Here is a 72089-nt window from a genome sequence, read left to right as displayed (position 1 = left end):
GAATGAACTTTGTCTGTGCCATTTAATCACAGAGATAGATGGGAAAACAGCTGGCCCTCGTTGATTCAGGTTCTCTTGCATGAACAAATTATAAGGAATTGAGTAAGATCCAAAATATTTATATCAAATTCATCATGCAATAATGGAAGGGCATGTTTCGGATGATATTGTGTAAATAGATATCAATAATGAAGAGCTGTTCATTCCAGAAAAATATATATTGCATACTCAAGCTGTCGAATGAACAGTTAAAAATGTGACTGTAATATCATCAAAATATTGTAAGGAATTGACAAGAGATCATTATATATATGTAAAACTTGCATCAAGGGAGTGTATATCTTCCTTTGAGTCTAAAAAATACTATGCTTTTCAGTAAATGATGTTAATCGTAATTAAATTTGTTTGTTGTATATAATCGTTTATGTACTATATATGAATCGGATACATATATTTGTTATTGGAATTAAAGGAAATTCAAAAATATTTGAGTTACTTACACGTTAATGACATTCTTCATATTGGGAAAAATGTACAAATAATAAGTTTATTTTGATTGATTTTCATGAAAAGAACTGTCGTCAGGCCTGGCTTTATATTGAGTGGGTACTTAAATAAAGATAAAATGTAGGCTCCTACATATATTTTATATAAAAGTGCGAGGCCTAGGGGAAATGTCCCTTAAAATCAGCACTCGCTTTAGTAAAAAAGAACTAAAATTCTGCTCGTCAAAACAAATACAGGTATTACTATATAAAGTCAGAAAAATTTTCCTTATCAGATTTATTCGGGCTTAAAACCTTTGTCGTTCTCAATTCTATTTGTTACTCAAATAAAAAATATTTTATCTGAAACCACACATCAATATGATTAGAAATAATCCATAAAAAAATAAGAATCTTTTGTAATAGAATATTTTTTGATATAATAAAAGTCAACATTTTAGTAAAATTAAAACCTAGAAAATTTCAATCGAGTGTCGGCAGCTAAAAAAATTATTTTTCGAGCTGAAATTGTGCATATTATTTTCAACAGTCAGTATCAACTTTTTATCGCTAGTCATTTATCAATTTCCTAAAACGTGGTTTTACTCCCTTAAAACGGCCTGTTCTACTGTGCATTGCTCTTGTGAGATGGTAATTCGACATACGTCCTGAATTTTTTAACAAAACGACATTCCAATCCGTTCCACCTCACTTTGACTTCAGATGATAACATAATCAGAGCTGAATTGGGACTATTTGGACTCGTTTCTCTTACGTTATTACCAATGCAATATTGATATTATGAATGTACTTATTCACTGTTTCTATCAAAGATTGGGAAGTATCTTAAATGAAAATGTGATGTTTCAAATATTAAGTAGACTGTATTTTATATCAATATCAAACTAGTAGGTACATACAATCAATAGTTAAAAATAAATACTTCAATAATATCACAATACACATGTTTGTTCCTTACAAACTAAAATTGATGGTTGAAAATGGACCAAAATTCCCTCCTGGCCTTGCTCTTTGTGGAACAGTCGCTTGTGCTTTAAGTTCTGAGATTCCCTGAGTTTGTGCATTTGGATCAAATATTTGAAATGGTCCAAAGAACTCTTCATTTAGAGAAGATTGAGCTCTTGGTAATCGATTGTCTTGAAAGACAGGGGGGTGAAACTGGGGATTCTGAGGAAGTTGAAACTGGTTCGAGTTCTCCATTTTCATTCACTGCTACTATTCTTCCCTTTTTGAAGATGAATCGTGTTGATCTTAATTCAGAGGATGCAACCGGAGTTTTTGTGGTAGTCGATATTTTTTCGAATTCCCCAATTTCATGCACGGGTACTATCTTTCCGTTTTTGAAGATGAATCGTGTTGGTCTTAATTCAGATGCGGAAGGGATGAGTGGAGAAGACGGAGGTGGGGCTTGTGAATCTCTTAAAAAACTATTTTCAAGGTTCTCAAAAATAGGTCTAATTGGTGGACCATTTCGTCTGGGCTCACTGAAGTGTGGGCCTTGAGGCACATTCACTTTTACATCAGTTACGATTTGTTGAGGAGGGAAAATAGGATTGTCTCGTTGCATAGGAACAGTTGAACTTTCCCTTTGCTCTGAAAACGAAGACGAAAATAATGGAAAACTTGAATCCATAAATTTAGTTGGAGGAACTTGTCTTGGTGATGAAAAAATGGGAAAATCCTCATTGTTTGATGGAGGAGGAGGAGGTCGTGGCTGGACACTTGTTGAATGAGGTCTTATTTCAATATTACGAGACTCAACTTGAGTTGATCGAAATAGAGTCCCATGTTCTTCTCTAGCGAGTGGGCCGATTCTTTGAGTTCCAGAAAATGTAGGAACTGGACGCCTATTGTCCTTTTCTTCTAAACTTCGTTGAGATTTACCTTCATCGTTTATTCTATAAATAGCTTCAAGAGTACGGTTACGAGATCGCCCAACAGGACCTGGACATGGATCGCAACCATCTTGTGATTCACGGATGTCTCCAAGACACTTTGGATAAGGGTCCCACGTACCATCAGGAGAACAGATAGAATCAATGTCTCCGCCATAAGAGCATTTAAATTGACATCTCTGACCTAGAAAAGCCTCACTACAGTAACCAGATATTCCCGGACAGATCCCAGGGATTTGCTCATCAACACCAGGCTCATGCTTTAAGAGTAAATACACAATTAATTGTTCAATCTTAAAATAAAGAAAACAAATGGTCTTACTTCTATACAGCGAGGAATATCCGTCCAGGTTCCATCTTCCTGGAAAAATAAGACGATTGTGAAATGTGGATGGAATGAAGAATAAAGACTTACTTGACAAAGCGGAACATTATTCCTTCCTCTTGAGCAAACGACGACACACGTTTGACCAGGAAATGATTCTGAACAATATCCGGGAAATCCTGGGCAGGTTCTACCAAATACTTGTTGTGTTAGTACTGTAACATGATACAATAACAATTAAATTAAATCACTTTTTGAGCATTCAGAAACATATTTGAAAACATTGGGGATATACTTATGTAGTTACTTAGTTTAAATAATCAAAATGTGGGAGACTCACTTGATACTAAAAATATAATTCTATTCAACGCCATCGGTAATCACTGAACAATGTAAAATTCCGACGCTCGTTTACTTTCTATCTATGAAACAGTTAGAGGTCCTCTCTCATGAAGAATGAGCAAGATACTAACTCTTTGTTTCATGTCGGTTGCTTTAAATAAATGTAAAGCCTTTAAACATCAAATTGTTTGAATATATAATTGCACAAGCGTGAGATGTGTAGATATTACGTGAGCCCCCTTTAAGTTTTATGTAAATACGTAAGGTCTGCGTTTTTCTTATGTCTACGTCTTCAATTAATGCTTTCGACAACGATCCCACAAAAATGTTTCGTCCTCATTTTCCCCCAAGGAATATTTATTCATTTACTTTGACTTGTTACCCATTTCGTTCTCATATTAAGGGTTTGTTCTTATGACCCATGCGATACGAAGAATGTTATTTTGACACGGCATCATCAAACCTAAGGAGTTATAAATAAACATGGGCTAATTAAAATTGAAACTCTCTTCAAAAAATCCAATTAGTTACAAAAATAAGCAGCATTGTTTATATAGGATAGACTGTCCCGTTTTTGGGGTAATATATTTTTTTTTTTTTTCACAACACAAATACTTTTTCTACATGGTACTGTCAAAAAACTGACTTTGATCAAGTTTGACCTCTCTCAGAGCATTTTAAGAGAGGTCATTTTAATTTCAAAAGTGAGAGTTTTGGTTCGAAATTGACCATCATTAAGCCTCTGAATTTTTCCGAAATGTAAATGATACTATGATTCAAAAATTGTACTTTTATATTTTTAGAAATAGGGTGTTTGTAAAAAAATACATTTTTTACCTTGTCTTTAATAACTTTAGGGGTTTAAAATGTGCTCAATGATTTACTTTTTCTCTATTTTATCAATGACTAGCAGTAGTACACTGCATTGCCCGGAGTAATTAGTCTTCGGCTAAAAAAAAATAGTTATAATTATATGGAAGATAACTCTCCAACAAGTATATACGCTTCGTTTTTTATAAGCACACTCACACTTAGCTACTCAATCAATACTTTGACGTTCTCTCCTTAAAAATAATAATAACAGCTTGAGAAAAAAAATAATAGTATGATTTGATGAGCTAGAAAGTACTTTAGCTCGTTGGTAAATTTCATATAAAGTCATATTCACTTTTCTTTTAAGTTCTATATGAAGTACTTCCTTTTTTTTTAAATTCTATATAAAGTACTTCTTTTTTTTTTCTTTAATATGAGTTGAACAAAATACCTACAATATTTAATTCATTTTATATAGTGCTTCCTGTATATTATATTCCCTTTTTTTTTTCATTATTCTGTATTGGTATATGATGTATATCAGGGACTACAATATACAGGCACCCTGCGACTCTTTTCCATATATTCATACAGATAAACTTTGATCTATTAAGATGGATAATACATCAAAATGTAACCCTAGTGATAATTGTTGAACACAAAAGAGGAACATATCCCTGATAAAACAGGAAAACTGCCAAATCATTGAGCACATCTTAGACCCCTTTAAATTAAGGCAAGGTATACCATATCTTAACTGATATTTAAATACTTAAACAATATATACACTAAAAAATTTAAATTAAAAATGAGCAATTTCTACCTAAAAGTCCCATTTTTCACATTTAAATTATCCGGTCCACGCCAAAAATGATCTAACAAACCTCAAATTTTGCCATTGTCAGTTTTTATAGTGGCTATAGTAGAAAAGGTATTTGGACAGTGAAAAAAATATATTTACCCAAAAACGAGACAGTCTAAATTGTAGACAGACTCTATATTGTACCTTCAGTTCAACACTACTCAATTACCTATACGAACTTACATTGATGGGTGTTCCTATAAATATAATACCTACATAGATAATGCGTATATGACTTCAAAAAGATCCATCTTACTTCACCTAGACGGTCCCTTTATAATTCGTTGAAAAAACTAATCATAATTCGGCGATTGTCTTAGAAAATATGTTCGTATTTATCTATGCACAGGGAATTTAGGAAAAAAAAACACAACAAAAAACACTCGGCGCGTATTGTGTTGAAACAATAGGCACTTTGTCCCTTAATACTGTGAAACTTTCTGTTGGTACTTTTGTTATTGAACTAAAAATATGCACTATTTTAGGATGGGTGTTTTACTTTTTTTCTATTGCTTTTTAGTAATTGTATAAAGTTATATGTAAGCAAGAAGGTATTTGTTTAAGAAAGATTCTTATTTTATTCAGTTGATTTTGTTTATTATTAAAGTGAATTGCTGAATAATAATTTATTTTCCATCTGTTCATGTCACTCAAATAAATTTATCTAATTCAGTTCAGAGTTCAGTTAAAAAACTGAAAAATCGGAAAAAATTAATTGCCAACCGTCCATGAAAAACAGAATTGCCCGTATTTTTTTTTTTTTTAAAGCACCAGTTCCGGCTCGCCCAATAATGTCTCCCTTATTTATTTTCAGAGAGTTGGTAACATTACTAGGAGTCCTCATTTCCTTTACTCAAAACCTCAAGGTCTTAAAAAATCTGGTTCTAATGTCCCGATTTGGACAAATTGAACCAATTCAAAATTCCAGCATGACATCTTTTAGCATGAATTTTAGATCTCCAACATAACTATTTATGGAGTCATTTGCGTCCTCAGTCTAGTGCCCGACACGTAAGCACACAACAATGACCTCACGGCGTTCGTATTCGGAGGACATCTCAAGGATTTTGTATTTTTTCTCATACAATTTTGTATGCTGAATCTTCATAAACATAGATCTCAGAGTTGGCAAGATATTGAGATCTAAACATCTTCCGGATTTAAAATCCTCACCCTGTATATGTATAAGGTTATTGTCTGACTCAAGTCGACTTTACATCAACTCCTTACAAAGCTAAGGGATAATATACCTATTTATATTAGTCATTTAAAGTACAATATAACATGAATACATGCAGAAGTGGTCCACTAATATGTAGTAGGTGTTATTATAATCAATTTGAAAACCCACAAGTCCAAGGACATTCCCCAGGTTGTAAAATGATACCCATTACTCAACATAAAAGTAATCGAAGATTATAATTCGTCTTGCAAATGAGTTTGGATGTTTTATTTATATGTATATCTTGACTAATTAATCAACTCTTTAACAGCATACGTCTCAATTATCATATTTGATAGATAGGATTTGAATATTGGGTTAATTGCAGGGAGTGCAAATTTTCAAAAACGTTTATCTTGGTAAGAACAAGTTATGAACGATCTTATTACTTATTAGCAGAGAGAGCTCGTTTTGCAGGGTTGAATAGAAGGCAATAGAAACAAAGACTGAAGGTGAAGAAATAATTGGGAATTTTCTTGATTTTTGTAAAAGAATTTTTTTATGATGTCCTACTATAAAAGGAGGAGAAACTGATTGATTTTATGTATTTAAACAGCCATATCAGGGCAAATATAAGACTCATCACATAAATTTGAATATAAGGCCTATAACTGACTCAAAATGTTTATGAAATATTGTACACTATGTACGAGGGTGGTCTGAAAAGTATCCAACCTCAACGTGAAAATGGCAGCAGTACTCGTAAATAAAAGCTAGTCACATCCATTTAGTAACTGTTAATTTTCAGCCATTTTGAAAGTACCGTTTTTATATAACAGTTGTTTTAGTGAGTTGATGTGGTTTTTTTTTAGAAAATTGAGTATCGCTCTTTTGGCGCCGTTTTGGTTCAATAAATCCGAGTATTAGCCCCGATTAATTACTATAGATTAAATTTTGATACAATGTTATACGCCCCCAATAGAAAGACCATCCAAACAGTGTACTGGAAAGATTTTCGTGAAATGAAGAGGCTTTGTGAACAATTCCTTTGCAGAGAAAAACGCCGAGTACTATTTGAACGGGTTACAGGGATAGAATCCTCGCTGGGAGAAGTTTGTAGAGTTACAAGATTGAAAAATAAAATGTCTTGTATATTTGTTAGGTAGGAAACTTTTCCGACCACCCTGGTGTATATAAAGTAAAATAATAAATTGGGATTTTATCCTTTTCTTGATTTTTGTTCAAGATAATTTTTATGCTGGGGCTCCAAATACGTGCTACTCACATAATGACAAGAATAAACACTACGTTCCATTTTACTTAAAATATAAAATGTATAGAAAATTAGCAAAGGGTTAGCCGGCGTTGCTCGGACCAAGGAAGGAGCAAGAAATCACATTGACAATAGGCAATGTTAAAGCTTTATTTTAATGTTTTAGTCAATGTTATTTTTTCCTAATGTTTATACGCCTTCAGTGCAGGTGAGCATTATAATTTATAGTATAGAGCCTTTATAATATATAATATTATGAATTAAAAAAAACTTATTGTATTATAAACTTCAATTAATATATTAACATATATACATGAAAAACTTTGTAGAGATGAGAAGTCCATCTTTTATTTTTGTCAAAAACTGCAAAATTAAAATTTGCGGAGAAAATTTCTAGATAACATTTTTGCAAAAAAGTAGCAGCACGCATTTATTGGCATTGTAAAGAGGAGCACAAAAATGAAAAAGTTGTATATAATGTAAAAGTGTAAATATAATGTTTTGGAAATTGAAAATAAAGTTAGAATCATAGATTTTTGTACAAATACATCGCTTTGTTGCATTTCTTCTTGAAAATTGACGTTTGATGAAAAAAATTGAAAATTATTCAGAAAATGGCAGATATTTGAGTTAAACATCCATTATTATATGCAAACTAATTTCCAGACAAATTTCTACAAACTTTATTTTATATACGAATCCAATATTCTATTGGATATCTTTTTCTTTCCTTTTTTTCCCCCTGAAAATTTTAGGAAACTGCAATTTTCACCGATACTTTTTTTGCCACATTACTTTATTGAATACAAATAAATTTAGAAATTGTATTTATTCGTATTGTTGTTTTTGAGACGTCAGTTACTTTTTATTTATAACTCAACCCCCTATCTAGTCTCTTTGAAGTCCAAAAACAATTTTTTTTATTTTGGGTATAGAATAAATCCCGCTTATGTATTTGACCCCCCTCCCTCGAAATTGGACTGGCTAGCTTCAAAAGAAGCACGCATGCAAGATTTCAGCCCTAGGACACACGAACTATATTATATCAGGGGGTCCACAGGATTATATATAGACATATATTTTTTAGGAGGGGGGCTTTGAATTATTTTTTGAAATTTTTTTGCAAAAAATTAAATTTTTAGAAAAAAATATTCAAAAATCCATAGTTATTCACAGAAAATTTTAATTGTTTGAAAAATAAATTCAAAAAATGAAATTTCAAATTTTAATTTTTTTGACGAAAAGTTCAAATATTCAATTTTTGGAATTTTTTTTTTTTTCAAAAAAACCAAGTTATTCAAGGAAAATTACATTTTTTGAAAATGAAATTTTGAGAAATGAAATATGAAATTTTTTTTTAAATATTAAATTTTTGCCTTTGCTACATAATTTGCCCGAATATTTTTTTAAAGAAAACATCGTTTAAGAAAAAATTAACCATATTTTTCCATAAAAATTTTTCATCTTCACCAAAAAAATTCTAGTAAGGAACAAAAAATCCTTAATTTTTTTTTTTTGTGGGGCTTGGGTGGGGAGGGAGATACAGGCCCTCCAGTACCCCCTCTGAGGACACCCATGCATATATATACAGATATGCATTTTCACTTCGGAAGACGTTTTTCTAAAAAGTTTAGACTTTACGTTAGACTAAATGGGGAAAAAAGTGCGCGTTATACGCAGGACTGTAATACTTTATATGTATTTTTGTATTAGAAATAATCTTTTTCATGGAAAACTATATTAAAACTTTTGAAATTTTTTTTACTTATCTCAAATAAATATATTTAAAAATACTTTACATATTTGACCATTTTGTATGTAAGAATTCTATTTTTGCATAAAATTGTGAAATGTACAACTTCAGAAGCTTCGCACAAGTTCTAAACCTTGATCAGTAATCCTCAAACTTTTCATTTCTTCAGTTTGTATTATAAGGAACATTTTCCGACTATTTTTGCGTGAAATTTTGCAAAATTAAATAAATAAGAGCCAGTGTACTGTATATCTATAAATATATGGCCAGAAGTTTTTGAATGGATAAAGAATCAATTTGACTATCTCACAATAAAAGTTGTTGTATTCAAATTGATATGCCTTCAAGGTTGTTGAAGGTGAACAATCATTATATAGATTTTTGTATGATTCATTGAATTTGAATCCACATTTTATCTACAAATAGATCATCATACCATCAATAGCTCATATTGTAATTCCCACTTACACAGCTCGCTATTTTGATTGTAGGTTCTTGAACATTTATTTGATTCATTGCATCTCCTATTAGATGAAAAAGAATCAAAGAATTTTTAATTCTTCTTTTCATGGAAAGATGCGAATCTATTGTTCTTTCTTTGTTGCTGCTCAAATCCCGGATGTCAGGCTTCTTTACTGCCAATAAGAAAACCATTTGTTTGTTTAGAGACCCGCCCTAATTCCTTGAAATCATTATAGTCTTCTATTGAATGTATAACTATGTACTTATGATTGAAGTAGGGGATATATTTTTCTTTTTTGACTCAGTTACTACGACCTGGTTTTGGTTAAACGCCTCAAATTTTAACACAGCATATCTACATATGTTTGGCATTGTTTCTTTCTATTCAAAAATTATACGAGTCAATAGATTTTCAACAAATTACATTTCAATGCTACTCGTCAAATATTACAACGAACACATTTTAACCTGAGGATTTCAAATCAGCTTTAGAAGAAGATCTGACGAATTTAGAACTGAGATTGGGATTTTAGTAGTTTACTAAACAGGTTAGAACGACGCTCTCTCAAGCACTAGGTACTGGACAAGGGAATCATGGTAGGTATGGGATTGACAAAGATTTTTATATTTAATGTATTGATTATTTGTTAATGATATAATATAATATTGTTGTATAAATAAGATAATAACCAGTTGTCATCATTTTTGGATTGTTCTAAACATAATATGGCGCAGTCTAAAGGATTTTGTAGATCGATTTAACAGAAAGATTCAAGAATTTCCACGAATAATTGCTTAGAAGATGAAAATCGAGATTTGATAGAGAAGGTCAAAATGTTAGAAGGAAATCTAACATCGGTAGATAAAAATAAGTAGGATGTTCCGACGATGAGACTGATAGTAATCTTGATGGAAAAGCAAAAGCGAGTTGATGAAGAGTCCATGAGAAGTGATGAACAATATCGTGAAATGGTCGAAAGAATCTTTAAAGCATTAAAATACCCAAAATTCTGACAAAATAGGAGGAATTGGAGGAAGAAAGTATCACAAGAATAAATCGAGAAATGAAAATACTTATAGAACCCTCACCTAGGCTAGAAGAAAACATAAATATAAAGAATTTGTATATTGGAAGACTTTATGGGATAATTATGTGTTAGTTCTTGGACTTGGCGATTAAAATGAAGCAAATAAAAACAAACTGTTGTTTAAATCACCTGAGTTTTCACTTTTAGAGGTTACGTCCAATTGCTGAAGATAAGAAAAGTGTATAATTCAGGAAGCTTTGTCAAGAAATTCAAGTTCGATATCAAGTGTAAAAAAATCATACAAAAGAGGAGATAAGAAAAACTGAAAGACGTTCGTATTGTGGAAGAAATTATCATAGAAATGGAGGAAAATGTTCTACATCTTGGAAGAAATATAATTAGTGTAAAAAAATAAAGGTCATTTTAAATTAATTTGTAAATCAAAGAGGGTATTTTTTCATATCTAATACAGTAAAAGTTAGGGGTGTAAAGAAGAACGTAGATGATAGAATGATATCTCTGGAAGTAATATATAGACAAACAAAAATTAAGAGGATGAGAGCATTACCGGATACAGGGGCTGAAATAACTGATACTGGTATTGATAATCTGAAGAGTATAGGATTATGGACAAAAACGCTGGAGAACAATGTTCAAGGACAATTATCAAGTGTCGAAGTTGAGAATTATGGGGGAAATGCAACTAACGTTTGTTTTATGCGAGTAGAAGAAACTGTTATTATATGTAAGAATGTCACTGAAGAATATTTGTCAAGTAGAGTATCCAGAGAACTTCGGGTTAAATCCGGAGAATTCTCCTAATCAGATTCGAATAGCAGCATTAAGTAATGAAATGAATGAAGATGTGGAGCAACTTAAAAAGTCACTGATGAGGGAATTTGATACTGTTTTTTAAAATGGATGGAGAACCAAGGAAAATATTGTTAAAGGATGGTTATATACCTCATGCAATTCATTCAGCAAGACCCGTACCATTTTCCTATAGAGGGGAAGTAAAGAAAGACATTGATCATATGGCGAAAATGGGAGTGATTAGTTAAGTAGGGGACAAGGCTATTGAATAGTCCCACCCATTAGTAGTAGTTCCAAAATGAAATGAGAAAGTTAGACTTTGCGTTGATTTAAAAAAAATGAATAATCAAGTTTATCTACCAATTTATCCAATGAGGACTCCCAGAGATGTTGTTTTGAGTTTACCTACAAAAGGCATACTTTTTACGACAATGGACGCAAAACAAGGTTATTGGCAAATGGAATTAGATGAAAAATCAAGACATTTGACTTGTTTTATGACACCTTAGAGCTGTAGCCCCCTCACTCAATTAAGGAATTTTTGTTATTTACTAGAAATGTTAATATTTGAAATTTTTCAAAAAAGTTAATGTTTGAATTTGTTAAATATTTGAAATTTAATTTTTTTTCATGTTATCAAAAAAAAAATTTTTTTTTTTTTTGTGAACAGTTGTGAATTTTGAAATTCCCCCCAAAAAAAAAATATATATATATATATGATCTTGCGGAAACAACTGTTTACCTAGATTTAACAATACATTAACTGGTACATTTGTAAATATAACTTATCCTCCCTTGTCTATCCAATACATTCTTAATCGTAGAAAGTTAGTTAGACATTTTACACATATTTTTACTTATAATACTTTGATGTAACTAAAATATAACTTCTTTTTTTTCATCAAATAGTATTCAATTCAAGTGTAAAGTCTTTTTCCCTTTTAAAGTCACTTAAGGAAGTTTCTTCGAGATTTTTAAGTGGAAATTTATTCATTTTGTAAATAAATGATTAAAAAATGGATAAGTATAAAGAAAAAACTAAATATACTCAAGGTTATACAATAACCCGTGTATGACTGATGTTTGACTTTCACCACGCTTTTAATGTTGACGTCATAGTAGATGAGTGGTTGTGTGTTGTGTCAAAATTGGTTTTTCCTGCCCAGTAGTAGGTACGATACATCAAATTGAAAATTCTAGCAATAGTGACGTCATAGACTATGAGTGGTTGCGTGTTTTTTAAAAAATCTGCCTGCCTTGCTAAGCAGTCGGTACAATACATCAAATTGAAAATTTTAGCAAGCCCGATAACATGATAATTTAACATTGTATTTCTATTAACCTTGAAGATACTGATCAAAAAAGGAAAAAAGGCTTTTTAATAAGTTGTGAGTGTGTTAACATCTCCCTCTAAAAGAAGAATTCTCGCCTATCATTGGTGTACATTTATTTCAAAATGCATAAATAAATAAAAATAAGTGAATTTAAATATAATTATAATATATCTCCTGCACTAAAGCTATTTTTTAATGTAAAAGGTTCTCCTCTTTAAAGCAGTAATTCATTTTCTCTCCCCAAAATCATATAACGAGCAGCTGATATAAACAATGGTTTTAATTCAATAATACCATATGTGATGCTCCTCTCTTCTCTTTGTTTCCTTACAAAAAAACCATCTCTAGTAATGATGCAATATGTTAATTAGTGAAATTAGATCTAGATAGAGCGGTTGTCACGTGACGTCAGGATTGTTGATGTCGTCCATTATGGGGCCTAAACAAACAAATTGATTACAATGAAAACCCTATTTCCATCAATATTAAAGGAAATAGTGAAATATTTGATGTCAAAACGGAACCAACAAATCAGAAGTCGTAAACTTTCATATCTATTAAAAATATATCCCGGTACTGCCAAGTTTTATTATATATCTTATTGAAAATAAAATATGACAACGTTATACAATCTTATTTCAATATTGTGTATAAAAGTTTACTATCATAAGGGAAAGAATAAGATATTTCTTGACTTGCTTGACCCTAATTAATCTAGAAAAAAAATTGTATAAATATAGCCATTTTTGTGGATTTTAAGTACATATTATTTTGATTTGATTCAAACATCAGTGATTATCATTTGTATCAAGTAGTGTTCAATGCAGATGTTAAGTCTATTTCTATTCATAAAGCCATTTGATGATGTTTTATATACTACAAAAATATCAACTTTGACCCCCACAAAAGGCGTCTCCTTCAATTATGATGAAATATATAATGTCAATAAAAAAACTCTATAAAAATCATTAGTTGTAAAAACAATTACGTCATACACTAACTGCAAAGTTAGGGAAGAAAATATTACACAGTATATATATATATATAAATCTTTCTTAATGCACAACTTTACTATCTTGATTTGAAGCAACAATTTATGTGACGCACATCGATGTTCATTATATGAGATTATATGTATTTTGAAGTACAATGACATCATACGAAGTTTAAACAGAGACAGCTCGGATGAATTTCAATCACGTCATCGCTCGTGGAATATGGAATTCTGATTCGAGATGGATAATCAAGTTAAAAGTATCTTCCTTCAATTTCCTCTATCTCCTTTTGGTCATAACTCTTGGAGAACATAGAAGTCCACTTCTTCCGATCTTAATGAAGTAAGAAGGATCTTAGACATTAGCAATTGTCAAATCAAAGGCACATTTAAATTTAAATGAGTCATATATTTTATTTATATGGTTATAATTTGATATTGTAGCAGTTTATAATTAATATATCTTTATTTCATATTTCACAACCAGGGGTTTTTATCTGAATCCTTTTATACTTTCAAACCTTGAATATATTCATTGATATTTATGGATGTATAGATTCTTAGTTTCCATGTAAGGAAGGGGTCAACTTTATTCTCTAATGAGGATTAGCATGGTTTTGTTTTCTTCTTTGGCCCATCAGGTAAGACAGAAAAACATTGGTCCATAAATTGAGGCCAAAAAAAATCCATCCATAAAGTGAGACCGGAAAACCCCCGGTCCACAGTCTGAGACCGCGGTCTGGACCAAAAAATCAGTCCAAATCGCTCTACAAAAATCACTTAAGACCGAACTTTAAAAAAAATCAATTTTGGACCGAGTATCAACACTAGTTTATACTATTTTGAGTATATATTAATGATGTAGCGAATATTTAAAAATCAAAGGTATTATGAATTATTTCTGGAACTGTTTTTGGTGTATGTACAATTGAAAAAGGAGCTGATCGTACAGCAATTCAACACAGCATTATCTCACTAATACAAAAAAAAAACCGCTCCTTTTGTTCTCAGCTGTCAATGTTTCTGGTTCTTTTCTTCTAATCAGTGTTCTGAACGTTGATCGGTTGAATCAGAAATATCTCCTGTTAAGCTGAACAATTTCCAAGAATAATTGAATAAGACGCATTAACTACAGTCTTATGTCTAAGATCAAAAGCACTTTCATTGGGTTCAAAGATTCATATATACATATGTTAAAAATTAACATTGCTTTATTAATATAGATTAAGGGAAAAATTGTTTTGTTTGTTTAAATTTTCAGACTCCATATTATACAAATGTGAGTATTTGATACGTTGCAAGTACATATGTGTCCCGTTAGTACACACACTACCTAGAATGATTTTTTTGGAAATTAGATCGGGATTACATTTGTATTTTTCGACGAATTATCCTTCAATTACATCTTGAAGTTATTTTGATTAATCCTTTGAAGGCCCCACAAATTGCACTTAAAGAAGCAAAAATTCATCGTCACAATGAAAATATAATCTATAATTTATCGATTATATACAAAGGGACCATTTTGGGAATAAATCAACCTTCTCATAAATCTAATAAAGTCTTTAAACTATAGTAACTATTATTGGGTGTCTCAACTCATACAATAAATTTGGATATTACAAAAATTGTTTTAATTTTGTTCTATATTGTTTTGTGTTTTTTGTTTCTGTTTCAAAATGTCGTCGTAAAGCATTATTACTTTATCTTATTATTTCATTGTTTCCTTAGAACTCTCTTGAGTCACCTATGAAAAGAATATTATGATTTTTTTAAATATTGATTGAAGCGTATTTGAATGACACTGCTCCTATATTTTTAGGCCCTTTCATATCTTACTTGAAAAGCATTAATATAACCACTCGCAATTACTTCACCACATGCAATTACACAGAACAATCTCTATTATATAATATGAGGAAAGATATTAAGAACAAAGGTTCATGGTTTAGAATCAAAGTAGGCTATAACTTTTTACTTCAAAAGACAGCTGTCCACATTTCATGACAAACTGTTCTTTAGTTTGTGAGTTATTGCTCTAAGCGTGACGCTACTTTTGTTATTCCCAATAACATATATCAAAAACAATTTTGTGTTTTAATTTTACAATGCTTATTTATGGGGAAAATTACTGTTGAGCTAAGCCATGGCTTGAAAAGTGTTCTGGGGTCTCCGCTCCATAAAGGAAATAAGAAATAAATTATTTAAAAAAAAGACAATTTTGAACGAAAAAGAAAACGTGTTTTCTTTGTTAAGTCCGAAAATTTTATGCCCATTTTTTAGGTATCCATGAGTCATTTTTAAGAGTTAAAGTTATGTTTGGAGCCCAAATCGATCAATAACTAAACTCGTTGGACTCGGAGTAGAATTGAAGATCGACATAGGAGTAATTCCAGCCTATATGTCCTTTGAATATACAGGGTGAGATTTTTGATTATTTCTTTCATCTCACGACTGCTAGCAGCTGATTTAATAAAATGTCATGACACCTATGCTGCTCTTCTACCGAGGATTTTTCAAAATGTCAGGGTGATCAAAACATTTATTATGCATCAATACTGATAAAAGTTAAAAAAATGAAAAAATTAATAGCTGACATGAAAATACATTGAATTTTTCATGTTGGTGAAGTAACATTCTGATAGATTTACCACACAATAAATACGGGAACGTATCAGGTTAATTTATTGACTATGTTTGCTCTACATGCTTGAGTAAGGAGAAGGAAGACCTATTTTAAGGGCGAAAAAATTAGCAGGAAGGTACATTTATCCTATAATATTTATATTAGGGGGAAATTTCCATTGGGAAAACTCCCGTGGCTAAAATTCCTTTGGCGAATCTTCTGGCCACCATATTTTATTATGCATTTGTAAAATACGTTACACCAAACATAAGCGAAAATACTTACTTCAGAGAGTGAATTTCTTTCCAGATCAAGGTTAATAGAATTACATGGGTAGACCATCATATAAACGGGCTTGCTAGAATTTTCAACCTGATGTATGTATATATAGTACCGACTGCTGTGTAAGACAGGTAGATTTTGACAAAACACACAACCACTTATAGTCTATGACGTCACTATTTCTAGAATTTTCAACCTGATGTATGTATATATAGTACCGACTGCTGTGTAAGACAGGTAGATTTTGACAAAACACACAACCACTTATAGTCTATGACGTCACTATTTCTAGAATTTTCAATTTAATGTATCGTACCTACTACTGGGCAGGGAAACCAATTTTGACATAACACGCAACCACTCATCTACTATGACGTCAATATTAAAAGCGTGGTGAAATTAAAACATCAGCCGTATACACATTATGTTATAACCTTGTGTTTGTATTAATTTTGACCAAGACAAAGTATTTAATAATGAGCAAAAATGAGGAAACGCAACAACAGGTTTTCCTTTTCTACTCGGTAAAATTCCTTTTTTCTTTACGTAAATCCCTTCTCTATCTATAGCTACTGCGAATAAGACAGGATTTCAAATCTTGCTTTTCCTATCATATTTAATATCGTCCACAGACACTTTGCCAATAGCCCTTTTGCCGAATGACCACTTAACCAAATAGATAAATATAATAACTATATTTGACGGTGATTCATGCTCCAATGTTACTCTGATTTAAAAAAATAAAATGATAATTATTAGCTAAGAATTGCAATAATTAGTTGGGCATTAATTTCCGTCTTACAAAATGGCTTTTGGTAATGTTTCCTAGGGCCATTTAATATTAAGTGTCACTAAATTTTTTTTTAATTTTGTAGAATTATTATAAGCTTCAAAGAAAACATCAGAGCACAATATATTAGATACTCGTAGCCTCACAGCCTGTTTGCCCATAGATTTAAATCAATTCAATTTAATATATTTACGAAAAAACTAGTACATATTATATTACACATGTAATATGGCTTGCTAATATATTTTTGTATCGTCAGACAACAACACTGTTGGTTTATCTATATATTAACAATCTATGTAGGATGAATTCTGATCATCACCATCCAACATCAATATACTTTTAGAAGTTGTTGAGATATTTTATTACGCATACTTTTATTGCAACTGTATAGTATTTTGTATGTATTTTGTTTGATGTTAGAATTTGTTTTAATCACGACAACTAAAGGAGATTGTAATCCTGAATTGAATACTATTCATTTGCAGAGATGGCATTTCTTAAGAATGCGAGGAGAAGACGGAAGTGAGATATATATTACACCTGAATTGAGACCTTTGTTAATTTCAGCAGTCTGTTTTATGATCTTCGTTTTGAACTGTTGTAATACGTGTGCCCATAATTCAATATATATGCTAAATATAGAAATATATTGGCTTTGATTAAAATAAACACCTCTTCTAAGGTCTTAAATTTTAAATGAGGAGCATCATGAAAAGGCTCATAGTCTTACCTATAATAAACTTATACTTACAAATAATATTTAGCTGATATATATGTGCATAATGGCCTTTAAAAAATAATCATATGATCCTTTCTTACGAAGTAAAATAGCTTGAAAAATAAAAACCATTTTATTACAATATATTTTTCTTTATCCCAGTCTGCTTTTACGTTGACACGTTATATATACTATACCATTGTGACTAAAATTAGGACTGTTTTGTTGGTTGCTGGTTGGTTCGTACCTTTTGACATACATATTCGAGTAAATTTCGGGTATTTGAACCTTCGGATTCATATCTGAAACCAAAATTAGATGGATACTTGTCTTGAATTGTACCCAAAGCTCCCAGATCTTGGACAATAAGAAATTACCTATGCCCGGGTATTTCAAATCCGGATACAAGGCCTGTCGTATCTTTATTATGCAATACTATAAGGTTTTATAGATCTGTAAAATCCCTCGAATCTTTTGTAAGATCCGTACAAATTCGAGTATCTGAAACCTGTTCGGATCCCAGATCTGATGATAAAATTTACTTAGACTTCTTTGTGTGGGTGACTCGGAGAGTGAGTTTAATAAACGTGCAACTCCTGGTTGGCTTTCATTTTCTAGGCAGTCTCAAGCATAGACAAGGAGTGCCTCATCAAGGTCTGTGCCAGGTTTGGGTATGTGGTTGAAGCTGGAGGTGGTTGGTTTGAGTGATTGAAAAAGATTTGTGAATTGCAGAGTTAATTTTGAGAAATAAGTTGTAACATTATCTTAAATTTTCAAGATTTAAAACCCCCTTTCTAGTCATTTAATAACACAACTCAAATCTCAAGGAATAAGTCATAGTGCTAACAATCAAGGATCTGAGCGAATCCAGTGTTTGACAATGACGGAACTCTCCCTCTAAAAGTTTCTACAAATCCATTTGCTATTTTATTCATTCACAGATAAAATAACAAGTATTGTAACTCCACAATAAGTTCTATGGGTTGTATGTTTTATTCTTCTTCAATACAATCCATTATTTTGGTTTTATCACATTCGACACGATGGTTCTATGGCCCCCATTCATAATGTGATTTTGAGATTCAATCCAATTAAAAAAAAAATTATAACAAAGGATTTTTTGGGAACCAAAAGATATTGGGTCCCACACACTTAAAATATTTAGGAGAGCCCTGATCTTCGTGGTTATTAAGCCACTGTAAATTAATTCCTTTCGTTAAGATTCAAGATTTTTTGTACAGTAATACTTTAATAAATTTTATCTATGAAATAAAATATGTAACGGGATGGTATTTAATGAATCTTTAAAAACAAGACAGTGTACAAGATATAACTTGTACATATATATACTCATAAAGATGTAATGGGGCATGACTGCAAACCAAAAAAAGTATATATATATCCGTAAGGAGGTGTGACAGTATGTAATTTGGGGCGCAACATAAATTAATAAAAAAAGGGTATTCCTTTTAATTTATTTTTCTTACGCTCCAAGTACATTTTTGAACTTGACCAAATCTATATTAATAAACCAATGTTTGTCTGTCTCTCTTTTGCATGAAAAACAATCTCGAAGTGTACTGGAAATAGTGCCCCCTGAAGTATATTACATGTATATTTTGATTCTAAGAAATAACAATGAAGGCTTACTAATGAAATATTGCAGACGTATGGATTTGTAAGAAGAGTATTTTTTCTGTTTGTAGTATTTTGTTTTTGTTACTGAGCACTCTAGAGACTAAAGTACTCATCACATTTTATTTATTTTTAATTTTTATTATTATTCTTTCCTTTTTTAGGAGATAAAAAATATGAATTGATATACGTGTTGCGTAGTTACGTATGAGTGTGCTCTTCAAAAAGCTCATGAACACTGAGGATTTGTTGGGGAGTTTTCTTCTACATTATTAAAGCAAAATGTGTCTTTGAGTCGACACTCAATTACTCTGGGCAATCCCGAGTAGTACCGCTAGTAATTTCATAATGAAAATTGAATGTATTTTTTAGCTCGCCGGTTTTTTTTGTTTTGTTTTTGAGTTGACAAACTGAAGAATGAATATTATTTTCCTATGCTGTTGTCATTATTATTTAATTCGTGAGGAGTGAAGCTCCTTTTTTACAACATTGAATTATATATAATCAAAACTTGATTGTATATTTGTGTTTACTCATAAAAGGCATAGTTATATCTGGAAGATTTGTTGCGTAGTTATAATTATAAGTCCTTGTTGGATTCAATGTAGAATGGAGGCTTGATATCAGAGTCAGTCTGACCAATGTCCTTGTTTATATCCTTATCTCCTTCCTCTCTCATCACAGCTTCTTCTAATGATAAATGACAGCTAGACTGCTTGTGTTCCAAAACATTATTTAAATTTTCAGAATGACCATGTCCTTTTTCTGTTTCTTTTTTAACATGCCCACAATGTTCAGAACGGCCTTGTAACTATGGAGATGTTCCTCCTTTATTTAGAGGAATGAGCATCGTCTTTCAGCTGAATTACAAAATCTATCCCTTTAAGCACTAACCAAAGTGCTGCAATTATTTTGTTAGACCCAAAATAACAATATTATCATTCGGATAGTTTTATTATCTTGCCACGAGATGGCACCACTCTCAATTGTTTTGTCGTAAAAAACTTATACATGTCAAGAACGCTCTTGCCCCCATTATGACTCTGTCTAAGTAGGTATTTTGCTTTTTGGTTCCAATATGCGAAAAAAAAAACATTAATCAAAAGAAATACACATGAAAACCTGTCGAATCACCTTTAATAAGTGACCAATTGAAGGAGGGCAATGCCCTCATTGCTAATAATACCTGATAAACTACTTTGTCTATCTATGAACTCCAAATAAATTCCGTATCCATACTAATGAATGAAAATGGAATCTACTTCAACTATTGGGAGTTCCAAGAATTCTCAAACGAATAACAAACTGTTCGTCATTCCATTGAATGAGGAAGAAACTTGTGGTTGTGAACTTTTATGCTGTATGTACGTAATATAACTGTATTTCCAAGCCTAACAAGGCAATGTGTATAAATCAATATAATTATGTGAAGAGGTAGAATTCAATATATAACTAATTTATGTATGTAATTACTGCATTAATTATCCCCTTACACATAATAAATTATGTTTTAAGCCCCCAGACAAAAAACAACTACATTATATCTTGCGTACAGGTACATGATTCTGTCTGCGTTATAATAATTGTGCGTAGATTGTAGTTGGATATGTAATCATTTTATGTCTTGGTTAAGATGATGCAATTTCATAAATATTTATTACATAATACGTGAGTTAGCCTGGCACTTTTTTCATCTTACTCGATCTATTTGTTTGAAAGAAAGGTTTGAAAATCATCTCATATAGGCCAAGGTTAATAGAAATACAAGGTTATACCATAACGTGACTACGACTGATATTTGACTTCTAGCACGCTTTTAATATTGACGTCATAGCAGATGAGTGGTTGCATGTTTTGTCAAAATCTGTTTTTCTTTCCCAGTAGTAGATATGATATATTAAATTGAAAATTATAGCAATAGTGATGTCATCGACTATGAGTAGTTATGTGGTTCGTCAAAATCTGCCTGTCTTGCCCAGCAGTCGGTCCAATACATCAGATTGAAAATTCTAGCAAGACCGATTACATGATGGTCTAACCTTTTATTTCTATTAACCTTGATTAGGCCAAATATATAGACGTGATGACTAGGGGCAAGCATTGATAGTTTTCATCATTTTGATGGGCTTAGCTCCAAAATTATCAATACTGTAATATAACTTTATATCTAACACATGAGCTGAAAAGTCCTGAGCCTACACAAAGCAAACTCATTTTTTTCGTTCAAAATTGTCTGTTTTTGAACTATTATGATTATTTTTATTCCCTGTATATCCAATGGAGCCCTCATAACAATTATCAAGTAATTGCTTAGGTTGAACATTATTTTTTCCCATCGAGAAGCAGTGTAAAATTAAAACACAAAATTGTTTTTTTTTCCCCTTGGTTTTGGAAATAAAAAAAGGTTGGGTCACATTTAGAGCAATGCCTCTCAAACTAAAGAACAAATTGTCATGAAACTTTGACAGCTGTCTTTTGAAGTTTGGTACTAACTTAAAATGAGGTGAATAAAAAAAATACCTTCCTCAATCTGTAAAGCCCGGGACAACAAGTCACTGGGTGCAAGGTATATAGTGCTTCATGATGTATATCATAAACATATTTTGATTTAAAAAATAATAATGTAGTCGTGTTAATGAAAAATTGAAGGCGTGCGTTTGTAGACAATGTTTATGTTTTTTTATTGATCTCTAATGGATGTCATAATTCATATGGATTTTCTGTATATGTTAAGATTTGAAATATATATAAACTCTGGTTTTTTAAAAGTTTATTTGTTTTTATTAATGGGCACTCTAGACATTAACGTACTCATCAGTCATCCCAACACATGACTTACTTAAGATATGGATGGACACAAGCTACGCAACCTCATTATTAAAACTTTTAAAATAAATGATAAATAATTCTTCTATTGAATAACAATTGTAGAAGAGAAGAATTATTTCTTGTTAAAAAGTGATGAATCATGAACACAGAAATAGAGGCTGATCGTCCATTGAAAATCTTTATTTGTGATTTAAGTAATCAATCATGGAATTTTGAATCGATCGGTGAAAAATTTTGTTGGAAAATTTCAATTTTTGGAGGTGAAACTTGAAAGAGTGCTCCAAAATATATGATCAAGTATGATTTAATTTTGTCCAAGAAAGAGCTAATTTTTTTAAATAAGATTTCCTTTTAATCCTTTCATATCTAACTTTTAATTGCGGATTGTCTTTATTAGTGAGTATGGAGGAAGGACTTCTTATTAAACCACATCGAAGCAATACATTTTTTGACGGAATATCCGTAATATAGTTATGAGATGGTCAGTTCCTTCGTAGTTCATCATATTTTTCTTGTATTGTAAAAGAGCGTCTCTTGATGAACCTGTTTTCATCTATAGATGACTTCACTATAAGTAATTCATGTCTCACTTCTTGTGTTTGGATTTGATCTGCCTTTTCTAATTCATTCCAGGGTAGAAAATAGTGTTTCTGATTTGATATTCAGTAATCCATGTACCAAAATATTTTATTTATTTATTATCAAACTCGTATGATATATATATCATATAGGTAAATAATTGAGTGTTTTTTAGCAGAAATATATTTTATATTCATAAATCATAAATTCATAAACAGTTGTGGTTCACTGTAAAATGATTGTGGTAAAAACCGTTGCGTGGTAAAATTGTCCTGTACAATATCATTGTTAGACAAAATTGCTGTGGTTAATATCTTCGTGAAGCAACATTACTTCAAGCAATATAAATGTGAGTAATCCCATTGAAATACATTATTATCATGTGCAATTTCGTTGCAATATATATTATGTTTGGACGATAAAATTATTGAATTAAACTTGCCATGAAATACCCCATTTAATATCCCCAGCCCACAGGTTGTATATGTAAAGCGCTGGACCCAAATGGGTTAAACCTCCACCACCTCCACGCTTCTAAGTGTTTATGACCCTTTTATATTATGCTATAACACATCCCGAACCCTAGGTTGTGCAGGTGAACGGCTGGGCCCCAAAGTAGGTCAAATTATATCTACACAGATTCTCTATGCATCAAACAACCATTTTAATATTAAAAAAATACCCTGGCCCTCAGCTTGTACAGTTGAATATGGGGCCTCAAGGTAGTTTGAACTCTACCACCGCCGATTTTGTAAGCATCATGGACCCCTCCGATTAATTTAGATAACACCTGGATCAAAGGGTTTTGCAGATGAGCTCCTGGGTCCGAGTTAGGTTAAATTTTGTGCCACTGCTTCCCAGACCATCCAGAAATCCTTGCAATATCTAAAAATATATCCCTGCTCTCAGATTGTAAGGATGAAGTGCTGGATCTCAAGGTCGTTTAAATTCTACCCCCCCCCCCCTCGCATTTCTAAGCACTAAGCGCGCCATCCCCGGCCCACGGATTAAACTTATACGCAAGTACTTTGCACTTTTTGTGCAATGTTTATGTGATGTATCGACGTTAAATAGAAATTTAAATATTTAAACATATAATAGGTATTATACGTTATCAACTATTGGACTAATGAAGTATTGCTCTTATCCAATTTTAACGGATGGATTATTCATAGCCCGTCGGCGAAGGTGCATCATAGAATATTAATAGAGGTACTTGGTACATAGAAATGCGGTGGTCGTAGAGTTTAAAGGGACTTTTGGACCAGGACTTCCCTGAACAATCTGATGCATAGGGTGTATTTGGGATATTAGAAAGTTTTTTTGATGCTCAGGGGAGTGGCAGAATTCTAAAACATCTTCTTCACATTCGAAATTAGTTAGTTCGTTCGTTTTTCGTTAGAGGGAACTTTTGTTGAACCATATCTGCATCTCTATGTAATACATGGGCATCATATGTAATGTGAATCAATTCTATCCAAATTTGTTCCCCAACTAAGAAACGATCTTCACCTGTTTTTCTTCGATACAATACGAGGTGGTATTGTGGGGTTGAGTTCTCCTTCATCTCCTTGAATCTTGTGTTTTTTGATTACTTTTAAGTTGCTGATATGATAGTACATTTAGTAGTGGCGGATTACTTGCCATAAAGAACAAGATAGGCACAAGAACCTTCAAAAACGGCAGGATAAACTTTTATTTTCCAAATCATAATTCCACACATCAGTACCTTCCTTGTTAAAAACCCATGAAAAAAGGCCCGTTTTCTTTGGCATGATGATGATGCACGTAAGAGTGCAGTTAGGGGAAGTTGCTTTGCTGATGATTAGTACAATTACTGAGGAAAAGTTGTTTAGAAGATGCAAGGGTACCAACGTGTTTTATTCCTTTTTATATAATCTCTTTCAACCAATCAAATTCGTTCTTTTTCAACAATTTCAACAACCCTAAGTATCGACACCAATTGATTTTTCTTATTTCATATTTTTTTCCTTTCCTTTTCATTATTTTTTTCCTTTCCATTTCATATTTTCTTACTCCTCCCGACAAAGTTGATTTAATTATTTTAATTATTACATAAATGATAGATATTTCTTCAGTGTATAATAAAATTAATTGTGTGAGAATAAAAATAGATATATATATTTATTTTTTTTTGATCAAAAAAAAAAAAAAAAAAAAATATTCATTGATTCTCACACAATTAGTTTTCATTTTTAAAAGATAAAAAATTCTTCATGACATTAAAAATTTATCCCCTATTTTGGGATTAAAGACAGAAAAATAATGAACAGATTTACCATTATTAGAAAATGTTTCACATTACAGAGAATAGGATATTACAATTTCCTCTAAACATATATTAAAAAATTTTTGAGGGGATGGACTCGATAGTTTGTTGGGCATATATAACTAATCTTATCCACTCAAGTTGATAAAGGGATTTGATATGGATTAATTGAGCAGATATTGGTGAGTCATCAAAATTGGGATATACAAATGTTAATCTGTTCAGAAAGTTGTTGTATATGTTTTCGAACAAATGAACCGAATGCAATAATTTAAAAAAATAGAGGAATAAAGGATTTTGCATATTCTTTAAATGAATCACCACAGTTCATGATGATATCTATTACATTAACCGACCCATGCCCATTTCATTATTCTATATGATAAGTTCACTATCATATCATGGCAACAACCAAGATGATGACAGAGGAATTTTGATATAAAGTGCTGAATGTCGAGCAGCTGCGGTTATCATTATAGCTCTAAATTCTTCCACTTGTAATGGAGAGTCAATAGGTAATTTTTTAGCAATCAATGATTTAATAAAGCAAACTCCACGGCTTTGTGAACAGGAAAAGTATTTTTATTTCTCTTATAAGCTCCTAATAATATATTTGCCTTTATTAAGTTAGAAGAAATATCTTCCGTCACACAAACGTTGAATTGGATAAAATATTTGACTACTCTCAAAACTGGGCAATCAGCAAAAGCGTGTAGTCCTCATGCATTCGAGTAGAGTTGAACATAAAACCGCAGTCTTTGCACGGATAATAAAATTTGATATTGTCAGTGGAAATTTGAAATTGTGCCGTAAATTTGGTCCCGTCTGAAATTCCAGAAATTGATCGGAGAATTCTTCGTTCCCATGAAGGAGGAAGATCGAGTAGTACCATATATTTATCTGACACAGACTTCACTTCCACCGATGAATTTTGGCAAAAGCTCATTTTTAAAAACCATGGTTTTGAAGGAGTAAAATATTTAAGAGACCTCTCAAGAGGAAGACGGAATCTCCCACCCCAAAAGATAGATTCCAGACTTAAGTCATGATAACTTAAAATTTTATGATGGAGAGCAGTCTTCTCTAATAAAAACGGATTCCCAAACTTATTAAAAAAAGGCATTTTAGTACTATTTTCGTGAATTATATTAATTGTTGAATCTGAATTATAAGTAGGCCTTCCTTTCAATAAAATTCTCTGAATTGACGCTAGAAGCGGCGAAAAAACTTCCAAATCCCGGTTAGTTGAGGGTGTTCCCATTTGGATCCATTCATAATATTTAGAGGACGTGAAATTCACCCTCCAGTCTCTCAACGGGTATACACCTAATTCCTCCACAACCTTTTTGTAACATTTTGGAATTATACTAGGTAAAAGGCGGAGCCCATCGCCTAATTTATACTTTGGACACTTTAAAGCAGGAATATAATTTTTATGGAAGAGACCCTTAAACCATGCATCTTCTTGCATCATTGCAGATTCTGCTAGAGAAGGAATGGAGATCATACAAGAGAAACAATTCTCAAATTGTTTAAATCAATGCGTTTTTTAGAGATAAATGACGCCATTTTAAGATCTGTTTGTTGACCATCATATTTAATTGTACCCAATTATCTCTTGATACCCCATTGGTTGTCCATTCGATACCTAAGATGTTCACCTTCGGTACAACTCTACAAGCTTCGATTATTGTGGAACTATCCGGGTTCCAAGATCTAAGGGGAAGGATGGTGGTTTTCGTTAGATTCATTTCTAATACAGAGTAGACCTTAAATTTGTTAAAAAAAGTCAGAAGTACTTTGATCCTATACTGAAGTTGAATTTCTGAATGGGGTTCAATTATTAACGTTACAACATCAGCATATAGGTCAATTAGATGTGGAGTCCCACAAAAAGAGACAACAAATCCCAAATACTTTTTCGAAATGGTCCATGTTAGTTCATCGATGGCAGATATAAATAGCAAGGGGTCGACTGGACATCCTTGTCTATAGCTCTTTCTTAATAAAATGGGTTCACTCATTTCTCCATCCAACGAAATTATAGAAGAGCCGTTAGCGAGTAAAGCTCTGTTAGGATTAAAAAAAGTTTGGGGAGTAAACTTTTAACAGATCTCATAATGTGGCAGTGACGTACAGAGTCAAATGCTTTGTAAAAATCAATTGCAATCAATGCATCAAACTTGCCACTCCTATTAAGAGATTCAATTGTTGCAGCTATATTTTGAAATATCCGTAATTTTTTTATTTCTCAGGAAACCTTTTTGCTCATCTTTAATGTTTTGGTTTAAAATGTGTTCAATTTGCTTAGCTAAAACACCAGACAATATTCTGTCAACTTCATTTAAAACTATGGGCCTCCAGTGATTGAAATCAGTTCCATCACCTCTTTTTAGGTATAAGAGCTATCCTTCCTTTTGTAAGAGAAAGGAGCATTTTTCCAGACTTTTCCATGGATTTTACTACTTTTAAAAAGTATCGCGCAATTTCTTCAGGCGCAAGAGAGAAAATTATCCCACAATGACCATCCGGACCCGATGCATTGGAATCCTTGAAATTATTCTTTATATAATTTACAATATTAGCCTTGGTAAATACTTCAACCTTTGAGGGTCTCCTTTTCTTCGGGAAATTGAGTCTCTCTCACCCTCAAATCTACGAGAACCTTTTATGGAAATATTTCAATACTTCAGAAGGCTCATCGATTGTTCTATTGTTAACAACATTTTTTTGTATTGTTGTGCCTGTATGATTATGTTTGCGAGGTAAATATTTGGTTCTAAGAATGGGATCGGTTTCGCGATCTACTTTTCTTCTCTTTTCAGTTTCAGTAATGTCAAAGATTTTGTATGAATTCACCGAATCTGTGGTGTATTTTGCAAAGATTTTTGAAAAACTTTTGAAGGATTGGATTTTAAAAAACTTTTTTTTTGAAATTACATTCCCCTAATATCCGTTTTGGCACTTTAAACTGATGACTGCTGGGAATAAAACGAAGAGTTATTTCAATAATTTTGTGATCAGTCGACGGATCTGGTCTATATAAAGCATTTTTAACCCGCTCAAAAAGCATTGGAGAATTGTCAGTAGTTTGAGAATCAATAATAGACTGAAAAAAAGTCATAGCGTATTGAATAAGTAGGTGCAAATGTGTTCATGAAAAACAAAAAGTAAGACTGAAGATTTTTGGGGGGTTTCTATTTGTATTATTAAAAAAAAAGTTTGTCTCTTTGCCGACTGTTTTACACTTCTTTACTTAATTGGGTCCTTTGGAAGGTCCCATTCTTTTAAAAAGTGTATATTTTACTACTAATTCTAGTTTTATTGTTCCTCTTTCAATAAAAATTCCTGATTTATTTTCTCTAATCAATATTTTTATAGTTTTTTTTTTCTTGAATACTTTATTATTTATAGATGATTATTACATGTAATATAACCTTATCCCTTCCCGAGGAACCATCATTAAATTAATGGAGGATGTTGGTACTGATTTCCTTTATAGAAATACATATAAAAATGTTTTGAGTCATCCACACCAAATGACGATCAAGTTATCAGTAAAAAGTATAAAATATTTACTAATTTCGAAATGGAACTCTGAATTTTGTACTATCTAACAGTAAGTATTCAATTTTTTTTAATCTAACCCTAAAATATGATTCTATTTTAGCCAAAATTATCAAGAATTATCATACACAACTCATTCAATTGCAAAAAAAAGTGCTTAAATGGTCACAACAACGGGAGTAGGAGCTTTGGATGGTTTGCAACTAGTTTGACTAAGACTAGTTTCTTCACTTAAAGACTTGGGTATGATAATTAGGTTTTCCAATATTACATAGTCATTAAATATTACTTCTATTATCACTTAAGGCTTAGCTATAGTTGATAGGCTCCAAGAAATGGTGTTCAGAAAACTCATAAAAGGCAAAAACAACTGCTTAAATGGTCACAACAACGGGGGTAGTTACATTGGGTGTAGCATTATAATTAGCAATTGTGTATATCCTTCATGATAATAGTATGTTGTTATATAAGCAAAAATAACGGGGAAAATATCTTTCTTGATGCTCTTAATAAGGAGTAATATCGCCGGACATTACTACATAATTAGCTTTTGCTCTAAATCTTTAAGATGGTTTTTTTCCAACATTTTTTTATTAGTATATTTATTGTCTAATTTTATGATTTTGACATTTACTTTATTATTAATAATTAGTTAGATCTCATCGGTAGAGATATATCTATCCTGTGCACAATTGTATATAGCAACTTCCACATGAAGAAGAGGGGTGATTATCTTTTTGATTAAACTCCACGTCGCGCTTGTGTTTTGCAACCTAAAGTTATGATATATTTAACTGGAAAGATAAATGTATGATGGTATATTTTTTATTATGTAGATTATATTTAATTAAAGCCTTCTTTTTTAAACTTGGAACTTCAAATATATTTCAAAATACTCTACTTTGTCGTTTCATTAGCTATTATTCTGAGAATAAGGTTAATAATGAATTACAGTTTCATGGAGTGTGACGTTATAAAATCTACTGTAACGGATAAAAAACGTCTAAGTCAATTATACGTAGTATATCTTCATTAAACATTTTGCTAATAAATACTTACGTTATACCCTCAAAAATCATAATAAAGCAGGCAGATGATAATCACATCAGTATTTTAAACAATGATACCATATGTATTTTTCCCCCTTCTCCTTGCACGCGTTTTTCTCTACAATATTATCAACTTTATTTATGAGTTACTCGTTGTTGCATTTCCCGGACTGATTAAGCGTAGACTAACATACACAATTAGACTGATCCAACACAAAATACAATAAAAAAAGGAGTGAAAAAGGGAAAAAGAATAACATAAACAAAAAACGTATTGATCACGAAACCTCTTTATAAAATGATCAAAATTAATTTTATATTCACAAATTCTTATACTGTTTATCAAATTTTATTTGTTTAAAAAAAATAATGATTCCAGCTTATATAATATGAATTAATTTAATCAGAAAGGTGCAAAAATATTCAATTTAAGGCCCTAAAAAGTTCTTTTTTATTGCTCGGTAGTACAATTTGAGAAAAGAACAAAAAAAGTAACAATATTTGTATCAAAAAATAGGTGAGATACAAGTGTTCATTAGTACACAAATGGCATAAAATTTTTATTGGATACAATAACGACCTGATTAGTGTTGTATCTATCCTTATTCTTTGTTTCTAGTCCAATTGAGTCTTAGAATAAATGAAATGAAGTGTCGGCATCAAGGACAGAACTTAATAAATTATAGGAGTAATATGCAGGAATGAATTGGACGGGACGACGACAGTTTTCAGTTCTAAATAAGGACCAACACTACATTACACGTCATCATTTTTTGTACAAATTTATTTGACAACAAAAAAACTTTTTCCTAGTGAGATGTCACTTTTGAAATACGGGAGATGACGTCACTTTATCCTTTTTTTGTCGTATAACGGCTCATATGAAATCTGAGCATATACTAATTCTATATATTAATGAAGGTTGTGTGATTGAAATTAATTCATATTCTGATATATTAAAGCATAAACAATTAGTTAGAAAACAAAACAAATCTCAGCTATCTAACTTACGTTTTAGTCGAGAAAATCACACTTGAACGTGATCTACAAATTTGCATTCGCTTTGTGCACTCCTTGACGCTGAAAAAAAAATCCCACTGAAGCCTCCAAGCAGTTGGGATTCTCCAAGACAACCATCTACGCTGTCAGCAGGACCAAAACTTGGGGAAGGAAAAAGGGTGCCGTCAAAAAGGTCAAACAGGACGCGGAGGAATTAAAGAAAATAGTCCCTTCCAATCCCCTCAAGTCGATAGGTCCCATGCATGAGATCTCGAGCTTTTACACTAGAGAAATATCAAAAAAAGTGGGTGGAAAGAGCCTTTTGAGGGTGTACAGGACACTTTTGACGCCAACAATGAAAGAAACCCCATCTCCTCCATTCCAAGACTCCTTTGAATAAGTCTTTTGTGTTATTTTGCCCCCACCCTACAACCTAAAGGCCTGCAGTCTCTGTCATCGAAACACCAAGGCTTTCAAAACCACCGTCAGCCAGCAAGGAGACTCCATGACAGAGGACTACATCTGCAGCAGGTGCTATGCCTTCCACCATTGCCTGGCAGCTATCATTGCACCTGAGGTCGCCTAAATTAATGATTAAGAGAATTCAGACACTTCTAGTAATAATATTAGTTTTGTTGAAATTATATTGTTAATTAATTAATTATATCTTGTTGAAGTTTAAAATTAAAAGCGTTCTTTAATATATCTCAAATAAATATTTTAAATTACATCCATGAAAATCTTTCTGTAAAACGATGTAAGGGATAGTTACAAATAATTATTTCATCGCAACACTAAATTAAGATAATTATATGTGCTGAAATAAGTCACAAAACTATAGATAATCCTTTATATAGTCAGGACTTAGTTACAACTGACTCTTTTCTTTTGTTCCCTGAAGTAAAAAAACTTGATAATATTTTGTGTCTCTGCAGAAGGTTCAAAATAATTGGGAGGAGTTCATAAAAACTATAGGCAAATAGCCTTTAATAAAGGTTGTATCAAAATAAACAATCGGAACACATTGAATAATCACGAATACGGCTTAGCTTTGTATTTCTTCATTTCCCCTCTTGAAGGAATTTTAGTAGAAAATGACGTACTTTTTTTTATTTCCTTTCCCAAGTCAATAACACCTTTTATATACTTTTAAGAAAAATTTAAAGTGCATCTTTTTTGTGTTGATCCTGAATTTTAACCAATTTTACCTGTTTTCACCAAACTACAGTATGCAGGTCATATATTATGCGTATTATCTTGTAAATAACCCTTGAGTACCTTTGTCCCATTCCATGCATTTCAAGAAATATATATTCAGTGTTTTATATGTAGCATTAACAGGAGCAACATTCATTTTCCCATCTTCATTTGGGTATCTCACAATGACACATTTTTCCCCTTCTTTCATTTTTAGATCCAGTTTTCTTCGCCCTTCATTATGGCTACTGAAAAAAGAAAAATGGACACAGAGTGTTGCGATTTCAATTAAGTGGGGGGAGTAAAGATTTTTTTTTTTTTCGGAAACAAAGGACAATAAATCTAGTTACCTCATGTGTAGCAAAACTGTTGCACTTTTGAAAGAGTACAATCTTTGGAGTCAACATGAAACAAAACATATTTAAAGTTTTCCAGATAGTTACGCACTTAGAAATATGAGTCAATCAAATGCGGTTTAGAAACTCAAAGAAACTTCTTCACGAAAAAGTTTGCTGGAATTTCTGAATATGTCACTGTTAAAAGTAACAAAACAGACTGATTATGTGGGCCACGCTCGTCATTTTTCATTTATTATGCCTGCAGTAAAAAAAGTTTGCTGGCCCCTGGTCTAGATAAATTGGGAAAATATTGAAAGGCATATAACGAACAAACTAGAAAGGTTATAAACATATATTTCGTATTATCTGAAAGCTGCATTTAATGACATTCAATTATTTATAATGAGACTGCTTCTCTTGATAACCTCAGCCACACGGCGCTGGAAGCATTGTTAGGCTCGGACGAACTCGTGCAGATCCAGACGTTGTACTGCTTCTTGCTATTCACTTTAAATTTACATTCCCTCGATGCAATAAATTAAACCTTCCAGTAAGATATTGCACCGACCCACAAGTCCAAAAAAGTGCAGCGTGTCTTGAGCACAAAATGTCCTCACTTTCAAATCCCGTATATTTGGGCTGCAAACAGCCCAAACCTGAACCCATGCAATTTATATCTATAGGGAGAGCATGAGACATGTACCAAGTTTCATTTGTCTGTGACTCCCTAAAGCATTGTATTACCCATACAATGGCAAAGCACGGCTCAGGCCTACCAAGGCCTCCGGCGCTGTGTGGCCGAGGTTATCGAGAAAAGGGGATCTCATTATTAATAATTGAATTTCATTAAATGTAGTTGTCAAATAAATAAAGTTCTAATTCACTTAGTTGGTTTGTTCTAAGCCTTTAAAGATTTTCCCAATTCATATGGACCACCCTGAATAAGGCAATAATTTTGGGGGATTAGGACAAAAGTTTATGGACTTGCTCTTGAGCCAACAATCTGCAGATGCCCCTAGAATAACGATAAACGGAGTTTGTGGGAGAACCAGGGAGATGGTAGAAACCTCCTGATCCCAAAAGTTTATTACAAAAACACTATATTTTATATACTTATTATGGCAAAACAATTAATAAATTGGCTCCCCTCTAAAAAAAATTTCATACTCCCCCCTTTCGAACTCCGCCTTTAGGGATAACTTGAGCTTAAAAAAATAATAATTAGACGATTTTTTTCTTAGACTTATCTATAATTCAATTTAATAGTAGGACTATAAGAAACGAAAATTATTAAAATCAATAAATGCATATACATAAACACACACACGTCTACTAAAACAAAAAGACACTAAATTTCAATCAACAACATAGAATAAAACAAAACAAACATATCAAACAAAGATAAAGACAAAAACTTGAAAAGAAAACACTGAACTGTAGAGTTTGTTTATAAAAGGACTATCCGTTTTAAATACAAAGGTGAAGTTTCACAACGTATAAAATACCGGATATTTAATAGTCTGAAAAAGCACGTTTCGCACGCAAGATATGTTTAACCTTTGTCATAGTTCCATTAATAGTCTTTTCCTTTTTTCCCGAGTAAAATAATAAAAAATCATCCTTCTTCATCTTATAAAAATCGAAATGTTCCTCTAAAAGTTTGGTGATGGCGTTATAAATTGGAAGAAGCGTCTTGTATTCAAATGGTCCGACAAAAGGCACATATTCTTTTATCTCCGTAAAAAGTAAGTAATCTTTTATAACACTTATGTTTCTCTTTACAGGTTAATTTATTGCCCTTCTCTCCAGGTATTTAACAAAAGGCTCCTATGTCGGAGTTTGACTGGATTTTCTGTGATCAGAAGTATCAAGAAAAAACAATCGAAGAAGTATCAGCAAAGCAGGTCTTAGAACATGTACGTAACTCCGAAAAGCTTACTTGTACTGTTTCAAGGCCATTTTATTTATCAGCTCACCTGAATTTGTTGTTTGGCCTGCATAATCGACTCCACTTATCCGTCCGTACCTTCATATCACTGAGAGAACCTCTGGTAGGAATTTCCCACCTAAGGGACTCCTCAAAAGAGCAGAAGATATCAACGACTCCCTTTGAAAGTATTTTCATCCTTTCCGAATATGTTGTCACCTTTTCCAGAATCCTTTTAAGACCATTGTAGAGCTCACTCTTGTATTTGTTAAGTAAAAAATATCTAATAAAATATTAATTGACATGACGGAAAGGCCACCATATGTTAGGGGATTATGAATTCTTTTCACCGATATATTCTTTTTCTTATTTAATTTTAAAAACGTCATCTCCATCTTGGGAATCTGTATGGCAATTTCTTCATCCTAGGGAGTTACTCGTAAAAGGTGAATCACTTTTGAAATTATATACGAGTTCCATGCCTGAACTTTGTCCCAGCTGCTAAGATTGAAGGCTCAAAATAGCCACAAGCCCGTCCAATCTTTATGGTGATATCTTCCAAAAAAAAAAAAAAATCAACGCACTCGGTTCCAATCCAAGACCCTAATAACTTCATGGTTTCTATCGTGTTAAAGGTCGGCTATGCTTTTTCAATTATTCCATGATATTGGCTGAGTATTTCAGTTTTCTCATGGTTTATTTTTAGTCCGGAAACTATGGAAAAACATCTAGCAGACGTAAAGTTCTCTCAAAAGACTTTATTCTTTGTAGTTGATACCCCAAAAGTTATGGTTAAGCCATTTGCATAACAAAGACATTTTGGGTAAAACAAAAGGGTAGAAAAACCAATTATGTCACCATCCATTTGAATTTTCTGGATTAATGGGTCGATGCACATAATAAAAAGTAGAGCGGAGGAAGATTCACCTTGTCGCACACCTCTTCTATTTTCAATATAGGGGATTTGTTTCCATACTGAACTATAGTTTGTGATTTGGCTAATAGAGCTCCAGCCATCCTGACGATAAAATCACAAAATCCTTTCTTAAATAAAGTTTCACTTATGAATTTGTGAAAAAGAGTATCAAAGGCTTTAGAAAAATCAACAGTCATTAAAGAAACATTGTCAGATGATTCCAAAAAGTTCTGCAACGCAAAAAGTATATTATCCATTAATTTGTTTTCATAATGCTTCAAAACATGGCTCAACCGGTTCCCTAAAATGTAGGTACAGATTTTGTATAGGAAGTTTTGCATAGTCAAAGGGCGTAAGTTTAAAAAAAAAATTGAATCCTTATCTTGCTTAGGAATGAGAATAAAGCGTCCGACCGAGGTGGACTCCAGAAAGTTACCATGGGATTTTACTTTTTTATAAAATTGTAGTACAATGGGTGTTAAAAAATTAGGAGACTTTTTATAAAATTCAGAGGTAAAACCAAATGGCACGGGTGATCTATTAACTTTGGCATTTGTATATATAGCATCCTGGATTAATTTTTCCGTAAGATGCTGCTCTAAAGAATCACTATCATTCTCTAAAACTGAAAGCAACTTTTCAGGTGTATATCTCCATTCCTCACAACAATATTTTTGTGTCTTGACAAAGTTGATAAGATACAAACTGTCAATAACAGAGAATCCAGGAACGACGACCGAGAGAAACAAGGAAAAGGCGTGAAGGAATAATACTAGGGTAGATTTAATAGTAACACATGACGTATATTTTATTTATACATAATATATATTACTACTCTACATACACAAGTGATGTCAAGCTATTTATACCATAAGAATAGAACACAGTACTTTAAATATATTTAGATCATATTAAATAATAATAAGGATAAGATGAGCGCAGAAGAACTCAGTGTACATATACTTGTACTTCCCATCATTTCTGCACCTTGCACAAGTAGATGTGTTACTGCAATCAAAGCATTTGTTAATTTGAGTAAAATATTACTTAATTTCTTGGGAGATGTACATATTCTGGATCGTCAGATATTTCACCAGTCGATGTAAACAGAGATGGATTTTTCTTTTTGTTCTTTATTTTATCCGCCTCGAGACATCGTAGCCGTGAATGAGATTCCATTTTGAATTTGCTTCTATTTAAAAGGTTTGTTTCTCTAAAAAGTTGGTTTGCTATATATCTTCTTTCTATCGGGCTTTATTCACTCCTCGTAATTTCTTCGAGTCTAGCAATATCTCACTCGGCTTTTTCAACTTTCATAGCTCCCTTTCTTCATAATAGGTATTTGATTTTTAAGAGCATGCATTGAACTAAAGCAAATGCGCTCGTGTGTGCATCAATGGAGTTATATGTCCTCTGGATAAAGAGAAACAACTTCCTCATCTGTCTCGGGGTTATTTAGCAATGTGGAGTCGAGTTTCCATTGTCGTTTATTTCTCATTTCTCTTAGTTTTGGATATATTTGTAAGCTAATACCTCTATGATCTGATAACTGTGTGTCAATGAAATTGTAAGAAAAAATTGATTCCTTAATTAGAAACCCCTTAATCAAGAACAAATCAATCCAACAAAGATATTTTCCTAGAATGCTTGTCTTTTGAATAGAAGGTATGAGGAAAATCGTTTTATAAATTTATTATGTTCCTAATATCAACGAAACCAAACGATAAATAATATGACAATGAAAGATCGTGCTCCTTTTGGAAATTGCAAGTTGCAACCTGATCAGGATCTTTTACTTTCCAAAGCTGTTAAAGTTATTCTTTATCTGTATATTATGTGTGTGCATGTCTTCTTTATGGGTGCCCACACCGTTGGACATAAGAGGCTGAAATTTTGCATGGGTGCCTCTTTTGAAACTGTTCAGGTTAAGATAGGGGTGTCGACAAAAAAATGTTAGTTGCAATTTTCTTCTCGAATTTCTATTTGGCAATTTTTGGACAAAAATAAAAGATGGACTTCTCATTTATAAAAAAAAAAAAGGTTGTTGAAGTTATAACACTTTCTTTTATAATTCATTATGATACATATCTACTATAATGCCTAGCGGAAGGGGTCAAAACAAAAAGAGGAAAAAACATTAACCATTGTCAATGTGATTTCCCGCTCCCTCCTTTACCTGCAACGCCGGGTAACACTTTGCTAGTATAAATATATAATAATCAGTAAGCCGTGAAAGGCGAAAAATAACACTGAGGAGTTGTAGGACTTGTTGGACTCGGAGTAGACTTGAGGATTGACATCGAAGTACATCCTGCCAATATCATTGCTAAATAAGGAGTAGGGTTTGTGTTTTTTCCCCTGATCTCATAGCTGATCTAATAAAACATCATCACAACTAAGCTGCTCTCCTCCAAAACATTATTCAAATTATCAAGATTATCGTTCGGTTTCTTTTGTTTAACAAATCGGCAATTCATATAATATGAAACTATAGGAATAACTATTGATAAAAGTCTTGTTTATTTTGGGCATGACAAAAAAGAAAGCGAAAGTCAACATGATATCCCTGGCAATTTGAAGAATGTTTTGGAGGCGAGAAGCTAAGATGTCATGACATTTCTTTAGATGAGCAACAATCAGCTGCAATGCGGGAGGAGGACTGAAGGACATAAGCAAGGATATTCGTAAGAATTACTCCGATGTCGATCCTCAGTTCTACTCTGAGTCCAACAAGGACTTAGAATTATAACTCTGCATCAAATCATCAAGGTTACTCCCCTCTTAATATGATTGAATGTAGTAGAGAAGGAAGTTCACTGCTCAGGAGTTAAATAATAATAGAATAGCTGAGGAAAATAAATTTTATTCTTCATGTTACTAATTCTAAGAAAATACAACGAATTTTCATCACTTAGAAAGCCTATTAACAACTAAGTTAGATCGTAATATATATATTAGGGACGGTATGATACGGGGTTGCACCACGGTTGGGTTTGGTACGACTTTTACGCTTCAGTTCGTTTTTACACTCGGTGCAGCAAATATATGGTGCTAGGTGATTTCATTACTAGTAAATTCATTCTTTGTCTTTTCATTCCTGATGATTTCATTCACTGTAAAATTCATTCCCCTATTTAGTGGCACCATACTAAACTAGGTAAAAATCCACAATCCTCCATTTTATCAATTTACTCATCCTCTTTTCACATTTCAAATCTACGTAAACCATAGCAAGTTTGCTCGGGTCCCTCACTCCCTTCTCCAGGATCACTTACTCTCACCTGGTTCAAGTTCAGCTCTGGATTGAATCTTACAATAATCATCATCATTCATAGGATTATCCTGGGACTCTCTTTACAGTCCTACACAAAAACTCCTAACTAGTTTAGAAGGATAAACCGTATGATCTCACTAAATATCCACCTTCATAGAGGGAATGAAATACCCGGGAATGAGTTTTACAGGGAACGAATTTACTGGGAATGAAAAGATAGGGAATTAATTTACTAAGAATGAAATCACCGGTCACGAAATATATATGTTCACATATTAAATAATTTTGTATTAAAAATTTTAAGTTATTTTTGCTTTAATCATTCTTTATCTGGTTTAAACATTACATTTTCTTTCATACATATTTATTGCACCTTAAATGTCGATATGATACCTACAAGTCGGAGTCAAAAGAAATAGATAATGACTTACAAGATCATAAAATGCATCCCAATGACGAAAAACCTAATGGTATGTTTGTGGTATAATTTAGATAAATTTCAGAGCTGCAATTCTGGAGCTATCCACGGGTTAAAACTCAACATTGGAGATATCTAAAGTGCTACACTGTAACCGCTCTACTGTGTACCAAGTGACAGCAAAAGGCACACCAAAAGCTTCCACAAGGTCCAGATCAAGGCAAAACAAATTAATTGAGGCAGTTAAAAGTACCATCAAAGGCAGAAGAGGAAAGGTGGCTGTCAATGGTCTTGCTCGTGAATTTGAGAGCAGCCAGACCACCATTCACTCCTTGGTGAAGCAAGACTTAAACCTTAATGCTAACAAGATTACTCCTCGTTGATGCCTTTGGATCAAGTAAAGTGTGTGACCTGGAACAAAATCCTCACCCTCCATTTTCCAAAGCAAGACTCTTGGCCTCCTCACAGACCAGACTGTTCCCCCTGACATTGATATTTTTGGTTACCTCAAGGGGAAGCTTTCAAGAGTCTGATACATAACCAAAGAACTTACTGAAGGCTGCCATCCTCACTACTTAACCCAACCTAGATCCTACATTGATTGAGAATGTAAATGTCCCTTGATAGTATTTATGAATTTATGAAATTTGATGATTTTTTTTAAATAAGTGAATTTTGCAATTTTCAAAAAGTGTTGCAATTTAGACGGAGGAGCACTGTACAATGTACATGTTCTCTAGTTATATGATTGTGTAGGGGAAAAATAAATTATTGCTATAAAGAGGAGAAACTTCTTTATAGAAAATAGCATTGGTACAGGGAAAATATTATAGTTATATTTAAATTCATATATATTCATTTTGTTATGCATTTTTAAATCAATTTACAACAAGGATAGACGATAATACTTACTTCAGAGGGAGAAATTCACAACGTTCTGTTAAATGATAAATAAAAAAGAAGAAAAAGCACACGCAACAGCCTATTTTTCCTTTTCTAATTTATAATCCAGGTTTTTTTCCTCCAAAAAAAGACATCCTAGCTCATTCTAATCACTAAAGGATGGGATTTTTGTAGAGTGTGATGAAAAGGCGAGAGCCAAACTTAAAGTATTACTGAATTATGACCTTAGTTAATATCAGCTGCCAGTTATATGATTATGGGAAGGCGAACAATAATGACTGCTATAGAGAGGAGAACCTTCTTCATTTAAAAATAACATTAGTGCAGGCAAAATATTATAGTTAATTTTAAAGTACATAAATATTTTCATTTTATTATTCATTTTCAAATAAATTTACATCAAGGATGGGGAGAATTCTTCTTTTAGAGGGAGATCTTATTAATCAATTAATGAACAAAAAAGGAGAAACGGCATACACTCAACCGTTTTTCCTTTACTAATCGCTATACCTTTTTTTTCTTTACACACATCCCTCTTTACTCATCAGTCACCCCAAGGTTAAAATAAAATACAAGGTTATACCATAACGCCTGTACGACTGATGTTTGACTTCATCCACACTTTTAATATTGACGTCATAGTACATGAGTGGTTATGTGTTTTGTCGAAATCTGTTTTTCTTTCCCAGCAGTCGGTACGATACATTAAATTGAAAATTCTAGCAATAGTGACGTCATAGACTATGAGTGGTTACGTTTTTTGTCAAAATCTGCCTCTTTTGCCCAGCAGTCCCTACAATACATCAGATTGAAAATTCTAGCAAGCCCGATTACATGATGGTCTAACCTTGTATTTCTATTAACCTTGATTCACCCATAATACTTTTGTTTTTCTCAAACTCCCATGCTCCTGAGTTATGTACCACTTGTAAAATGTTCTTTTAAAATCTCAAGTACCCCCAAGGGGTACTATTACTATTATTCTTTCATTCTTGAGGACAGAACGATCCATATGAATTGATATAAGTATTGAGTAGTTACCTGTGAGTGTGCTCATGGAAAATGGAGAATAACACTGAGGATTTTTGTTTCTTTATTATTTAAGGAAAACTTATCTTTTAACGGGCATTGCCGGATACTACCGCTAGTGTTTGATAAAACAGGGAAACCGAGAATCATTTAGGACATCTTAGGGCCCTTAAATGATTGAAAATAAGCGGCACAATATTGTTAACTGATAAACCCAATACTACAGGGTTGATCATATATAGTTTTATTATTTTACAAAAAATCTGAAAATAGTACTTGGCACAACTGATATTCAATATGTGTAACTCTAATATTTGCTTCAATACGCGGCTTAAATCCCTAGCAGACCGATATGCAATATATAGGGGTCTCATTTCCGGTTATAACATTTCAAGAAACGGAACAGCTAGAACCGCAAGACTGCTAATGGCACAACCTAGGTCAAAACTTTACAAAATGAATTTTGAGTCACCAAACCTATCTTTCACCGAGTTTGAAGACAACTGACGAATAAATTTTTGATTTATTAAAATTTAAAAATAAGTGTACCCCTGGATAAGATAAGCCCTGTATAAATTATAACAAGGGCATTTTTTTACCCAGTGTATCAAGATAGCTTAGTCAAGATTTTCAAATAATGTATCTAGAGAGTTTGAGGGATTTTTAGACAATTCCCCACTTTAGTAAAGTCGAGTGGGTTTTATTTTGTTTGTTTTTATTCAAGTCGAACAATATATCGTATGAGCTTTCTATATATCAATTAAAGTCCTTAGGTACTTGAATATATGAAAAGCAACATCACAGAGGGAATATCAGACTTTTTTTTACCATACTCGAAATGAATTGGATATACATTTATCGATCATTTGTCCAATGAATATTTTATAACTTTCATACGTTGTTTTATGGCTACTTCTAGCAACGCGTTAGTTGATTCTCTCTCTATATATAGTCTATACACATTATTAATATTACAGAGTGTGTAGATAAGGTAGAGTTCTAACACTAGTCATAACCGGAGAAAAATAACTGTGAAGAAGAGAAACTTACGCTTGGGCAGGATCAAAAGGTTTTTTCATAAATCATTTTGTTTTTAAAGTGGGTGGTGCTTAGAAGATATTGTTGTTCAATACATAATTATCATTTACTACGAGTATTTTGAAAGGAAGAAAAGAAACAAGAACTATTTGAATAGTAAAGTATAATTATATGAACATTATTTCCTTATTTTTCTTAAAAACCAGCTATTTCATGATAGTGGGTATAATGTATTTATGTCCTGTACAAATAGTGATTTCTGTACAGTGTGTGAGTTAAACTCGTGGTTTTTTTAATAACAAACAATGAGACTACACTTTTGTAAGAATGAAAAGGAGTAAAAATTGTGGCTTTATCACAGACTTCTTTATTGATATATCCTTCTATTTTTCAAAGTGATTTCCTTTGGCTGCTACCATGGCCTTCAACCTGGGCTTAAAGGCCCTGCAGCACTTTTTAATGAAGGCATCGGTCATGGCCGCCTACTGCTGCTCGACAAAGGCCTTGAGGTGATCCAAATTTCGCTCAGGAGTAGCACAATCTCTCTTCTCGATTGTACCCTAAATAGTATAGTCGAGATTTTTTTTTTTTTTTAATTTAGAAATATTCAGAAAAATTAATTGATTTTTTTTTTAAAAAATTAAACATCCTCCAGACGATATGTGAGGAGGGGACCGTTTGGGAAGGAGGGTGACCATATTGACCCATTATGCTTTAAGCAAATCAACAATTTATGGCCTTTCTCGATCCGGTTGGCTTGGTTGCTTTTGAAAGTAGTTACAAAAGAAAAAATCACTCTAGACCGTTCCAAAGGAAAAAATCGGTCATAATGAATAGAGAATATCATAGACCTTAGCAATTGTCAAATTAAAATCACATCTGTTGTATACGGATACAACGATTGTGAAGAGGATGGTCGTTGATTTAATATCGTCTTATTATTGTAGATACAAAAGTTCTTTAAATAACTACTACTTATTAATAGTATCCAGTTTGAACTGGGCGTGTATGATTACATATGAGGGTAAACTACTATGTGTAATAGGAGACTGGAATGTTTGACTTCTTGAACAACAACATCTAAATTTGAAGTTATATGGCTATGATTTCATATTGAAATATACTAGGGATGGATAGATTTTGAATGACTCTGAATTCAGTATAACTATATTTTGTTCCAGAACAGATGGTGTACCTTTTAGATTTTCAAGGTTATCCAGATATTTATAATCTATGAAAGATCTTTGTTTAATACAATGAAAACCATGTCAGGAAAAAATGGCAAGAAAAATAAAAGGGAAAGTGACTTTGTTGAAAAAATGGCAAGATTCTTATAAACTGATATAATACCTATCACCAATATAACATATATTAAGATAAAATAAAAATAAACAAACATGAAAGGCAGTACAGCGGTTCGAATGGAAGAAGTGCTAATCACTTAATCCTTCGTTATCAATTATGATGTCATTAGAAATGATGGATTAATTATTCATATTGAACAAACTCATGGATTAACGAACAATCAGTAGTATAATATTAGTCAAGAACAGTGATTTCCACTTTGTTATGATCCAGGATGTGTCAAAAGAAGATGTGGTTGGTTTTTGGGTGACAAACCACTGATAGGATCCTGGAGGAAGTCAATGGTCTGGTCGTTGGATATAACGATGCAAAATGTAAAGCTCAATACAGTTGGATCAATCTGAAATTGCAATAAAACAATTGTCTTCCTTTCGTTTCCAAAGAAACCATAAAACCTAAACCTAAAACACCTACCTAAAAAGACTTGAATCCTCGAAGTTCTATATCTAAGTCTGTGAATTCATACTTCCAATGGATATCAAGCCAAGTTATGAGAACCATAACAAGTGACTTATAGGCTCTTTCAACGAATTTTTATGTGTATTTTTCTAGTAGGATATAATTACATTTGAATATGTAACTACGTTTGTTATCAATAATAATGGTTTTCAGTTATATTTATCAAAGAATATGAATATTACACTTCTATTCATTCATTCATTTCAATTTAGAATGAGAACCCGGCTCCTACTTCATAAACTTGTAAAATAAATATTAACGTAAATTCATTTGTCAATATTTAATTCCATCAATTAATTTATTTATTGAATAAATATTTAATGACGACAGAAGCGGCTCTAAAATATTTATGTGACACTCGTGTAATTATCATTATCTAATTGTTTAATTGTAGGTCGCATGGTTGGGACCAACTTTATAGGAAGGTTTCAGGCCCTCAAAATTTCAGGTTCCTTACATTTCTCAAAATATTATACTAATTCTTGTTGGCAAATCCATGCGCCTTATTCAATATGAATAATCCATCATGTCTAATGATATTATAATTGATAACGGAGAATTAAGTAATTATCACTTTTTCCATTGGAATTGCTGTCGTGTTTTTTTATTTTATCTCAATATATATTATGTTGGTGATAGGTATTATATCCGTTTAAAAGAATCTTGCCATTTTCCCCCTTACGTCACTTTTCCTTGCCATTTTTTTCCTAAAATCAATGAAAACATTAGTGACGATTGATTTTTTTTAAAATGTCGTACCTTGTGTAGTTTCGGTTTTTTATTATTTTTTTAAATTGCCCATTCTACACTTGATTTTCATCATTACTAATTAACAAAGTAGGTTAATTGATACTATCATTAAAAGAACATTTTTAGTATGTATTTATGAGTAATATAACTGTGGCATTTTAACTTTATAATCTGCCAATGAATACACACATTTTAGTCATTTGTATTCAAATAGTCAAAAATGACACCATTAATAATTTATCAATCATCCATGGACTATAAATTATTGTATTATTCGCATCAAAGGACTGTAAATCATTCATCTTATTTTTTGGATGCAACTTTTTTTAAATTAATATTATTTATATATGTGATCCATCAACAAAAGAATGATTTTTCTTAAAATTTATGGCGACATAATACTCCAATCAACCTTTTAGAAGTCCCTCAAATTGCACTTAAATTCATCATTACAGTAAAAAAAAATTGAAATTGATAGATTTTATTTGAAAGGGGCCATATTGGGGCTGATATAAGTCTCATAAATCAAATAAAGTGTATAAATTATAGCTAAATTCTCGGGTATCTCCACTCATCCCACTAATTTAAATACGAAGCCTCTTATTGTTTCAAATATACTTATTTAATATTGGGCTTTATGTATATATGAATAATGAAGTAAAAAGTTATATTGGGGTTTTCTCCTTTTCTTGATTTATATTGCAAGATTGTTTTTATGTTGGCGTACCATATATTATAGTAGTAGTATTTACAACGAAGTCCTGAGTTTTTTGTAATATTAGTCAAAACTTGTTTTTTATTCGAGCTCTACATTTTTTTACATGTTTTTAACTACAGAAAAAGAGACAAGAAAATATTTTATTTATTTTTTGGATCAGTCATAATGAATTTATCAACAAATGATGGATCCACGGACACATTGTCTCAGTCCCTTATGTGTGATTTGATGAACAAAGAAGGAGGAGCAGAGCTTGTAGGCCTTGTCGTTACACTTCAAAGTATTTGTAAAAATATATCAGCAGCTGTTAGAAGAGCTGGAATCTCAAGATTATTTGGTGCCCATGGTTCTATTAATATCCAAGTAAATGTTTGATGTTTTTTGACAAATTATCTTTATTCAAAATAAATCACAAGATTCTTTTTGATTTTCATAGGGAGAGGATCAACAAAAGTTGGACATCCTGGCCAATCAAATCTTTATAAAACAACTCACAAAATCATGTACCACATGTTTGTTAGTCTCCGAAGAAATGGACAATGTTGTTGAGGTGGAACCTGAAAAGGCAGGGAATTATATCGTATGCTTTGATCCTCTGGACGGATCCAATAACATTGACTGCCTGGCCTCAATTGGATCCATTTTTGCAGTGTATAAACGAAAAACACCTAAAGGATCACCTCCAACACTTGAGGATGTACTCCAACCAGGAAAGAATTTAATTGCTGCCGGGTATGCTTTATATGGAAGTGCTACCGTTATGATGCTCTCCACTGGCTCTGGGGTTGATAAATATATATTGGACCCATCAACAGGTATATTCAATGAGTGTGGATCCATCCTTATTACTTCAGTTATTATATCTAGGTGAGTTTTTACTCAGTGAAAGAAATATCAAGATTTCTTCTGATCGTGTTCAGTACTCTGTCAATGAATCTTATTCCGGCTCTTGGGATCCAAAAATTTTGGATTTTGTTGAAAATAAGAAGAAGGGTCCAAATCCTACTCCACAAAGATACATCGGAACCTTCATTGCCGACTTTCATCGAACACTAATGTATGGAGGGATATTCCTCTATCCAGCAAATAAATTTTCCCCCAAGGGAAAGCTTCGGTTACTTTATGAATGCAATCCTGCTTCTTTTTTAATGCAGCAAGCGGGAGGTATAGGTTCCACAGGAAAGGAACATGTCTTAGATATCAAACCTCGTACAATTCACGATCGATGTCCAGTCTATCTTGGAGCTATAAAAGAAATTGATCAACTCCATTCATTTTTAAATGTTGATAAATTGCGTGAAAGAATTAATTAATTATTTACGTTCCATGTTTGTACGTGTTGTATATAATTATATATTTTAAAAATTGCTTCAACTAATTTTGAAATGTGTATTTTAACACTTTGAAAAATAATATTTATATTGTACTAATGAATTAAATGCAGATGTTAAGTTGAATATAAGTTAATATTTGATAATTGTCTCCGAAAAAGAATACGCTGTGTCAGAGTCGGATGGTCCTAAGAGCCATTCTGGTTAGACCCAGAAGGTTCCCATTTGTAATTAGTTCATCTTGACTCTGCTTCAACCAAGAATATTCGATTTAATGATTAATCTTCATCTATCGTAGAACATTTCCTGATCTTTTGTACATAAAACATTTAATTAGGATAATTTGCATAATTATAATGACAAAATATACATTCAGATATAAAATGCAAATGTAGAAATAATCATTCTCCACCTTGGAGAGAACTTATCCACTATTTTTGTTAAGAAAGAGTAGAGGTAGGACTTGCGCTATTTGAAGACTTGATCTCACCATCAAATATCGTGGCTTGATTTGGACTCAAAAGCCAATATATACTTAATTCAAGAAAAAGCTATACACTATGGATCCTATATATAATTATGTACTTAAAATGAACACAATAGAAATTCAAGGACTCCATCAAAATACTCAAGGACTTCGATTTGTGAGCAAACACTTGAGATTAGAAATCGACTTGCAGTATGATGACTTTGTCCCACCTCTGAAAAATTGTGATATCAGACACACTAATACATCCATCTTAAGTTACATATGATATCGATAACAATTCGAGAGTAATCACGACCATCTTTAGATGAAGTAACGTTACCGTTTATTAAATACAAAAATAGGTAGCAAATGATAGGTTTTAAAATCATATAATTATAAAACTGACTTGCATTAAATCCGTATCATTTAAATCAAAATCTCATTTTAGGACATTCTTTTCATAAAAACTTTAAAAAAACAAAAAAATCACATAATGCAATATTTATAAAAAACCATAAATTAAACATAACGAATAATAGATCTAGTTTGCTTAGTCAACCACAACCAAATGATCTCTGACAGTTTCATCCTCAAAATTAAGTACCTCGAAATCTTCATAGTCCTTTTCTAACTCCTTCATAAGCTCATCTTCATTAAACTCTAGAGGATCTTTATTACTGGATTTCAAAAGAGAGTTTGTCTCAGTTTGGCACTTAATATAGTCCTTATAAAGAGAAAAACATTCGCTGATATAATCCTGAGGACACTTGAGCTCTTTGGCTAAAAACTCTGAATGGGATTGTGACATGTCTTTTAATTTACGAAATTGTCTTTTGAGATAACGGCATTGTTTAGATGAGAGCATGATTCCCACGGATTTGTCTACTTCCATTGATGCACTGAGGTTGACAGTCTCTTCAGGGACGGGGGATGATTCTTTGGAACTGTAAATAAATAAAAAATAAAGAAGTAAGTGGAGGAAATCGTTATTTTAATAGAATAGATAAGATATTAAATAACATTAGGGGCATGCAGTATCTTTGTTTTACAAGTGATGTCATAAATTTAAATAATCTGGATATATTTACATCCCACCAAAACAACAATTTACAAACATTTACTTATAAGGCAGGGTCAAATACATCAAGTCATTCAAAAGTTGAAATAACAACTCACGGTGGTGTTGTATTTTTCATATATTTTAATGACTTTTGTAGAGTTTCAATCTCTTTGACAAATTTCATTTTATTATGTGACTTCTTGAGAGAGTCTTCATCATCAAAAGGCTGCTCAAAATTTACAAATTGAGGATCAACAAAGATCCTTTTTTCCTGAATGTAGCGCATTAATCCTACTCTGGAACGGATTCTGATTTTATCAGGAGTAAAAATAGCAATGTCCCATTTATTAGGGTCATTTTTACGGCGAACGACTCGCTTTCTCCAACCATTGGGCAGATCCTCCCAATAAATACTCTCCTCCATTGCGATTTAATGTATTATTATCTATATTAGTATGAGCTGTTGAGAAATAGACTGCCATAGAATTAACAGTGACTGTCATGTACAGCTATGAGTACTTACTATTCACTTAGAATTATTTAGGTACTAAAGACGTGACGTCATAAAACATTCAGCTTTGACGTTACGCCCAATCTTTCTAGCTATACCTTGCTTTTTGTTAAATCTCTTCTTTTTTGTTACCGAATGGATCTATATTATCAAAAATATACCTAATATCATGTGTGTGGGAGATATTGTGCTAAATAATAAACACTTTAAATTTTACATTGACATTATAATTGAACTCATATTACTCCTTTTTTTTTGTTTGGTTACATTTTAACATCCAACTGTTGAGGCTAACGCTAAATAGAACGATCCGTTTATGACGTCTTGATGTGATTTTGAAACTTTTTAATCACTCTGTATTATAATTGGGCGAGATTCCTTAGCAATTGTTATTTTATCCTTTGAACCAATGAAAAATATTTTGGAATATAGTTTCCTTTAGTAAAGTGTAGAATAGTATTATTGAATCTGCCTTAGGCTAGATTATATTTTAAATTAAAACTTTGGTAATTAAAAGCCTTAAGATTAGGCCGAAGCTTGTTCAGAAATTGTTTATGAGAAGGAGATGAAGAAATTTTGAAATTTGCATGTTACATACGTGGGCCCAAAAATAAATGCAAATGATTTTAAATAACTATTAAGTCGATAATATATATATAATTACTCTGGTACGAGGGTAAGTAAGGTGTCAGATTGGTCGATTGATCGTGGTACACTTATGTCTTGACGAAAAGAGCTTGAAGTATTCAATGAGTAAAAATCTGTAAACAGACTAGGTATTGCATCTTTATTCAAAATCCTCAAGTTAAGGGGAGTATTATGTTTGCTTGGCCGACTGGCATCCAAACTGTTTTCGTGGTAATCAGAGGCTATAGGATTTGAATTGATTTAAAATAATTATTTTACAAGGATTGGATATGTAAATTGATTTTTAAGGGAATAATTCTACTTCTTTACCTCGAAAGTGGAGGCTGCAAATGGATGAGTAGAGACTTGGATTCCAATTTTTCCTTGGAATGACATTTAACCAATGTGTTTTTCTTTCAGGGTCCCTTGGTAAGGCATGAAAGGAAATACCTTTTAATGTATTAGATCCGATATACCCGGAACGACAATTAGGGACACTGCATTTGCGTCCCATTTTTTTAGATTTTATTTAAGTAACAACTCTTCACATAAATACTTTTCTCTTTTGGATTGAATGTTCTTTTTATACGCACAGCTGTTATTCCATAGCCTAGGTTTGTGATGAGATTGTGTGACACTTTCTCCATCGCTTCATTTCCTTCTTTGCCTTTTCATCTAGCTAAGCACTAGCCATAGAAATAGTATATATATATTTTTGATCTCTATGAGATGGTACAGCCCCCCCCCCATAAAACCTCTGCATTTCCAAAGGGAAAATAATCACAAAAAGAAATAGGGGAGACGGAGAAAGTTTGCTAATAGCAATATACATGACATTAATATTGTATCACTGTAACTTGTATAAGCAGACTGTACATGTTACAATTTCTAAGAATAATAATACTTTGTTCGATTACCTCATGAGTCATTTTCAATAGTAAAGTCAAAATTTACATTATTAATCAATCAACCATTCATAGCATTATCCTCCCTAGAAATACCCCAAACACTTCATTTCACTTTTGGGTTGCAAATTGAATAAATAAACTCTCTTTCTTCATAAATAATACTTTGATCACACTTTAATCACAGGAAGATATAAATATGTTCTACAGTAGATTAGCAAGGAATAAATTATACATTTGCAAACTTCAAAAGGGAAAGGAGAATAAATATTGCCTAATAATAACGGGTGGTCCCTTGAAATCTGAATCCGTTGGAGAGGAAGAAGGACCCTTGTCAGAAAGGCCAAACAGAGTATTGGAGTTAAAGGAAAACAGCCCAGGCCAATCCCCTCAAGTCCATACAAGAGATCCCGTGGTTCCACTCTAGACTGTCCAGAAAGCTATCAAAAAAGTGTGTGGAAATACCCTTTTGAGGGTGGAGAGGCCATTTTTGACAACAGCAATAAAAGAAACCCATTTCTTTGGTTGCAAGACTCTTTTGAACTATTTTTTGACACTTTTGGCCCCCCTACAGCCCTGATACCAAACCCTCTCGACTACACCCTTTGGGTGCATATCGAGGGTAAAGCTGCAGTGGCCATCATCCAAACACCGAGGCCATCAAATCCACTGCCAGCCAGCACTGGGACGCCATGACAGAGGAATATATCCGCAACGGGTGCCAGGCCTTCCACGCTGGAAGCCATCATTGCCGCTAAGGTCGGCTATATTAATGATTAAGAGAGCTATCTATTTAAAGTATTAATTGTGTTGAAATTATATTGTCAATCAATTAATTAAATCTTATTGAAGTTTAAAATTCAAAGTGTTGAGACTTTTATGGACCACTCTGTGTGGGAATGCATTTTTTTTAAGAAAATAATAATATTTCTTTATTTATTTCGATACAAGTGCATTGCACTTGTTGACCAAGATTTTTTTTCTTCGATTAAAAACAATAAAACAATTATTAGGAAAAGGCGCTTGTTAGTTTAAGCAGGGAACACGGAAATTCATTTCATTGTCATCTGGCTTGAGAAGATTCATGATTTCGTTTATAATTTTTAACCTTTTTATTTGTTTGAGACGACTTTTGAGAGAACAAAAAAAAAAAAACACCACTAAGCCGCACGGAAATTAATTCATTCGGGGCAAAATTTAAAAATGATTTCAAATAAGTGCTCTTATTTTATATGGGATCATCCAATCTTGAGAAAATGCAATTTAAAGCTTAAAAAACAACATATTTTAAGGACTTTTTTGTTCGTAAAGGAATAACGCCATAGGTTTTAAAATTGTTTTTAAGCAAAAAGGAGTTCATTTGAAGCATAAATTATACTTGTTTTGCAGTTGTGTAATTGTTATTTATGATCTTCATGAGAGGCACCACAGGTTTAAATGTCTGGAAACAAGAGTTAAAAAGAGTTGTCTGAAATCGGTATTTACTTGACAAGGCGTTGTCACCCCCACTGACTGCTTTTTTTCCACTTATTATTGTTCAACACATTGTTTGGTTGAATTCTAGTTAGCTCTTGTTAGGTTGTGAATAATCCAAAACAATTATTGAATGATAATAACCCTTAGTCGGGGATGGTTGGCTAATTACAAACTGATTCGGGGGCTTTATTCTATGATATATATATTTTTTGAAGAAAGGTTGCGAGAAACAATAAAAAGTCAGATTGCGGAAACTATATAAACACGTAATTTATTAAATTTTTCAATATAGATTTCCATTTTTTAAAATTTATTTCCATTATGAACGGAATATGGTTTGGCATAGTGTAGTGAATATATTCTCCAAAATTTGTCTCTTAATCGTCTTTTCAAAGTGATACTACTACTATGAAACAAATTAAGGAGAAATATTTATATAATATGAATAGTTCCGTTTTTAAATGGAGAAAACTCAGGTTAACAACAATGAAAATGGTATTTGGGGTGTTTATTCAGAAATTAATCTTCGAAATCAATTATTTCTAGTTGGAATCATAGGCGAAGAGGGAATTTTTTTTTATTCTAAAGGAAATTTAAGGGAGCATTCAAATGTTGCCCTAATATTTGTGAATTTTTTTATTAAAATGATTTATTTGTTGACATTTTCGTGGGAGACATATCTTGATAAAGAAAATATACTTTTAGGCGGGACTTTGTAATCACATTTTTACTTAAATCTATAGAATAATAGTTCATCTTTTTTTTTAATTATTTTAATTTTGGAATGACTTTTTTTAGAGAACACCAAGACAAAATTGTCTCCAAATTTTGTTTAATGACGGTTTTTTTTCTGTACAAAGAAAAAAGTTATTTCTATTTTTCAAAATGGCCTTTTAGAAAAATTGACTATTTTTATATGGTCAATGTAAATCTAAGTATATCGTGATCCTAAGAGAATAGTACCGTTTTAGTTAGTACGATTTAAATCATCTTCGTCAAGAACAAAATGTACAATGTATCAGGAATATTTTTAATCATAATTATACCTTATAATATCGACAATTACTTTATCACAATTTCCTCCTTCTGCAGCCCCCTGGCCTTGTACACCTTGATTACATAGTCATTGGGCATATGAGCCCACTTTTTCTCAAAAGAGGCCTTCATAGAATCACAATATGGTTGGGGACTATGTAGGTCTTGTTCTCTAGAAAGCCCCATATAAATATTCCATAGTCCAGTGATGAGGGGGCCTAAAAGTTTGGAGGCCAGAAATCGGCGAGGTTTTCTCTCCCTCAAACCAATCCTTGGCACCTTCTACAGACATAAGAATAGGCCTCAAGCTTGTTGACTGTCCTGATAGTTCCCTCGCTGACATTGAGGTCCTTAGCCAACGCACTATTTTTGGTGGTTGGCGATGCATCACCTTGGTCACAAGAATCACAGAAGAAATAGTTCTTTATCAGCCTCACAAAAACTGATCTCGGATGAGACATACCAATTAAAGAACTAAATATTTATTTATTATTAATGCTGTAATCGAGTAATTGATCAATATGTGCACATAATAAATACATTATATCACCAAAAATACTCTGGAAATACAATACAAAATATTATACTCATATTTAATTGAAATCATGAGTAGTAGGTAATAAATTATATTATTAGGAACATCTACCTTTTTTGAAAATTGGCTAATGAGGTTGATCTCTGAGGAGCTGGTAACTTTAATAAGTATGCCGGTGCTTTAGAAAATACTGTTGGCACTGCATCCAGTTTGAGCCTTGGAATTTTAAAAGATTTGGATTTTTTAGCTCTTGTAGAGTTGGAGTCCTTTCGCTCCTTACGGAAACATGACTCGTGGAAATGTCTGCTACAGACACGAGAATGCTTCGAGGGAACAAAATCCACTCTTGGTATAACTCGAAGCCATTTTTTTTTCAATTCCTCGTCCTTAGGAAATAGATGGAGGGAGACTTTGGGTTGGGAAGTCGAAGGAACATCGCTCTTGACTATTTTTAAAGTAGGATAACCGGTTCGACAGCCTGGGAAACAACACGTAAGCATCTCTGTACAAATTCACCAAACTTTGGGACTAAATAGATCGCAAACGACAAGATGAACAACACTACAAAAGAGAAAATTTGAACTAAATCCCTCCTTTGTCTTTATTCCTACTTAGATGGACTCATGTGCACATGCCATCGCACAACCTCGTGTTTATCATACAAATATAATATTTATCATAGTATTTAACTATACTTAGAAATTTTTCACCATATCGACCAATTCGGGTTTCAACAATATACGGTATTGAGTCGATTTTAAGTTTTCAGATAGTAGTTTTCTTTACGATGTGAATAGGTTTTGTTGTTATTTATTTTTGTTAGTCCACAAAAAGAGTAGCCCCTTCAACAAAAAGAAAAAAGAAGAAAAATAAAGGAATATTTTCATTCCTTAAGTAGGTCAATGTTTAGAATAGGAGCGGATTCTATGTACTATAGTATTCACTGGTCAATGCTACTATTACAAGGTTAAGCAACAAGAAAACGGTTTTTTTTCTTCTTCTAAATGAGTTAAAATTAGTGATTTCCATATTACGCATACAATTTAATTATTTAGGAAGATGAAGTGCATCAGGAAAGTGATGATGATGATTACAACAGCTCTTAAAATATTTTATAATAAATTGATAAGACCATTTTTGAGCCTAAGATTGAGAGTGAGATTAATAATTATCATTTATCACATGGAAGGCACCATAATAATTATTCTTAGCAAGTCTTTTTTTTTTTTTTAAACAGGTTAACGATATTTATAAACTATACATAATAATAACGATCTTACAATGTACAAATACCGGAATATTGCAATTTGGAAAGATGAAATATTATTAAAAAATCAAATATCTACAAAAATAATATACCGGCTAAAACAGTTGACATAATCTTACTCGATACTAGCACCCTTAAGCAATACATAGCTCAAGCGACAGTAAGTCACACCCCTGGCGGATAATATAATTTTTTTAGTTTGCTCGTTCCAAATTCTAACATGGCACCCGATCTGAAAGCATCAATTTAAGCTCTGGATCATAATTATCAATAGAGCTATTTGTGTCATTGGGCGTGCACCAGGCACGGTGGCACAAAATAATGGCTGCATCGCGTTCGTATTTGGAGAAAATCTCAAGAATTTTCTATTTTTCTTATACAGTTTTGTAAGCTAAATCTGATGAGTACACTTTCATAAACATAGATTTCAGGCTTACCAAGATATTGAGATCTAAACTTGTTCCGGATTTTAAATCCACACCTTTGCCATAAAATTAAGGATTAGAGGAATAGATTTTTTATAGACAGTAAGGTTTAAATCCTTCTATCTGTTGGCCCCATTTTGCCATACAGATAGTTCACTATTTTCCTTAACATTAATAAAAAGTGTTTTTAATCCTATAAACTTGGTTCGTTCTGTAGGCCCTCAAAATTGGATACATCAACAATACTGACGTCAAATAAAAACGCTCTATAATTGAAACTGCAAGGTTAATAAAAAAATAAACTTAAATTGCAAATTCTTCAAATATATTACCTATCTTTAGATATTTCTATACTTTTTAATAGCTATGTAGTTAATAAAATTTAGCCTAATTTGAGATAGTTATTGATATATATTTAGTGTAATCATTCATGAGATATTTTTTTAATTGTTAATTATTATTAAATTTTAAGTACTATACTGCCGAATTTCTTTTAGTCTTCTGACTTTAAGTTTGGCTTCATTTATTCTTGAACTATATATGTAAGTAAGATAACTTATTCTAATAAATGTACAGACTCACAGAATGTTAGAATCCAAAAGGACCTGAACAGCATTCTTCCTCCTTGGATCGGCAGCTCTGTGTCCCTTATCTTCTTTAGAGCCTAAATAGGGACAAATAACAGGTTGGAATAGCATTATATTTAATAAACTTCCACTTGAAGTCCCCATAAGTTCATTTTGAAAGTCTCTTTTAAAACACAAAGTATCAAAATGATGAGCACAAATTCTGGCGTCATCCGCTTTGAATTTTTATTTTCTTTGAGTAGCCAAGATCCAAGTCTTCCTTCTTGCATGGTCTTTAGGAATAGGTGGTATGAAACGTCTTTTGGGTTTTTACAAATAGCCACTGCACAGATTCTCTAGGTTTTCTAATTAATTAAACATATTAAAAATATTATAACACGTCAATTCACTAATAATTTAGAATTATTAGGGATTGAGTGAAATTACCTTTGGTATTATAATTATGGGATAACATTCACTTTTGTTTCAATTATATTTTAGTAAATGTCTTCAAACCCTTTTTAAAATAACTATTTATTTATTATGTTTATCCAAGCTAAGAATCCCAGTGACGTCACAAGAAAAAGGGAGAGAGTTACTTAATACATCTGATGTGTTTGCTCTGCGATTTTGTTATTGCATAACCTTGTTGTAATAACATAAGGCCAAACACAGCAGATTTATCATATAAAATCTCATTAAATAGCTATGACAATGAATTATTAGTGCGCAAACGCAATACACCACCAATTCCCTAAAAACCTTGGAAGAAGGAGGCTCTAAATAAACCTTAATAACTATCTGAAATATGGCTATCTTTTATTTAATCACAAATTCATACCTTGCTATATATCCTGATATGTAAAAGACGACTCTTAAATATCTTGACATCTTTAAAAGTGTCATTGATGTCAATATTGAGCAGTATTTGATTCACTATTTGTATAAATTCATAAGGATCTTGTTAAATGCAATACTACGTTATCAGAGAAATAATTACAAAATAAGCAGACTTTATTAATGACAACGTATACCTAAATTCCAAAAATAATAATATACACTTTTTCTAGATAAATATATTAGTCGTTGGAGAAAATAACAAACACATGCTATTATAATATTTTACCAATAGATGTATTCTGTGTAATTCTGGATAGATACAATAAATATTATTGAGTAATAATCATAGTTGAACTAATTTAATAAATGAGTTTCTATTTATTTTATTAATATATTTCATTTGTTGTCATCATGATAAATATTCTATATTCAAAATACTTTCTTTATACCTGGCACAAATCTCTACTACATATAACTACCTAAATCTATATTTATAGTTTGTACCTTCAAATGACTCAATAGTCGGAGTCCGACATTTTATGTACTAACTCCGAAGCCATGCGTGTTATAGATAAAAATTAACTATTATAATGGAAAGAATACTTTTCTTATCACTAATCGCTCCCCAAAATAAAATTAAATGTACAAATCTAGCATATTTAGGGATTTTCAGTACACGTTACTTTGATTTAATTCAAATATAACTGTTTTTCATAGACATTTAGTAGCATTCAATTCAAATGATATGTCTTTTTATATTCATACAACCTTTCTTGGTGTTTTTCCAAGGTTTATTAGAAATTTGTCCAGTTTATGTAGTATAAATATCAACTTTGAGCCCCCAAGACGGCGTTTCCAATGAGTTCTACTAATATTAAGTATCAACTCATTGTGGTTTCCTTCAATTATGTTGTAGTCTATGGGTTCAGTAAAAATGCTCAATTGAGTTTTTTCTCGGAGGTCTTAAGTTGCACCCAAGGTGACTGACTATATATAAGGTGTGTCGCTAAGAGATTTATTTGCTTTTGTTTACTTGTACTGGCTATTTTGATAACGTCACAGATGAGTCAATTGAGGAGGAAATTCAAATTTATACAACTAATTAATTGTATTAATACATCACATAATAGTATTTTCTTTTTTTATCAGACAATTTTATTAGGGTAAATGTCTACCCTCCTACGATTACTATTTAAAAAAAAAAAATAGATTAAAAGTTGTTTTGAATAAAAAAAAATATTAGTTCATTTTCAAATTAATATATATTATAGCAAATAAATCAATATTATATTAAGAAAAAGTGAATATTATGCACTAAATACGAAATGCTTTTTGGAAAAACATAAACCAACAATAAGATCTTATTTTGTCATTATTCTTGAATATAATAAAAATAGATTTCAATGTAATTACAAATTATCTTGCTAACATAACCAAATATGATGCCTTGAATAAACCTCTTTTGCCTAGTGATTTGAACTCTTCTCTCTAGAGATATATATTTATATTAATAACACTCGGAAAATCAAGCTTTTTAAAGCATCCCCACTTTTATATAACATGGAATAGTTAGTAGTACAAACCAATAATAATTATTTAACTAATAATATGAATGATTTTGAAGTCTTAACTCGCCTGAGAGGAATCTCAATAACGAAATGGCATTTGCAAGTCCAAAATAAAACCGAATGACTAAAATAATCTTAATATAATTTTGATATATTTTAAATATTCTCTTCAATCAAAAAACTTATAATTAGCACGAATGACACACCAGTAGTTTTTATTTATTTTTGTAAAGATCCCAGATTTTCGAGAGTAATATTCCAATATGCTAATAAGCAATTAGCTGCTTAGAAGAGGATTCCCGAGTCAATAAGTTTGGAAATTGCAACGACAGTCAAAGGTTCGAAATAAGTTAAGAAGTCAATTGTATTTTTTAGCACATTATCGCTTAATAGTTCCCAATAACTTTTTATAAGTAATAGTAGAACTCAATATGCTTTGCAGACAAAACTATCAAGAAAAGAGAGGCACATTATCTTTAAAGTCTAGAATAATCTTTCACTTGTTTTTCCGATAATAAAAGGGACTCACAAGTAATAAAGTAATCACAAATCAGGGATGAGGCTGAAAGTGTCCAAGTTATATAATTATCTATATACACCATACATTTCTACATTATATGCATCAAGAAAACTTATCAATGAAGTAGCTTTCTTAGATTAAAAGACGAAATAGAGTTGATTTAAGGAATCAAGGACTTCACTTAAGGAGCAGTGAATGGAGGATGAGAACTATTCATGTTCCTCTCTGGATCTTTCAGTCGATTATTCTGTCGTTTTATGGAATAGTTATTATATGTAGAAGTATACGATGATCTCGTAAAATATCCGGAATAATTTATTTATTCTTGAGCATAGAGGTAATCATTCACAAGGTCATAAGTAACTATCATAGACCTTGATATGAAGTACATTTACACAATGCAGGATTCTTCCATTAAATAATATGATATCCACGGACTGAGAGACAAAGACTAAGAGGTGTGATTCCTTTAATATAAAGTTGAGGGCAGGATCAGAAGACGTATTAGATATCCAAATGGGAATAAATGAGTTCTTAGGAATGGAAAGGATTGGTGGATAAGTATATACGAATCCTTCGTACGAAAGATCCATCCAAATCACTAGGAATTATATGTATTTATACGCAGTTACCAACTTTTTTATCCTCTTTCGGGTTCAAGTATTTATCTATAATTATTTACACTACTAAACCCTTATCAGTAGTGAGTAACACTCAACTTGGGTCCGTTGTGACGTCATCAAAAAGTTGTCAGCTAACATCAACCAGCCTGCATTGCAATTTTCTCATAGACACACATTATACATGGTAAACTGTAGTATATAAAGAATATGGATTGTGTTGATTTTTGAGCGGGTCCACATTTTCTACATTAATAAGGCTATGTAATATCACTGTAAGTGTAAGCTTTTTCTTTCATGTTATAAAATGAAATAAAATAATCGTTTTATATTCTTCTATTCAGGTTCATTATCTTCAAACTGAACACATAAATCTCCATTAAATAACAAAAATGTTGAACAACAATCCTTTCTCAAGTTTTTAAGTAGACAATATGTGCAATATCAATTGATTCCTTCATGCCCAGCACAAGATTGTAAATCCAAAAAACAGTCCAAAGGGATCAATGATATCATTGAATTGACATCTTTAGATATTCTATTTTGATCCATATTGATGGTAAAATTTTTCTTCACATTTTTAAATGACTAAATTTGTGATTTCAGTAATAAGGATATACGAAATTTTTTCTCCGTTTCCAAAAATTGACGACTACTCATAAAAGAATTGCATCCTAATTGTCTGTACCATTCAAACCTCCTCTCGATGGGATCAGAGTTAATTTTCCTCAGAAGAACAAATTGTGCATATTTTTCATCCAAAAGATATGCCTAAAGTTCAGTTAGTCCAATCGATGTCTGATATGAAGCGTCAAATGGCATTCTAAACAGTATTTAATAATAAGCTTACCTAGATTTAGAACTTGATAGTGAAGTCGATCTTGCGGGTGTAGGTAAGACAGATACATAAGCAGGAGAATCGGGAAATATAGTTGGCACTGCATTGGATTGAAGTCTTTCACGCTTTAAGTTAAGATGTTTTCTATAAGTATTCGAGTCTCTTCGTTCTGTCGAGTAGCATGATTCGTGAAAATGACGACTGCAAACACGAGCATTTTTAGTAGGAACAAAATTTTCCCTGTGTATGGCTCTTATCCACTTATCCTTCAGTTCTTCATTCTTTGGGAATATATGTAAACGATGCTTGAGTTCATTAGTTGTAGAATCCGAGTTATGTTCAGATCCTTTCGTCTTACGATAGCCAGTTCTACAACTCGGAACACAGCAAGTTAACATTTTTCTTACACGTTGAATTATTAGCAAATAAGTACAGATTCACTAAATAAAAATAATTATTATAACAGCTCAAATTCACACAACCTTTTCCAATGAGGTACACAATACAAGTGAAAAGAAAAATAAAGTAGCCTTCATTATGTAGTGGCTACAAAAATCAGTACAACCCATATACTACAGTGTATCCCTGCCTTATATATATCATGGATTTCTCAACACCTGGATCTCACCTGCCACTCAACCTTCCATTGAGATACCGTAAACTAAAGGACTCAAGGGGCACGATCGATCAGTAGAGGAAGAGCATGTTTTTTTCTTCTCTTTGCTGATTGGCTTAAAATTGTCAGTTGCCATCAGTGCAATTTTAAAGGTTTTTAATTCAATTTATGTACTACTTTGTGAGCTTAATTTAATTATTTTTGTTTTAATTAGCCAATACTTATTAATTACAATACATTGTTCATAATGGTAACGTGTAGTCAAGTGTATTGTAATAATAGATCAACGTTGACTAAAAAGTTTCTTGGCTTATCGTCCAAGAAAATGTTAAATTTTCCAAAAGACAACCATCGTAGGAAGTTGTGGATCAATATCATCAAACGTGCGAATTGGACTCCCACCAAAGACTTCAGAGTTTACCAAGTAATATAATCAACATTTTTTACTATGTGAGGGATGTTAAAATTAAATTGATGCGTTGTTTTATAATGATGTCAGTGGGCTCCATATTATAATTATTCATAGTTAAATTATTCGCTTCAGTCTTCAGAAGAACGGTGGCATTTGGTACATAATGCAATTCCTACTTTATTTGAAAATGTTAAGATAAAAAACAAACAAACGCAGAAGAACTTCAAAGGAAGCAAATAATTCTAATGGTAGAACATTCATATGCTAAAACACATGAGACATCAAATAATGATAGTGCCCCGTATTCAAAACTCATTGATCTAAAATATTATACCGACCAATCTTTATGCCGCTGCATCAAGGAAATCTTCGAAAGTATATTAATTGCAGCCGAGAATCGATTTCGCAACTTTATTAAAACTAAAAAAATTAATGATTTAAAAATACAACATAAAATCCTGCAAGATATAGTTGAAAAAGAAATAACAAATATATCCCTACCCGATTGTCATAATATTAAGACAAAAATCATTAGAAAATATTGCCAAATTCGCGTTAAGATGTTCGCAAAACTTCCTCGAAAGAGACGAACAGAGGGAGGAGGAACAATGTTCGGTCTAGCAAAAGTGCAAGTATGCATGAAATTGTGCAGCACATTTCTTGATAATTGGACACATTTAATTATATCTATACTTTATATTTATTTTAAAAAATTAAATTGTTTAATAAAGATAATAAAAAAAAATATTAACAACTATTTTATAAAAATAAATATTTTCAATTATGAATCATGAGAGAATAACAAATATATAGATGTATATATATATCAGTCGGTGCAATAGCTGCAGACGATATTACCTTATTTCTTTTCTTTATATTTTTGTTGCTGTATATTTTTTGTTTGTCCGCTCTTCCCCTCGAGTCCTTTTACCGTAAACAAACGTTGTTTACATTCAGTTCCTTCAATAAATTCATGCTAAGCATCATGGTTATGAATAAGCTAAAGTATCAAGAGGATTTAATTCCAGTGATTAATAATACCTTCTATGACGAAGGATTACTTTTTACTACTCTGAAACGTAAATGAAACACCTACAAACAAATGGAACCCTTAAATGCTCACCTTCAAGAGCCTATCCTTTGTATAAAGGAGATAAATCAACTCAACAAATTCTATGTCATTGCTGGCAATATCTACAATGAAGTTATCTGCTATAGGATCGTTCAATATTCAGATAATTTTGAATATGAATTTCAGAAATTGCTCTCGTCTACATCGGTTACATGGGAATAGGAAGCCTGCTGTCCCTATTTTTGCGTCTAAGGCTCTTAGTTCTTACTCGAATCTTTCAATTTCATCTCTGAGTCAGAAGCATTTGGAATCGAATGCACGAGGACTAGGAAACGATGGACTTTACTAGAATACTGGCCTCTACTCTTAATACAAAAATCCTTTAATAAGTTCCTCAAGCCCTTAAGAATCTCTTGATGTAATGTTAACAATATCTTACTAAACCCTACTCTCCAAAATTAATTTGCCTTTATAAGACAATAAGACCCTCCCATTCAAACTTGAACAGCAAGACTACAGTGATTTATATTTTATAATAATGTTAGATAGGTATTATAAATATAATAAATGGTACTATTCAAGCTTAATAAAAAGTTACATTTGTGGTTAAGTGATATGAATAAAAATGACTTTATAACCTCGATGGAAATTGAAATATTATTTCGGAAATGGTGATTTGAGAAACTTTTCCTGCATTATTGGACTGTGTGGACAATTGGTTTTATGTTCATTAAATGTTTCAACTAAATATTATCTACATAAGTTTTCAAAAAATCTGAACCTTCAAGAATAATGGAGGTCTACTGTTCCAAAGGAATAGAAATCTGGTAATATATTCATATTTTTTAAATTTTATTAAGACATATATTTGCATAGAAAAGGATGTACATTTTTTGCAAGTAAAATCATGATATTAATTTAAAATATATATTTATTTAATAGATTATATTGTTATGTATATTTCTTGTTGTATTTTTATATCTCGTATCAACTTTATATTTGCAGAAGGAAAATCCCCATACTTATTAAAGCGAGTGGTATTTTCTATTCACTTTTTATCATCTGACCTTGAAACAGAGCCGCAATGGAGTAATATTCACATTAAAAAGAAGAATTTAAACGAAAACAACTCTACCATCGCTGCTTCTCTAAGGAGAAACAATAAAAAGTCCTTGGACAACCGCTTTATCCACGGCTGAAAATGGAAGACACTTGCGATTTATTTTCTTTGGCAAAAACATTCTTCTCTCCTATATCAAGAATTATGCAAAACATTCCTTCCTAGTTTATCCTATTTAATGCAAATATCCTCCTCCATGCAAGTTACAACAGGAATTTCGCTGTTAACAGAAAATTACTTGAAGCAAAGATTCAAGGATTTGAACGATAATGAAAAGGTAGTGTCGATCCTTTTAGACAAAATATATTCTACTCAAAAGGTTTGAATAAATGAATGAAAACATTTATAGATTCAACGAAGATGGAGTAACTAAAACTCTCCTCTGCTTTATGGTAAATTCGATTGCTGGTCAATATTATGATGTAGTTATGATGAACTTATCATATAGAAGAATGGTATCTCAAAGTTTTAGAACTACTAACACGAATAAGATTTAAAGGTGGTGGGATCAATATCAGAAAAAAAGTATGGCTTGCCAGTTCGTATGTTTTCGCTCTGAGTCACTGACATTTTAGGGTCTGATGTATAATAAACCTAGGCTTTACAGGGATAGATCTTGGATAGAGAGTCAAGTATAAAAGTCCTTTTATTTCTTGGTCAATATAGAAATAAGATAATATAACGATGTAATGACTTATTTAAAAAACATATTAGGGTCTTTTATATAATGTAACTAGGAATTAGATGGATATATTTTCGATTGACAGTAAGGTTGTAGTCATTTTATTGTATGCTCATTTTAACGTCCAATACTAGTTCAGTATTTCCGGCCATATTAATGAAAAAAAGAGTTTTTATTGTTACAAAACTTGGTTGTTTAGGCCAGTGGCTCCCTTTTTTGAGTTTGGCCCTTAAAATATAATGCTAGACAATGTGCAGCCCCTACATGAAGAGATTAATATAAAATTTGGAGTGTTTTTTTATACAAATAGATGACCATATCAACCCAAAGGCAAATAATATATGTTATTGGACTATATTGATCAAAATTAATAGATTTTAATAATAGATAAATATTAAAAAAATTAGAAATACAACGACATGAAATCAGCAATATATGTACTACTTGAATTCATTTATATACTATCAATTCTCTTTTTCGAGGTAAATAGTCAAAATTGAGACTCACTGACAGATAACATTACAGGCTGTGGATATGCAAATAGTTTTATAAACGAATCAAGGTCTAAATGTGACGTATGCGTACTGTGCATTGAGCAAAGCAAGTCTATTCTCGGTTTAATTTTGGACACGACAACTCGAAGATTCTCTACATTAGGCCAAGACCTATATTATTTTTATATAAGTAAATCTAAAACTGTTTTAGTTAGTACTGGGTGCTCATTCTTTACAGAAATTCAGAATTTGTAATGTGTTTTGAATCAAAATCTTTTTTTTAATGTTTGGTCACATGAAAGTTCGATAACAGGATCTTCCATGTCAGATGACCAATGATTAGCTGTGGGGGTAAAAGGGGTGTATTGAGCTATGTTTTTGTGAAGCACTATCTTCTGAGAAATACTTTTCTTTAAATAATCCAGAAGATACTTATAAAAAATATGTACATTCATCATTATATAAATTTTGTTGCCACACTAAGTAATTTAAATTTAATTTATATTCTACTTTCTTTGAAATCATCTAGCGACCCCCACTTTGGGAACCACTGGTTTAGGCTCCCAAATTGGCCAACATTCAACAATGGTGACGTCACAAGAAAACGCACTATAGAGATGCAATGATATGTATTTTTGATCTGTCAGTGATACACAGATACTACTAATGCCTGGTTCGAAATGTTGTCTTACTATTATTTGATTGCATTTATGTGGAATGATGGCTTAATGATTATGTAATTGATAAAAAAATAATTTTAAAGAGTTTGTAAAGCCCACTTTAACCCTCTAAAATGTGAAAGAGCTCAAAGAAATTTTGTCTTTATATGTACATACATATTATAATATAATTATTAATATTTTCCTAAGTGAATGGGTCTTTTAAGTAATCAATACTTATATATTTATTTGAAGTGCACCTTATATTCAAGCTATATAGATATCATGAACAAGATTATAAAACATGTTTTTGGTATTTTGGCCTAGAAAAATATATATCTTATGTAAATACAGTAAAACAATTCAATCCATCAAAAAAAGGGTAAAACTTTGAATTTATATACGAACTTTTAAGCTCTGCTGTGAGTAATATTGATGTCAGTGAAGGTAAAAATTGATTAACATATGTAAACGCTTTTGAATTTTGTAGAATAGTTTTATAAGTATTATAATAAAACTAAAAATCAAACCTTTGCTTTCTCATGACTTTGGATTGATTTTCTTCAATGAGCCTTGTAGGATTACCAAAACCTAATTAGAGAGTTGGTACAGCGTTGGATTTCAGTGTTTTCCTAACTTTGCTGCTGGCAGTCCTGCCATAATTTGTCATAAGTTCGGCCTTCAAAATCCTTTCAAAATATTCGTTTTCAAAATGTGTAGAACATATTTTTGCCGTGTTAGGATTAAATGTGTCTCCTCTAAGACAAGCCTTGATCCATTCATCTCGGAGATTTTGTTGCTTTGGAAACCTGTAATATGAATACCCTTGATCTGAGTCCATATGAAGAGATATACAAGTGGCTACAGCACAAGTATTTGAGCTTTTTTTTGGTAAATTCCATTTTGACAGCAATGCTTCCGCTTCTCAAAGATTTTGAAAAGTTTTCATTCATATTATAACTACATCGCGCGTCAGCTACGTTTTCCAAAACAATTTATATATTGTTACAAAAGAACATACCAATAAGTTCTAATACTATCTGGAGGAGCACTAGCTACAATCACGCAACCTGTCGTGGTATGCCTGGAGATTCCGCTCAAAATCATTGGATGTAAAATCACAAATCTTTACATTCTTAATATTAATTGGGTATTTTCTCCTGCAACCTGAGATCCAAAGACGCTGGAGCATCAAAATTTCCTTAGGAAATGCAAAATACTGGGCATCCCGGGGATTAGGACAACAGGGAATTCCACAAACACAATTTGAACCTCGAGAGGATGCCATTTTTGGTAAACAGATCCAGATTAGTACACTTCACTTAAATTAAATTATCTTTACTACCGCAACAGTGACGTCACTACATCAACTGATTCAGCTAACGCCAACCAGACTGCCTTAGAAGATCCTTGTTGCCTCACCTTTATATATAGTCACGTTGAGTTTCATTCAAATAATATGAAATATTATATCCTCTATTGATCTTTAAATAATAATGTAATTAATTTATAACGATGATTATGTATTTATTTATTAGTTACCTGACAGAAAGGGATATAAAACGTCATTCAAACTCTATCAATTACTCATATCCCCAATTCATGAGCTTAGGTGGATCAAAATAATCTAATTTTAAGTAACTAGGTAGATCCAAAGAGACTAAAAAGGAAAGAGGAGACAAGATCGTTGAAATAAAAAGTAAGCAAAAACTATGTATATGAATTATGTTCAGGATTTACATTACCTCGATCAAAAAATATAGAATATAAATACCCTTCGTAGATATTTAGGGTTATGTATAACAATGAACTGTGAAAAAGAAGTTCAAAGCGCATATACAAAATTTTAGACGAATCAGAATTAGAGATAAGGAAAAATATTCTTGATTGATCTGGATTACATGACTCCTCTTTCACTTTTAGTATATTTAGGTACATCTAATTCCCATGAAGTAATAATTATGGCTGATGAGTGAGTCGGGAATCAGTAGAGGCTCATGTATTTAGACATAAAGTCGGTTTGGAAACACAGAGAAAATGTATATTTATCTATGATTTGGAGTTGTAAATTTTGAAATAGCTGCAAATTCGGACCCAGGAACTCTAAATATTATAAATTCAACCTCAAAAAACTATTCATATCATACTCTAGAAATTAAATTTAAATTCTCAGTCTCCAAAATAATAAATAAAGAATAACAATTTCATTTAAACTACTCACATCTTAAAATAAATTATTCTTAATTTATAGTTTAGAATAATATTTTTGGATCTTGGCTCTAAATCCAACCATTTGAATTATGGGACTCCTAATCCATTTGACTCCTTGTGTAAATATACTAGACTCTACCAACTTAATGAATTAATCACATTTGTATCCAAAGATCAGTTGAAGAATAATATTTCATATTAATTAATTATTTGAATGAAACTTACTACATAATGATATTGTAAAAACACAAATCGAAGTCGATACTTTATTTTTAAAGGACAAATTCATCAGTTTAAATAATTAGTTTAATGATACTTTAAACATTTAAGATAGAAAACCCTTTAATATAAATCTACTTCGATTTTAAATTTCATACATTCAGTCAAGCTATTATTTTTTGCTCAAAAACAATTTTTTTGCATTACAAATATTATTCCAAAATGGAAGAGTGACTTAAAATACCACGTGATGATTACAACTACGACAAACATTATAGCCTTATAATTGTACAAAGTTCATATGAGTTCATCAAGTGGAATTTATTATCAAAATTGATGTTTTTCACTACAACAACTTACTTGATTCGAGCTTGTGCTCCTCCAGATAGTATTAGAACTCATAACATTGGACATACCTTGATTTTTCTAAACGGATTTGGACTGATATTTCGGTTCTGTTCAATTTTCAACAATTATCTAATAATAACTCCACAATTGCGAAAAATAGGTAAACTACCAACTGATAGGGTCATTTCTTCCACCTTATTTTCGGATGAAAGGCTGTGTGATAGAATAGAGGTAACGACGTGATATAGAGCGTTTTCACGTGACGTCCTCATTGTTGATGTCGGTCATTATAGAGGCCTATGACAACCCAAGTATTATAACAATGAAAACCCTTTTTTAATTAATATTAAGTAATTTAGTAAACTATTGAATGTCAAAGTAGAACCAACAAATAAAAGGACTTAAACCTTACTGTCTATAAAACTATTATCGATCAAACGTGTAACATGTTGTAAAAATATCAACTTTAATCCCCAAAGATGGCTACTCCTTCAATAATAATGCAATTTATGACGTAAGTGAACATGCTCTACAGTCCGATTTTTTTCGGTATCAATCCATTTACCGATTTTCTTCCCTATCCTGATTTATGAGTTGTACAAATAAGATTCCAGACATTTATCTTCATATGACGTTACTGTTCCTATCTCCACAAATTTGAAAAACGCATGAGGCGATCAAGAATTCCTCTATAATTACTATAGAAAGAGAATCGGTTTAGGCCAAATTTTAAATGAGACTGATTCAGACGTATTTTTCAGTCCTATCTACTAAAAAATATATAGGTGTCTCAAAACTAGTCTACGAAATGTTACACACTGTTATAGCCTTTTTGTTTTTGCATTATTGACTTTATCCTCTATAATAAAGATACCTTCAATTTTCAGCTCTGAAACTGATTATACGTATATAAGAAAGTAATGATTTCTAGTGATGGGTATCATCTACTGTGATTTCAAAGCTCGTTTGAGTATTCCAGTATTTGGGACGCCCCATTACGAAGTATGATATATTAAATGTTTCATCATGACTAGTTATAAAAAATATGTTTTATACGTATAACAGAGTAATAATGAGTAAAGATGGACACTAAACTTTTATCATGCCTTACGACACGAATATATATCGATAAAAACTTGAGTGGATTATGGTGCAACATTTCACCATCATAAAAGATTTCAATATTTTAGAAAATGGAATTGTGAAGTAACATTCGACTAATAATAATTAATTGATTAAACAATTCTCATTCGAAAGAAATATCACATTTCCAGATGATAATTTCAAAACTTTCTTTAGTATTTTTATAATTTATATATAACAAGTAGATAATTACCTCTTTTCAAACGCAGCTGATGTGTTCAGTATTTTTGTCAAAGAAGGTAGTTTCAATGAATATTGTATATCTTCTTCATTAGGGAAAATTGTTGGTATAGCATTGCTTTTGAGCTTAGATCTTGTTTCCTTTCGATCGGACCGGAAACAAGATTCATGAAAATGCCGACTACAAACACGGGAATATTTAGAAGGAATAAAATTCTTTCTGCCAATTGCTAGCACCCACTTATTTTTAAGGTCCTCATCCTTGGGAAATATATGGAGGGAGTAGTTTGAATTAGAGATCGGAGATCCAGATTCATGCTTTGCTTTTTTGTGTTGACGACAGCCAGTCCTACACCCAGAACAGCAACAAGTCAACATAATTTTGCTATTTTAAAACGAAACGATCACTACAGCATCCCACTTAGATTTGATTTTATTTGAACTGAAACAAATTTTTCTTCTTCAACAATGTTAGCGCGCGAAATATGATCAGCTTTCATCATAACAGAAAAGAAAAACATAGGAGACTAGCTAGGCGACACAATATATGTAGGTGTCCTCATCATTCATCAATCATCACTCATCAGGACTCATCTGTACAAGAAACATTATTTAATTCTATGCGGTGAACTTGTATAGGACCTTGAATAGGATTGTGAGAAGTGAGAACTCACACACATGCTAAATTGAAGGGAAATTCTTACGATCTATAATTGCATATCAGTTATCCGGGAATAAGTATAACATAAATATTAGGTTGCATAAATAATTTGCGAGTCTCATCACTTTTTCTCCATAAATGCTAGATTAAAAATTATTTCATTATCGTTTTTATCACGCCTTTAAGAGTAAGAAAGGATTATTTGTTTCATGTTGATATGAACAATTAAGTATCAAGCTACATGTGCGTCAAATAAGGGGCAAATGTATTGGAGGGTTTTTGTCTTGGCCAAGAAAAAATTAAAGATTTGGAAGAAGAAAAAATAATGGGAAAATAGGGAGGATTTCTTTCCTAAAAAAAGGTCATGTGATCAAATCCTGGGCAGAATAAAAATGTTAAGTTTTGAAATTTTCAAAAAAACAATCAAGTCCCAGTGGGGAGGGGGCACTCGACCCCACATTATAATGATGCGGACCCCCCAAAAAATATTAATTGCACCGTTGTACGATGGAGAATCATTGTTTTCGTTGGAAAATGGGGAAATCAGTAACGGAGTTCTACACCGAACACTCCAATGTACGTCTATTCTAACTAACTAACTAAAATTCATACTTTTTAAACTATTGCAACATTGAACAGTATTGAAATTCAATTTGTGAAAAAACTACGAATTGTCCAAATCAATGCAACTCTAAGAGATTGACGCAATAACGAAAACTGTACCAGTCTCCCCTACATCACAAGATATATTATTTATTAGGAGAGGGAAAAGTTGTACAATAGTAGTGATGGGACGATTAATCGGAATCGTACAATCGGTTGTTTTTTCGGAGTCGGGAAGGTCGTTGGGAAAATAATATTTAATTTGCGATTCCGATTCTTATTTTTTACTCGTATTTAATTATGTATTACTTTTGTAAGTAATGAAGAAAAAAAATAGCAACCCTCCCCTCAAAAAAAAAAAAAAATAAAAATAAAGGAATTTTAGATTTTTACTAGAAAATTTAATATTTGAAATTTTTTGCTTGCTGCATAATTTTCCCAAATGAAGAAAAATTTCTTAGCAAAAACCAAAAAAATCCTAAATTTAGGAGGGGGAGCCACAGCTCCTGCAGACGCCCCTCACTCTACATCGGGTTTTCCCCTCATAACAATTAGGTACAAAAGGAATTCAAATTGCAATAAATGTCATGTTTGTAAAATATTTCATTTGTTGTATTCTTTGAATTAACAATAAACGTACCTTTAGCAATTTAAAAGGGTTTTATCTCAAAGGATTGAGAGTACAATACCATTACATTGTATCCACCGGGTGCGAAGAAAAAATATTTACACTTCTTTTTTGCTACATAAATCAAGGTTTTTGTGAATGCAGTAAAACTATTCAGGTAAAATAGTAAAAATAAACAAAAAATGAAATAAACAGAATAAAACTACATCTTTCTAAGTGTCTTAGAAGCCCAGAAAATATCATCTTAAAGTGACCAACAAATTTTGTCCCCCTCCCCCCTCTTTTGGACGCTGGTAAGAAACCAACGGAGGAGAAGTTGTTACCATAGGTCCAGATCAACTAACCGGTTTTGGTAGGATGGTGTGCCTGCACTCAGGTCCAAAAAGGCCCAGAAATGGTTGGAGGACAACTTGCCTTTCTGCCCAAAGAAAATGTGCCCCCCTAATCACCAGATGCCAACCCTTTGGACTTTACTTTTTGGGTAACTGTTCATTCCAAGGCAGTCACCGTCTGTAACCCAAATATCAACAACCTCAAGGACACCGTCAACCAGCACTGTGATGTCATGTCTAAGGACTACACCGGCAATGGTTGCAAGGCCTTCCGTGGGCGCCTGGAAGCCATCATTGCTGCCAAGGGAGGCTACATCGCTGATTAGGGTAGCCAAGACATCACATTAGTTATTTTTTTTCTTTTTTTTCATACCCTATTACCCCTGGTTGCTGAAATACATCTTGATAAAGTTCTAGATTGAAAGCGTAAAGATTTTTTCGCCGCACCCCGTATTGTAAAAAAAGTACATTTCTATAGGGGAGGAAATACTCTTAAAGGCATGTTTTTACATTTATTACAATGGTTAGTTTAATAGATTTACATAGTAATACCCATTAACAAAATTTATTTATGTATACCTAGTTAAATTAAAAAAAAAAAAAAATTAAGCCTTAAGTAAATTTATTTGAATATAAATATGATTAATAATAAAAAGTTCATAAAAGGTCTTAAGTTTATTTAATAGCACTTTTTTATTTTTTAAATCATGTTTAAAGTATTTTATTAATGGGAGACCATAGGTAGTTGACAAGCCTCATTAGTATTAGTATTAATTTCTTTTTTTTTATTTGATAAATAATATAGAAAAAATCCTTAGTGTCTCTCTCCGTTTTTTATGAGCACACTCACGTGTA

General features: G+C 32.0%; 3 protein-coding genes and 2 long non-coding RNA genes across 14 annotated transcripts; 3 read left to right on the top strand and 2 right to left on the bottom strand.

Annotated features, from left to right (window-relative positions):
- Window positions 1-1349: 1349 nt before the first annotated feature.
- Window positions 1350-3239, bottom strand: LOC121123078 (uncharacterized). The gene is made up of 4 exons (XM_040718163.2): window positions 3067-3239; window positions 2817-2941; window positions 2724-2762; window positions 1350-2661 (listed from the first exon to the last, which is right to left on the bottom strand). The coding sequence occupies exons 1-4, from the start codon at window positions 3098-3100 to the stop codon at window positions 1606-1608; spliced, it is 1254 nt and encodes a 417-aa protein (XP_040574097.1). The 5' UTR covers window positions 3101-3239; the 3' UTR covers window positions 1350-1605.
- Window positions 3240-13738: 10499 nt separating this feature from the next.
- Window positions 13739-46738, top strand: LOC121123727 (fructose-1,6-bisphosphatase 1). 7 transcript variants are annotated; one of them, XM_040718850.2, is made up of 4 exons: window positions 13739-13905; window positions 45381-45624; window positions 45698-46076; window positions 46129-46738. In XM_040718850.2, the coding sequence occupies exons 1-4, from the start codon at window positions 13754-13756 to the stop codon at window positions 46572-46574; spliced, it is 1221 nt and encodes a 406-aa protein (XP_040574784.1). In that variant the 5' UTR covers window positions 13739-13753; the 3' UTR covers window positions 46575-46738. The 7 variants fall into 7 exon arrangements, with proteins under 7 accessions (XP_040574784.1, XP_071746843.1, XP_040574787.1 ...); XM_071890742.1 differs by lacking the exon at window positions 13739-13905 and adding an exon at window positions 41907-42000 and having other exon boundaries at window positions 45422-45624; XM_040718853.2 differs by lacking the exon at window positions 13739-13905 and adding an exon at window positions 41910-42000.
- Window positions 46739-47381: 643 nt separating this feature from the next.
- On the bottom strand, window positions 47382-69467 carry LOC121123729 (uncharacterized). Of its 4 annotated transcripts, none has more exons than XM_040718855.1 (4): window positions 69252-69467; window positions 69024-69191; window positions 59867-60223; window positions 47382-48005 (listed from the first exon to the last, which is right to left on the bottom strand). In XM_040718855.1, exons 1-4 carry the CDS (start codon window positions 69386-69388, stop codon window positions 47612-47614), a joined length of 1056 nt encoding a protein of 351 aa, XP_040574789.1. In that variant the 5' UTR covers window positions 69389-69467; the 3' UTR covers window positions 47382-47611. The 4 variants fall into 4 exon arrangements, with proteins under 4 accessions (XP_040574789.1, XP_040574792.1, XP_040574788.1 ...); XM_040718858.2 differs by lacking the exons at window positions 59867-60223; window positions 69024-69191; window positions 69252-69467 and adding exons at window positions 48238-49031; window positions 49297-49501; window positions 49590-52613; XM_040718854.1 differs by having other exon boundaries at window positions 69024-69467.
- LOC139906238 (uncharacterized) lies at window positions 58947-61594 on the top strand. Its single transcript, XR_011781612.1, has 3 exons — window positions 58947-59291; window positions 59361-60622; window positions 60685-61594. It is a non-coding gene; the product is annotated as an uncharacterized lncRNA (long non-coding RNA).
- On the top strand, window positions 61680-64188 carry LOC121123732 (uncharacterized). The gene is made up of 2 exons (XR_011781611.1): window positions 61680-62781; window positions 62960-64188. It is a non-coding gene; the product is annotated as an uncharacterized lncRNA (long non-coding RNA).
- Window positions 69468-72089: the final 2622 nt, after the last annotated feature.

This window comes from Lepeophtheirus salmonis, chromosome 8 (assembly GCF_016086655.4).
Source record: "Lepeophtheirus salmonis chromosome 8, UVic_Lsal_1.4, whole genome shotgun sequence".
Taxonomy (NCBI): domain Eukaryota; kingdom Metazoa; phylum Arthropoda; class Copepoda; order Siphonostomatoida; family Caligidae; genus Lepeophtheirus; species Lepeophtheirus salmonis.
Note: the sequence above shows the minus strand (reverse complement) of the source record. Positions and strands in the feature narration are given on the sequence as shown.

Coding starts and splice junctions, on each gene's coding strand:
- LOC121123729 (XM_040718854.1), bottom strand. CDS start 69,388: ATGTTGACTTGTTGCTGTTCTGGGTGTAGGACTGGCTGTCGTCAACAC. Junction 60,224..69,023: donor TCAGCTGCGTTTGAAAAGAG/GTAATTATCTAC, acceptor TCCGAGTTGTAG/AACTGGCTATCGTAAGACGA. Junction 48,006..59,866: donor CTATCAAGTTCTAAATCTAG/GTAAGCTTATTA, acceptor ATTTATTTACAG/TTCCAAAGAATCATCCCCCG.
- LOC121123727 (XM_040718850.2), top strand. CDS start 13,754: ATGAATTTCAATCACGTCATCGCTCGTGGAATATGGAATTCTGATTCG. Junction 45,625..45,697: donor ATGGTTCTATTAATATCCAA/GTAAATGTTTGA, acceptor TGATTTTCATAG/GGAGAGGATCAACAAAAGTT. Junction 46,077..46,128: donor TATATTGGACCCATCAACAG/GTATATTCAATG, acceptor TATTATATCTAG/GTGAGTTTTTACTCAGTGAA.
- LOC121123078 (XM_040718163.2), bottom strand. CDS start 3,100: ATGGCGTTGAATAGAATTATATTTTTAGTATCAA. Junction 2,942..3,066: donor AATTATATTTTTAGTATCAA/GTGAGTCTCCCA, acceptor ATCATGTTACAG/TACTAACACAACAAGTATTT. Junction 2,662..2,723: donor ATATTCCTCGCTGTATAGAA/GTAAGACCATTT, acceptor TTACTCTTAAAG/CATGAGCCTGGTGTTGATGA.